Source organism: Ochotona princeps, chromosome 30, assembly GCF_030435755.1.
Source record: "Ochotona princeps isolate mOchPri1 chromosome 30, mOchPri1.hap1, whole genome shotgun sequence".
NCBI lineage: Eukaryota > Metazoa > Chordata > Mammalia > Lagomorpha > Ochotonidae > Ochotona > Ochotona princeps.
In genome coordinates this window covers 1288778-1358326 of record NC_080861.1, presented here as the reverse complement: position 1 = coordinate 1358326, position 69549 = coordinate 1288778, and the positions used below count along the sequence as shown (strand labels likewise).

General features: G+C 53.9%; 2 protein-coding genes across 2 annotated transcripts; one reads left to right on the top strand and one right to left on the bottom strand.

The window, feature by feature from the left end:
* The first annotated feature begins 23429 nt into the window (after positions 1 to 23429).
* Positions 23430 to 36144, top strand: MRPS22 (mitochondrial ribosomal protein S22). Its single transcript, XM_058657046.1, has 8 exons — positions 23430 to 23625; positions 24895 to 25058; positions 25958 to 26122; positions 30297 to 30440; positions 30991 to 31074; positions 32494 to 32639; positions 35332 to 35440; positions 36038 to 36144. Exons 1-8 carry the CDS (start codon positions 23454 to 23456, stop codon positions 36131 to 36133), a joined length of 1080 nt encoding a protein of 359 aa, XP_058513029.1. The 5' UTR covers positions 23430 to 23453; the 3' UTR covers positions 36134 to 36144.
* Positions 36145 to 36638: 494 nt separating this feature from the next.
* On the bottom strand, positions 36639 to 57721 carry COPB2 (COPI coat complex subunit beta 2). The gene is made up of 22 exons (XM_058657045.1): positions 57597 to 57721; positions 55736 to 55873; positions 53118 to 53204; positions 52461 to 52587; positions 51744 to 51892; positions 50724 to 50870; positions 49254 to 49353; positions 48421 to 48563; positions 48000 to 48199; positions 46176 to 46286; positions 44745 to 44833; positions 44540 to 44646; positions 43455 to 43598; positions 42077 to 42207; positions 41618 to 41825; positions 39774 to 39884; positions 38744 to 38958; positions 37773 to 37865; positions 37514 to 37694; positions 37297 to 37365; positions 36893 to 36952; positions 36639 to 36734 (listed from the first exon to the last, which is right to left on the bottom strand). The coding sequence occupies exons 1-22, from the start codon at positions 57597 to 57599 to the stop codon at positions 36639 to 36641; spliced, it is 2709 nt and encodes a 902-aa protein (XP_058513028.1). The 5' UTR covers positions 57600 to 57721.
* Positions 57722 to 69549: the final 11828 nt, after the last annotated feature.

The following is a 69549-nucleotide window of genomic DNA, read 5'->3' as shown; positions in this document are numbered from 1 at the left end:
AACACCCACCTCTGTGTGTGGTCGCTGGGTGATCACAGAGGACTCCCTGGAGGAGGCAGCATCTGTGTGGGGTCCTAAATAAAGGGTTGGCATCCTGGAAGAAGACAGCTTGACAAATGGGGGCGATAGAAGCATGGCTGTTAGGAGTGTGTGTTTGCAGGCTCTCACGGGGCCCCGGACCCCGGTCCTGGCTTAGCCTCCGTCATCACTATGGCCTTGGACACGACGCCAAGTCTTATTTTGTTGGTGTTTTGTTCTGAAGATTTATTTTATTTGCTTGAAAGGCAGAGTTAGGAATGTTTCCCATCTGATGGTTCATTTCTCAAATGGCCACAGCGGACCAGGCTGGGTCTCCCTCGTGGATATAGGGGCCCAGCCACCTGGGCCATCCTCTGCCACCTTTTCCTAGGCCATTAGTGAGGCTCTGGACAGGAAGCGGAGTGGTCGGGCCTCAAACTGCCCATCGGGATGCTGGTGTGGCAAGTGGTAGTTTAACTTGCGCCCGCAGCACCTGCATCCAAACCTTATTTGCTCTCAGCCATCTCAAAGGAGAAGAGGAGTTTCCAATGCTATGGAGAGGACCCGGGCAGGGGGTGGGGCTGGCCACTGCGAATCCCAGTGTGTCAGGCTCAGACTCAGGGAAGCTCCGTTCAGGAACAGCTGAGACCCAAGCAGCACTTCTGTTGCGAGCTCTAATCCAGCATGCAGTACAGCGACTCTCAGCTCGAGGCCCCGCTTTCCCAGGCCTCACTCACGGCCAGGTGTGTCTGTCCTCGCCCCACTCATCAGCCGCAGTGTGTCATGATGTGCCAGGCGGGAAGCCTCTGACTGCTGCCCGGAAGGAGCCAGCTCTGCGGAAAAGTGTAGCGCATTCTGTTGTTAATTACGAAATGTATGAACACAGGCAGTGATTGTCCAAAACTGGGAGCTCAAGAACTGCAGCCAGGGCCGTCCCCACCCCGTGGGATAACTCCCATACACTCTGGTGGCCCACGTTAGAGACCCTGGCCTGAACCCTGGCTCCTGAACCAGCTTCCTGCTAACACACCTGGGAGGCAGCAGCCCATCGCTCAAGGATGTGGTTCCCTGCTTCTCAGAAAACGGGGGTAGGGTTCCAGGTGCCTGCTTCAGCCTGGCCCAGCCCTCACTGTTACAGGTGTTTGGGCAGAAAACTAGCCGACGGAGAACATCTCTCTTTTTCAAATACATAAGTTAAGTTTTCAATATTATCAGGTAGCATAAACAGCACCTTTTCCCCTAAAAAGAAAAAGTGTGAACTAGCTGAAGAAAGTTGTTAGATCCTGAAGGGTTTTACAAAGAATCATCCCTTGGAGTATTCATTCTCAGCTCTGCTACCTCAAGACACGTCCACGGACCCCTGCCTCCAGCGGCCTCTCCGGCTTTTAGCATTCCTGCCCTGGGCCGAGACCATGATGGGTACCTGGAGACTCTGGGAACGATTCTGATGATGCTGAAGTTGGCAGGATTTCATGGCCCTTGCCTTGGAAGCCAAGGTTGTGACTGCATGCTCAAGTTGTTGGCACTGGTTGGATTCTTAATGAGAATTGTCTGAGGATAGAAGGGCACAGCAGGGCAAGAACCACCTACCCACCTACCCACCTACCCACCCCTCCATCCATGCACCCAGCCACTGACACACCCATCTGTCCGCATGACCGTTCACCTGCCCATCCTCTTGTCCACCCCAACCCCTGCCCACTCATCCACCTGCCCACCCATCCATCGGCCCATCCATCTATTCATGAGCCATCTCCAGGCACCTGCTGGGAACAGACCATGGCCAATTGTATTTTACAAGCACTCAGACCATTTGTGTGCTGATCTTGCAGTGTGACAGTCATCCCCTCTCCCCGTAGGCAGGGCCCTATTTGCTCCCCTGGAATCCCGATGGGCGCGTCTGACTGTTCTGGCCAGCAGAGGGCGGTAGAAGTGATGCGCTCAGAGTCTGGTTTCAGATCCCTCTCATTCTGACTGTGTGTCAGGGTGTTTGCCCTTAGGACCCAGCCACCACACTGGGAGGAGGCTTGCTGCAGAGGCCCGACCTGAGCACACACGGCCCCTGCTGTGCTGTGCTCCTGCCCTCTGGGCACCCGGCAGGGGAAGGAGGCTCTAGTTGTGGCAACGCACAACAAACACGCAGGTGGGAGGAGGTTGGGCCCACACGGGGTGTCTCTCAGTGTCTCTGGGAAGACATCTAAGTGAACCACCAGGGAGCCTGCCTCCTCTCCTGGGGCAGCAAGCAAGGGGCGTTTCTGGGAAGCAGTGACATCCACCTGGTCCAGAAGGCTTAGCGCTCACCAGGGAAGGAGGAGGGGGGGTCCTGCAGGGGCAAAACCTGGACCAGGCGCTGGGTTACAGAGTCGGCTCTGCTGGGGACAGGGGAGCAGTTCTCTAGCTCTCCTCTGCCAAGAACTCCCTCCAAGAACAGCCGTACCTCAGGATCTCCCCCTGGCACAGCCCCTGACCTCTGCCCTCAACGATGACCGTGGCTCCAGAACCCCCTCACTGGGATGGGGAGGGAGGCGGCAGCTGGGACAGCAGGGGGACATGTCCCAGAGTGCATCTTTCTCAGCAAGTTCCACACAGGCCCTGCTCAGCAGGGAGAGGCATTGTGGGTTCCAAACACCGCAATGATGCTGCCTGGCTAGAGCAGCAAGACCTGGCCCCTCACTGCCCCCCTGACTGCTGCCGGTGGCACAGCCCCGTGGAATGGGCAGCCCATCTCTGACCACAGCTCTACCTTGCATTCTGGGCCTCTGGTCACACCCTCTTGCTATTTTCACCTAATTCCTCGCCTCTTCCAGGAAGCTCTCCATGTATGCAGTGTACACAGGCACTTGTCTGCACACATGTGTGTGCATCTGTGTCTTTCAGGACCTCTGTGCTGAACTGTGCAGGTTGCACTGGGTGGGGAATTCAGTGACCAAGTGTCAGTGTGCATGTTATCCTGGGCCTGAGCCCCCATACCCGTGACTGCAGGCCTGGGTGTGGGGTGCATCTGGGCAGATGTTCCCTGCAGGCCGAAAGCAAGTAGGGATGGCCCCCACATTCTCTCGCAGCCTCTCGCCCAGCCCAGCCCAGCCCAGCAGGGGTCCCTGTGGCCTTTCCCTCCTGCAAGTTCACGGTCATGGCACAGGCGCAGCCCAGGGTGCTGCCCGCACGGTGACCCCCTGCCTGGGTGGCATGCACGTGGACGGGGCCAGCGTCTCCTGGCCTGCTGGCTGCTCAGTAAGGAATGGATTAGAAATCTGGGGCGGGCAGCATCTGCAACCAACTTGAGGAGAATAATTGTTGAGTGAGTTGAAAGCAAAAAACTGCAGCAAGGCACTTCAATCCGGCCAGCCATCCGTGTCATTAAATTAGGCTAATCTAAATCCTCAGAGTCTCATTTCGCGGCCTCCAGGGCGAATCCTGCGCGCGGCTCTCCGGGGTTCCTGTGGCAAAGTCTCCAACAGCCGTGCTCTGCAGGGGACAGTGGCAGTGACCTTGCAGCCCGGGGACAGAGTCTGTGCCAGGCACCAGTGCCCCTCGGGGCCGGGAGGGTGCAGGAGGTCTTGTAGGAGGAGACCTCTGCAGCCTGACTTAGCACTCCAGGTCTCACCTGCTCAAATCCCAGGGGCCCAACACAGAGGGAGGGGGCGTGCCGGATGGGAAGGGTGGGGAGGCCGGGATGAGACCGGGTGGCTCCATGGTGGACACCTACCCACAGCCACACGGAGGGGTCCATGTTCTGAAGTCTGACTTTCAAGGGGACGACACAGGATTATTCGTCCAGTAGCCCATTTGGGTTCAGTCATTCATTCTTCCATCCACTCATTCTCGTCTCCCACCCAAGCCCTGTGTCCATGCTTTTTGCAGATCCTTCATGCTCCTAACAGACTCATTCACAGGTCCTCCCTCCTGCCCCACTCCTTCCTTTTAGCCCATGTTTTAGGGGATTGCCTGGCAGAAACTCATCCTACCAACAGACTATGGGGAAGAGAACTTGGGGTGCAACCGTCCCCACCTTGCCACTGCATCTCTCCTAACCCGACCTTCTGTCAACGCACACCCAGCCCCGCCCCGTCCTCCCTGCTCCCCTGACTCAGGGCCTTGCGGGCTGAGGGTGGGCTGCCGGGAAGTGGGTGCCGCTCTGACCTGCTACGGGGAAATGGCAGAGTTATGTGGCCTGGCTCCCCTCCCCCTTTGATCAAAAGCCTCTGAACCCCTGATGACATCCCATGGCGTATTCCTCTATTAATCAGAAAAGTCTTGACAGATGTAAGCAATTTGTCTCTGGAGCGGCCTGGAGGGGGTGCGCGGCGAGCAGCGGGGCTCTGCGGAGGACAGGGTGGGGAAGACGCTGGGGGCAGCCTTGACAGGGGCCGAATACATGCATACTAAGCAGGCGGGAGCACGGAGAGCCGGGTGGATCAGAGAGGCAAGCGTTTTCATTTCAAAGCATATTTCTACCCTGATTGAATACCCACCCCTCCACCGCCCCCAACCACCTCCAACCCGTGGAGACTGGGATGAGGCTGGGATGCAGAGGTTAATCCCACCCAGACCCTGGCAGGGCTCAGATGCCGGGCGGGCACACCTTCAGCAGGCCCCAGGTCCCCAGCTTCAGCTCTTGCCTGCCCTGGGGGCAGCAGCGCTCAGCTTGGAGACAAAGTCGGCCACTTCAGGAGCAGGTGCAGCGGCTCAGGCCCGCCAGGCCCTGGAGCTGCAGGTGAAGAGGAGCCACGGCAGCTCCTCACAGGCCCGGCTTAGACCACCAAGTGGATGAATCACCCTGGAACAGGGGGGGAGGGCGACTTGGGGGAGGGCGAGGGAAGCAGTGTGCAAAGCAGGCATAGACATCAGGAAGAGTAACATGGCAGAGGAGAACGCTCAGGTGCCTCACGGAGCACCCAAGCCCACGGGAGGCGGGTCTCCCCGCTCTGTCTCTGCTCGCCCACCAAGTGGCCCCCAGCTTTGCTAGCTCTTCCTCCTCGCTCCCTCTTGAGGTCAGCAGCTACGTCTAGTTCCTGCCCTCTGTCTCCAGTGCCCAGTCAGGGCCTGGCAGAGTGCCAACACATGTTGCCCAGAGGAAGTTGGATGGCATTGCAGTCAGTGGGGCACGGCACATGGAAGCCTGAAGGCAGGTGTGTCAGCGTGGGGTGTGCAGAGAACCACACGTGTGTAATGGTGTCAGGACCGTGTCTAAGGGATGTCGTGTGTCTGTGGGGAAATAAAAACCTCAGTTGTAGTTCCTTATCCTTTTGTGAAGTTTATTTACTTCTTTGAAAAGCAGAGCAGCAGGGAGAGAGATCCTCCGCTGGCCGGTTCGCCCCTCAGATGCCTGCAAAAGCCAAGTCGGGCACCCAGAACTCTGCAGCCTTCCGTGTGAGTGGCAGGGGCCCAGGGACCTGAGACACACCGTGCATCCTTAGCAGAGAGCTGGTCGGGCGTGGAGAAGCCGGGACGTGGGCATCTGCTCCACGTGGGCGAACCAGCATCGCACGCAGTGTCCACGCTGGCCCCTGAACCACGCTTCCTGGTTCTCATTCAGATATCTGGCACCATACAAAAGCAGCCGCAAGCTCTGCCTCCGGCTAGAGTCTTCTACAATCTTACAAACGACAACAAAGAAGTGCTCTGTGAATCAGATTTTAAAACTTGCTCTCGCGTGGTCCAAATGCAAAGCCAAGGCCAACGTTTTGATCATTCGTGTCCTTCCCCTTCCAATAAACACCTAAGACACTTCGCCAAGGTTCCTCAGGTCGGCCAGTATGGATCTGTGACTCACCCAAGCGAGCCAGGGAACATGAAAAGATGTCACTGGGGAGAAATATGCAGGGAAGGGTGGGAGAGGTCAGTGCCCCCCCACCAGGACAGGCTCCCACAGCTTTTCCTAATAAATAAGTTTCCAGGCCCTTTGAACTCCTCCAGAGAGGAGTAGGGGACTAGTTTCACATGGAAGAGGCGCATCCCGGTCAGCCTCCACGTGGGCTGGGAGCCTCTGACGGGGACAGCCACAAAGGCCAGGCAGGAAGCAGAGCGGGGAGGCAGGCTGGCACGGCGCTCCCCATGGCCCACAGCCATCCTCAAGGACCTGCTGGATGCCTGACTCCGGGGCAGGGGTGGCCGACTGTGGGACTTCTGTGCTTGGCTCAGACTCATGGCCTCTCTTGGTCTTGGAGGGGAATTTCTCCTAAGTAGGGCTGATCCTTCTGCTAACTTCCAAAATCAGGCCAGTCTTCCCTCAGATCGAGGCACTTTGGGTGCGTGATCAGACTTTCTTAGCAGGGAGCTTGGTGGTGATGACTGAAGTGTCAGGGAGCCACCAGGGTAGTCAGTCCAAGGATCATGGGAGACCGCACAAAGCATGGCAGCCAGGGCACCAAGCTTCTCATGATGAAATCAGAGGAGACAGACAAGAGCTGAGCTGTAGCATGGAGGACAATGCAGGTGGCCATATGAGGGTGATGGTGGCGGGGAGGAGGCTGTGCGTTACAGAGCACTTCCTGTGCGTCACACTGCATCCTCACAGGCAATCCGCCCGTAACCCTCCTGTTAGCTGACTGACAAGATAACAGCTTTGTCTGCACATGCTGGCGGGTAGGAGAGCTGAGGTGCTGGCCATGGCCTGGGCTGGGAGAAGAGCCTCACGTGGGGCAAACGCTGCCAGCCATGCTCTGTCCCTCCTTTCCTTCTCTGACTCACGTGCACCCGTCTACTCTGTCAGGCTCCGCGATCACCCTGGCATTCGGGGACACAGCTAGGAATAGAGCGCATGACACCCTTGCCCTCATGGGCGGCAGAGAGTGAGGAAAGCCACTGACCAAGCAACCAAGAAATGAGCAAGTTGTCAGATTGTGGCGTGGGGAGTCACTGTGCGTACCAGGGGATGCAGCCTTGTGTACACGGTGGGTGCATGGGCCTTCGCTGCGGAGACGGAGCAGCCTCGGGACGCTCGGAGGCTGCTGCTGTGTGGCACTGCGGGCCGAGCTGCTAACCGGTGGTGCTGGTATCTCTTCCTATCAACTCCTGGTTGCTCCTCTAAAAACCCAGCTCCCTGCCAAAAGGCAGAATAAAATAAAGCAAACTAAAAGGCCTGGGAAGGCAGTGGAAGATGGCCCAGATGGACAGGGCCCCTGTCACCCATGTGGGAGTCTTGGAGGTCATTCCAGGCTCTTGCCTGCCTCCCGGCTCAGCCTCAAATGTTACAGTCATTCAGGGAGTGAGCCGGTGGGTAAATAAATCTCTCTATATCTTCTTTTCTCAGTGTGTCTTTCAAATAAAACAAATCTTTACAAGAAAGGCAAGCTGGAAGAGAGGATCTGTAGGAAGGACCCAGATTTGGTTGGTGGGCTCACGGGCCAAAGACTGCCAGGACAGGGCCTGAAGGAGGCGGGCAAGGAGCCTGGGTCTTCCACGGTGATGGGGGACTCCATGCAGCATGTCCAGCAAGTGCAGGCACCACCTGGCAGCCACTTCTCTGAGCGCTCCTTCTGTAAGGAACTGTGCCCTGCTGGCTCTCGGTTCCACAGGATGCCGCCTTTCCTCCATCGGGAAGATGCAGGTCCTTTGCCCCTGCCTGAAGCCATCAGGGCTGGGCTGCCATGGAGACCAGCTGCCAGAAATACAGTTCCGCTAAGCTCCCATCTTTCCCAGCAGAGACCTGAGACCAAGCGTCCAGGTGGCGAGTGTGGCATGAGGACGCCCACCTGCCCCAGGTGCCTGGGGCCCGTCTCACAGAGCCTGGAGAAGACCTGGAGCGGAACAGCCATTTCCCGCCAACATATTTCTGCAGTGGCGGGGCGGGGCTCCTCTGCACACCGCCTCCCACACAAGCTTGGGAACAGCCCTGGCCCCCATTAGTGGGGGCTGTCAGGTGAGCTCAGCATCGGGAAGGTCATTCCACCAAGGAGATCTGATAGGGAGCAGACGTGTGTGCTGGGGGTGACCCAGTGAGCAGCCACCCCTCCCCTGGCCTGCAGCCTGGCCTCCAGCACCCCCAACAAGGTGCTCTGCAGGGTTCAGCTCTGAATGCATGAAACATGAGGCCATCTCCCATAATCAGAGCTGACTTCTGGGAAAATTAAACCCAGAAGGACCCACCAGCTCCAGGGGGGTGCGCCTCCTTCCCTGCCTCCCCGGAGGCCCCAGCCTGGCTCTGACCACCTCCAGGGAGAGAGGCAGACCCTGCTGTCAGGCAGAGCCATGACCCTGGCCTGGCACCTGCGACATGAGACACTAGTAACCCCTGAAAAGGGGCTGGGGTTGGGGAGATGGCCGGATACCAAAGGAAGGATGAGAGGGTGCAGTCTGTGGATCTTCTGAGTCCCAAGGCTCAGTGTCACTCACTCCTCGTGAGTCCTCCAAGGCTCATGAAGCTTTTCCAGCTGAGTCAGTCTGTGTATTACCCAGCTGCTTCTAGAAGTGTCAGAAGTGAGTGCAGTCAGCTGAAGGCAGTGGCTGATGGAGACCAAGGTGGACCAGGTCAGAGTGACCAGTGGAATCAGAGCCACAGGGGAACTGGGCTGACCCTGTGGAGGGGAGACTGAGCTGGGCCACAGCTCAACCCCAGCATCACCTGCTTGGGAGAAGGACAGACCCGACATCCTCTCTCCAGAGTGGCCTTGAACTTGCACATGGGGCTGGCAGCAGGAGGTCACTGAGCTAGGGCTCTTCTCCATCGACCCTAACTGTCCAGAGAGTCACTCAAAGGCCAGCACGGGCTCTCTTTCCACTTGCAAAGACCCCCTTCTCGTTGGGATTTAAAGCATATGCCTGGTTCAGGCTGTCAGAATCCATCACAGGGATGGTTCCAGAACCACAGCCAAGCACCTCCCATCCTAATCAAAGCACAGAAGACCGGCTCCCCACAGCCCAGGGACTGGAGTGGAGTGGGATGAGGAGCGACTCCAGGCTGCCAGGGGCCTGGCCAGGAGCCATGGGCTGGTCAGGCGCCCGAATTGACCCAATGACCCATGTCTGTGATTAGGTAAGTGACTCTGCTGCTCCAAAGCCACAGAGGCTTAAGCCAGTCCGGACAGGGCAGGATGGAGAGAGCACAGATGAGGGGACCATCTGCCACAGGGCTGGCGCAGGCGCCCACACGGAACAGAGGCCTTTGCCCAGCAGGTGGGTGGCAGAAGGGAGGAGACGGAAGACAGCACTGGAAGCATGCCTGGTACCAAGCCAGGGCTCCAAGGGGCTGCATCCCTGACCGGCCTCTGGGGTGGGCCTGCTGGCGTCACCTGGCCTGGGGTCACACATCAAGGGCAGAAGGGTTGAGTACTTTGGAGGACTTCACACAGCTGGCTGTTGGTGCAGTTAGAGTTTGAACCATGTCTGTGGTGCCCCTCTGCCCTAAAGGTATCATGGCTGACTCAGCGACAAGATGGAGTGCAGCCCTGTCACAGAGGAGAGATGAGAGCCTGGGATTCAGGGCTCCTTGGGGAGGGGGACACCTAGAAGGTTATACCTGGCATCTACACTCCACAGCTTCCCACCCAGAGAAAGATAAAACGAGGTGTGGCCAATCATTCCAGCAGCCGACAGCCGCCCCCAGCACGGCCTTGCCGGGGGTCCTGTCAGGGACCCAGAAGCAGTTCATAGTGCCCCTCAGACCGCTCAGATCTTGGTGTGGTTCCTGGGACGAGCAGTGGCCTCATCTCAGCCTCCCCTGGGCACTGACTGGAAGCTCCAGCCCTGAGCAGGGCGAGGTTTTCTTTGAGGGGCTGGTTGGTCATCAGGGCTGCTGTTCTTCGTCCCCATCTGCTCTGGGACTCCGCCAGCCCGAAGGGAGCACCCCAGGGAGGCTGAAGGGTCCGTGTTCATCCCCCACAGCATGCTGCCCCAGCCCAGCACTGCCCTGAGCCAGTTCACTGTCTTACACACTCCCAGAGCCCCTGCTTGCAGACACTACTAAGAAGGGCAGGTGTCCTTCATGCCGGTCCCTCCTGCAAGGGTCCTTTTTGTTTGTTTTTAAGATTTATTTATTTTTATTGGAAAGGAAGATTTACAGCAAAGAGGAGAGACAGAAGGATCTTCCATCTACTGAGTCACTCCCCAAATGACCAAAACGGCTGACCTGAAGCCAGGCGCCAGGAGACTGTTCCGGGTCTCCCATGCGGGTGCAGGGTCCCAAGGCTTTGAGCCATCCTCCACTGCTTTCCCAGGCCACAAACAGGGAGCTGGGTGGGAAGTGGAGCAGCCAGGACAAAAACCAGTGCCCATATGGGATCCCAGAGCTTGCAAGGGGAGGATTAGCCAATCTTGGTAAGCCCAGACTCACCTACAATTGAGGCCCAGGGCCGCCAGGTCTTGGTAAGCCCGAATCCAGGCCCAGGGTTACTGTGGTGGCTCTTCACCTGCTAACTTGCCTTGTCGTCCTTCTCTTTGATGTCAGCACAAATCATGCACTTATAAAAATTGGCTTGTGTTCTTACTGGATTGCATGAATGTCTTAAACAGATTCCTGCTGCCGCTGCGGCCCCCATGGCTCCCTGTCGCTGCATTTGCTCCAGTGCTGGTGAACGGTGAGTACACAGGAAATCCCCCGGGTCACAAAGGTGTTTGCCCCCTCCCGATGGACACAGCTGCCTGAGCCTGACTCCTCACTCACTGGATAGGGACATGGGCCCTGTAGCCACGCGCGACACCTGCAGCAGCACCTGGCTCCTGGCTGCAGCCTGGCACAGCTCTGGCCATTGCAGTTATTTGGAGAGTAAAGCAGCAACTGGAGGTTGATCGCTCTGTCTGTGGGTCACTCTCCGTAACTCTGACTTTCAAATAAATTAAAAAACAAATTTAGAAGGTTCTTTAAGAAGTTCATGGAGGATGGAATTGAAAGATGTTTATTTTGGTGAAAAAATGTGAAATCCATGCAGTTTTTAACAAAATGCCAATTTCCTATGAACTCTGAAGACTCTCCTCTATGTTGGAATTGTTAAAACTTTTTGCCAAAATAAGTCTGCCTTTTAATTCCATTCCCCATAAGCTTTTTGAAGTACCTTTATACAGCACAATCTAACAATGCCACTCTGAGGTATTTACCCAAGAAAAATGAAAATAGATGTTTGTATAAGGTCTATAAAAAAGTGTTTGCAAAAAAAAAAAAACAACAACTAAACTAAAAAACATCCCAAACGTGCATGACCAGGTGCAGGGATAAATAGATTGTGACATGTTAATATGACGGAATGCTAACTTGGCAATGGGAGACACAGAAGCATAGATGAACCCCCAAATCATGTGAAAGAACCCAGATACAAGCGACTGCTTATTGAATCATCCATCTATAGAAATCTCTGGAAACGCAGATGAATCCGTGATGAGAAGATCTAGATCAGAACCTGCTTAGAGCCACAGCGAGGGTACCGTACCGACTGGGCGGGGCCTGGATGGCCCTAGGGTGGGGGATGTTGTCCAAGTCGATTGTGGTGATGGGACAGGGTGTGCACACATTTGTCGAGCCATCACGGTGTCTGATGCATTTTCTTGGGTGATTATAAAAATGTTGCTCAGGCATCCAGCAGAACCTTCACAGATTAACACGTAAGGCGGGGACCCATGACCAGGGAGGACCCCCACGACCAGGGAGGACCCCCACATGGAGCCTCCTTCAATCCTGCGGGCTTCGTGTGCTGGGTTTGTAACCCCTGCTGGCCCTGCTGCTACTCTGTGTCTGGGAGTCTGATAGTCCCCTGCCCACATCTTCCAGCTGTAGGGTTGGACCATATCAGGGAACAGCAGAACCGCTGCTGAACAGCAGAACAGCAGAGGCCGCTGTGTTTCCTGGGTTCTGTCAAGGGGCTCGTGTTTCAAAAGCTTAACTCATGCTGAGGCATCTTAATGGGTACAGAGAGCTCAATAGACCTTTGTCACTGCAGGCAACACAGGGCCCAGCGGAGAGCCGTGGTCAGCTCTGCCTACCTGCTCACCACACCCCAAGCCAGCTCGGCCCACCTGCCCATCACACCACACCGCATAGCCAGCTCTGTCCACCTGCTCACCACAGCCTACAGTCAGCTCTGCCCACCTACCCCCCACACCCCACAGCCAGCTCTCCCTTGGGGATAATGCCTCCCACGCTGAGGACCTCGGACCTGGAGGAACCCACCATTTTGGCCTGGAGACCAGCCTCCCGACGCAATCACCTGGCTTCGAGCTGTAGGTCTGAGGCCGCTGTGTGTGTCCTGGAGAAATACAGGGATGTTCTGCCTTCTACAGCCTCACAGACATGGAACCCTAAGGAGTGTCCCCTTTCATGTCTGGCTTCTCACACTCCACTGTGTGCCTGTGATGGCCATCCTTACCACATTCAAGTTCACTGCCAGGTGGCATTCTACCACGTGGCCATGCCCCTGCTGGGACTGCTTCCAGTGCGGTGCTGACATGAGCCATGCTGTCTGGATCATCTCTGTGCATGGGCTCCTGGAGGACCCCTGCCCAGGGCAGCATTCCTGCGTCACAGGGAATGGGTTTCTCCAGTGGCTTTTGGAGCAGTTGTACTAAATTAGCCTCTAGCTGGGAGGATATGCCATTCCCATAGCTGTGTAGCTTGCTGACAATTGAGAGGGTCAACTTCTATATGTTTTCTAACAGGATACATGTGTACATTTTATATTATGATCATAGATTTTCTATTACTGTGTACACATTTGGCATAGTTTGGCATTTGACTGTCTTTTGGCTGTATACCACTGGGAGCCTGCCCTGTGCCATCCTACGTGTCCAAGCCCCTCTCTGCCACCAGTCTCCCTGCTCCCTCCTTATTCTCCCCTCGGGCCCAAAGACCCCACTGGAACAAGAACCCACTCTTCCCCAGTACTGCAGAAGTTGGGTTGGATGACAACTCGAAGTGGTTGGGAGTTGGGGTACTTCAAGGAGGTCTCCACGTGGAACTGGAGAGAAGCCACAGCCCAGCGGGGCCCAGAAAAATGCAGCTGCTTCATTAAACCTCGTCTGTCCCTGTGGGACACTGGATCCCAACTGCAGGTTAGGCCGAGAGAACAGAACCCATAGAGCCATCCTCCGCCTAATTGCTCTCCACGTCCACTGCTGTGACAGCAGATACTCCTCGCAGGCCAAGAAAGGCCCTGGAGCACAGAGGGAAGGGGCCATCGCCAGAGCCCCCCAGAGCTGGTGCCCTGATCTCCTAACCACCCACCCCCTCGCAAGCCAAGAAAGGCCCTGGAGCACAGAGGGAAGGGGTCATCACCAGAGCCCCCCAGAGCTGGTGCCCTGATCTCCTAACTACCACCCCCTGTGCTGGTGCCCTGAGTCCCTGCTCCAGGACTATGAGGAAAGCTATACCAGCAGCCCCTCCAAGAACCCCAGTGTCTCCCAGAGGCCCTGGGGAGTGGCCAAAGGTGGGGCAGGATCTGAGAACCAGGGCGGAGGAGAACTGAGAAGCCCTGCAGAAATGAAGAGATGTGGGTTAAGCTGCCTCCCGTGACACCCGCACCTCACATGAACGCCAACTGAAGTTCAGTCTGTTATAGTTCTGATCCAGCTCCCTGCTTGTGCTCCTGGGAAAGCAGCAGCAGAAGGCTCAGGTGTTCAGGCCCCTGCAGCCACAAAGGAGACCCAGATGGGGTTCCATTGGGGAATGAATCAGCAGATGGAGGGGCTCAATCTCAATCTCTCTCTCTCTCTCTCTCTCTCTCTCTCTCTCTCTCTCTCTCTCTCATGTGTGTGTATGAGACAGAGAAAGAGAGAGAGAGAGACCCTGACTTTCAAGTAAGTAGATAAATCTTTTTAAAAACAAGCGAAGGGGTGCTGCCGGGGTGGGGTGGAGAAGGGTGTCAGGGGAGTTGCAGAGAGGATCATTTTGGATCCTGCAATTCCTGTTCCCCATCTTTCTGGGGGTGCCTCCCACGCTGGGTGTGCAGGACACGGCACGGAAGCCCCTCCGCCTGGGACAGTCCTGAAGACCAAGCACAGGGTGCCCAGCCACACCTGAGTCTCAGAACCGCGGGCGGGGAGACGCGCGTGCTGGGCCGTGCAGTGTCTGGAACTCCTGTTCACCCAGGCGCCGTGTATTTTTAACTGCTGAATCAGGCAACCTTCAAAAACAAGTTCTGTTTCACTTTCAATCCCCATGTTCATGGAGAGGTTGAGTGGCTCCCCCAAAGGCTGCCTGGAGCACCTGGTTCCAAGCCTTGGCCCTTGTCACTGCACACAGCTGCCACCTGCTAGAGCTAATTGCCTGCCCGGCAGAGCCTGTGTGAGGCCACCACAGAGCCTGCCTGCCCTTTCATCAGGCCAGCGGGAGCTGCCGGGGCCCTCCCTTCAAAGGCCACCCTGCCCAGCACTGCCCTGGCCACAGCTCTCCAGGTTTGCTTTTGACTTCTGCGGCTGACTGTGTCGCTGGGCATAGAGGTTCACTTAGGAGTAAGAAGGCACTGCCTCCTTTCCCCACTTGGAGGGGAGCGCCGGGGAAGAGCAGGGGGGAGCACCTTCCGGAACGACACACTGCCCTTTCTCCTACCCTGTCACATCTGTCTGCCAAGGCTCACAGCCACGCCACCACACGCCTTGTCCACTGCTATGCCCATATGCATATGGGCACACTGAGGCACAGAGCCCCAGGGCACTGTCCAGGTGGCATGAGTCTCAGGCCTTGCCAGGTTGCCATGAGGAGGGGTGGGGGAGAAAAGCCATGACACATGGGTCCCAGGGCATAAATCAGTCTTGCTGGGACAGGACCCAACACACGGGATCCCCTTGTCTCAGACCCTGCCTGCTTCTCCTGCCTTCACCATGGAGGAGGGCGCTCAGGTGGTACGGCTCTGCACCAGAGGAGAGCTCACACTGCAGCTCCCGCCCCTCTGCCCTGCCTGTGTCTGTGCACCCTGCTGGGGTCCCAGTGGTCCCAGGGCTTAGCTCCCTGCTTGACAGAGCTTGGAGGCATCTAGGTCTTGGCTTTCTGCGTCCCTCCCCCACCAGGGGACAAAGCTCTTTATCACTGTGTCAGCAGGTGCAGGAATGGCACTGGATTCTCTCTTCTGTGGGCCCAGCTAGTCCTCTAGACACCTAGCAAGGTGAGACAGCTGCAGCCTCCCACTGCTTGCCACCGCCAGAAGTCAGAGGAGCCGCTGCCGCGGCATAGTGAGTCAAGCCACTGCCCGCAGTGTTGGCAACCATATGGGCACTGGTTCAAGTCCCCAGCTATTCCAGCTCTGATCCAGCTCTCTGCTCATACACCTGGGAAAGCAGCAGAAGATGGCCCAAGTACTTGGGCCCCCGCCTCCCGCACGAGCGCTCTGAAGGAGTTCCAGACTCCTGGCCCTTGTCTTTTCCTGGCCCAGCGCTGATCATGGTGATCATTTAGGAGGTGGAAGATGTGCAGGGGTACAGGAGGCTTCTCCTCTCACCCACACTCATCCTCAGGGGGCTTCCTAGTGGCCCACCCGTGCTAGAGGCACACTGGAAAGCCAGCTCCCTATGGGATAGTGCTGGGCTCAAATTCGGCACAGGGCCACAGTTAGGCCCTGTCCTTTTCTCCCTGCCCCACTGGCCCGCCCCAGGGCCTGCACCTGGCAACCACTGTGCCCACAGGAGCCTCACCCTGACCCCGCCTCCTGACGCACACCGGGCCCACGCCCCTCCCTTCTGACATTCACTGCCCACGCCAGCCACTGGCAAGGCATCCCCATGTATTCTCTTTCTTGACTTCTGCCTCTCCCAGGTACCCTGAGCTTTGCCAACTGAGCACCTCCCCGAGGCCAGCACAGGGGCTCCTCTCTAGGGAGGTCTTGACCCAAGAGCCTGGGAGAGCCTCCCTGGAGCCTCTGACCCAAGGTTTGGGGGCACTGAGCTTGCCCTCCACAACCAAGGGATCCCTGCCACCTGCCACTTCCCTGCCCTGCCATGAGAGTCCCAGGCAAAGCCATGCCCACGGTTTGGGGTGGCCAAGTGCCACGAGACGAGCGAGGCCACTTCTCCAAGCTGTACTTGAAGAGAACTGGCTTTGGACAGGGGGCTGTGTGCCCAGATGTGGGCTTTGGACTATGTGACACTCTGTCTGCGCCCAGCTCCCGTCCAACCTGGCAGACCGGGTGGACAAGGCAGGCCGAGCTGCGTGCACAGAGGCCACGCACTGGACACCCACCGGCCGGGCACCCCAGGCTCAGCCGCGGGCAGGAGAGGAGCCGGTGGCAGCCCCGCGGCGGTCCCACAGCGCCACCTCGCGTCGCGCCGGGAGCCTGCGCGTGCTGTCGGGCGAGCTGGAGCGGCGTCCCTGGGCTCCGCTGCCCCGTGTCCACTACACCCCGCAAACCATCTTGGTCCTCCGCTCTCGCGTTGTAGATCTCGACTCCGAGATGCTCTTGCGCCCTGAAGCACCCCCAGAATAGGGATAACGGAGCCTGTTTTACAGGAGAGTCTCAGACCTGAGGTTCGCCCGTGGATCCCCACGGCCACTCCCAGCTTGGAAGCCAGCGCCAGTGTCCTTGTCTTCCTCCAGCGGCGGCTGCTCTGCGCAGGCGCACCAGCCCGCCTGTCGTGCAGATGTGGGTTCAAAGCCAGCGTGTCACTCAGCACCTCTTTGGTCCAAGTCACCGCACTGCACAGCCAGCTCTGGCCCCTCTTCCCCAGAAGTGCCTCCGCTCCTGCCACAAGGAGAGTCTCTTCCTCCAGGGAGGCCTTCTGCCTGATAATACAGCTTCCCTGATCTTCCTGCAGCCGGGTCAGGAGCCCCCAAACCATGTGCCATCAGACTGAGTGACCATGTCTGGCCCTATCCCCACCATGCCCGTAGCTCCCTTATCTTCAGCCAGGCTGGAGTCTCCTCCTGGCACGCCACAGACTCCACATTCACATCCTGCCTAAAGTGGGCGCTAAGCCCCCTCCCCTTACACGGGGCTGGGTGACGCACTTAATGAATGCAGCTCAGCCTGACGCTGTGTGCTCCTCAAGGCCGGGTTAGACAAGGTGGCATGGCTTTAGCTGGCCTCTCTCCTCTCTCTCTCCCTCCCGCTCTCTCTCCCTCTCATTTCCTCTCTCTCCCTCCCTCCCTCCCTCCCTCTCAAATTAATTAAAAATGTGTGTTCACACATAGACATGAACAGTCTTAGCTAAGCTGTGTTTCGGTAGGGGGATGGGTAAATCAGCCGTGGTCATCCCGGCAGTGGAGTGGGATCGTTGATCGGAAGAAAGGAGCCGCCAGGATGCAAAGAGGTGTCACGGTGAAGCAGTTAGCCGAGCACTAAGCCGTCTTAGCCAAGTCGGCCGGAAAAGGCTGTACGTGCGCGGACATTCCAGCAAAGACGGGACGGTGGCTTCCAGGAGCTCAAGGGAAGGATGCGATGAAGAAGTGAGGCTCTGGGGATGTTTCGGGTTCTGATATGGTGCCTACATCATTTGCATATTGAAGACCTCTGCAAAGAATGAACTCTAATGTGACCTGTTGCCATTCGCTGACAGGAAGGTATCAGTGATCACTCACTGACGTAACAAACACCCCACATTAACACCAGGGGTGAGGACAGAGGGGAAAGCGGAGACAAAACTCAGTACTTCCTGTACAATTTCTTTGTTGTACAGAGAATACTGTCCTGAAGTTTTAATTGATTAAAAAAAGACAATAGACTTTTATCAACACAAAAATACACAAAATTACTTAAAGAGAAGTAGTAACAGTGAATTAAAGGTTTTTTGAAATTTGCGTGAAAATTAAAATATATGGGATCAGTGCTGTGGTGTAGCAAGTAGGGCTGCGGTCCCGGCTGTGAGGTGAGCGTCCCACATGGGTGCCCGCTGGGGTCGTGGTCTGTGAGGTGAGCGTCCCACATGGGTGCCCGCTGGGGTCGTGGTCTGTGAGGTCAGCGTCCCACATGGGTGCCCGCTGGGGTCGTGGTCTGTGAGGTGAGCGTCCCACATGGGTGCCCGCTGGGGTCGTGGTCTGTGAGGTCAGCGTCCCACATGGGTGCCCGCTGGGGTCGTGGTCTGTGAGGTCAGCGTCCCACATGGGTGCCCGCTGGGGTCGTGGTCTGTGAGGTGAGCGTCCCACATGGGTGCCCGCTGGGGTCGTGGTCTGTGAGGTGAGCGTCCCACATGGGTGCCCCCTGGGGTCGTGGTCTGTGAGGTGAGCGTCCCACATGGGTGCCCGCTGGGGTCGTGGTCTGTGAGGTGAGCGTCCCACATGGGTGCCCGCTGGGGTCGTGGTCTGTGAGGTGAGCGTCCCACATGGGTGCCCGCTGGGGTCGTGGTCTGTGAGGTGAGCGTCCCACATGGGTGCCCCCTGGGGTCGTGGTCTGTGAGGTGAGCGTCCCACATGGGTGCCCGCTGGGGTCGTGGTCTGTGAGGTCAGCGTCCCACATGGGTGCCCGCTGGGGTCGTGGTCTGTGAGGTCAGCGTCCCACATGGGTGCCCGCTGGGGTCGTGGTCTGTGAGGTGAGCGTCCCACATGGGTGCCCGCTGGGGTCGTGGTCTGTGAGGTCAGCGTCCCACATGGGTGCCCGCTGGGGTCGTGGTCTGTGAGGTCAGCGTCCCACATGGGTGCCCGCTGTGGTCCCGGCTGTGAGGTCAGCGTCCCACATGGGTGCCCGCTGTGGTCCCGGCTGTGAGGTCAGCGTCCCACATGGGTGCCCACTGTGGTCCCGGCTGTGAGGTCAGCATTAGTGGAGAATGAGAAAACAAAATTCTCATAACTGCTACTGTTAGTTTTTAAAGATTTATTTTTTTTATTGCAAAGGCAGATTTATAGACAGAAAGAGAGAGAGAGAAAGATCTTCCATCAGCTGATTCACTTCCCAAGTAGCCACAATGGCTGGAGCTGCGCCGATTCAAAGCCAGGAGCTTGGAGCCGCTTCCGGGTCTCCCACGCGGGTGCAGGGTCCCAAGGCTTTGGGCCGTCCTCGACTGCTTTCCCAGGCCACAAGCAGGGAGTTGGATGGGAAGTGGAGCAGCTGGGACATGAACCGGCGCCTATCTGAGATCCTGGTGCATGCAAGGCAAGGATTTAGTCACTGGACCATCACGTTGGGCCCAAAAATTCTCATTAACAGTTGAGACGTAAAATGGTACTTTATGTCTACTTTAACAGAAAGTTTTGAAAGTTTATCCAAAAGTTAAATATTTATCTACTGTGGGATTCAAGACACAGATATTTACTGATCCGTTTTTTTTTTTTTCATCTTAGCCATCTGCCCAGGTGCATTGTGGCCTGGCACCGAGGGTTGATTTCCATGGGCCTAAGGGTGCTGAGTCCCTGCCAGGCCTTTAACCGTTGGAAACACCAGCTCTCAGTCTGAAGGACTTCCCGAGTCCCGACTGGACTGAAAAACGACCTCCTGACAGACCACCCGGTTCCGAGCCGATGGGAATTACTTTCAACCCAGGCCAGCACATCCCTCAGACAAACTGTCCCACATACCAAGCCTGACAGCGGCCAGCGCTGGAGTGGAGAGCCAAGTGCCGTCTATCACAGGCCATTTCCCCGACGGCGGTGACGAGGGGCACTCGCTCGGGCTTGAGTCAGTGGGGGCAGCAGGGGTGACAGGCAGGGGCCAGGCCCGGGGCCTTCGGCCTTTACTCCCTGCGCTAAGCAAGGAGGGGTCCGTCTGTCATCTCAGGCTGATCCAACCTTGGCCTCTGCGATCCCTTGCTGCTTTGAGGGACCGTCCAGTTGAGGGGACAGTTGAGGGTTACTGGATGCTGTCAGGAGAAAAGAAACAGTGTTGTGTGGAAGACAGATCAGTTGATAACTCGAGCTGGAGGAACTGACTCCTCCGCCCCCACCATGTCCTGCTGGAGCAGGCCGGCCTCCCCGTCCTTCGGGTGTCAGCCTGATGCAGAAAGCCATCTAAGTTCTGGAAACTCCGTGTTTTTCTTTACCCTGTGGAAGATGCGTGAACCTGGGCTTTCCTAATTATCAGCTGCCAGGGACCTCAGAGTTTAGGCTCATCTCTGCATGAATAAATTGAATGCTCGTGAGTGCTGGCCAGCAGGGGCCGGGGTGTTCTCACTGCTTTTCCATGTTCTTGCCCCTGCAGAAGTCGGAATTCAGAGCAGAAGCATAAACAGAGCGCACAGTGAGAGCAGGAGCGACTGCAGGGAGAGGGAGCCAGAGTAGGAAAAAGCCACGGAGGGGCACGTTAGTGTGGGCCTAAAGCCCAGGCTGAGGCCAAGCCCCGTCCCACGGCATCGTCTCTGTGATGTGATGGGGTGTGCCCTCTATGAATATACAGACTGGATGTGTGTGGGATTTTCCGGCAAGGAGTGCGGGGGCGGGTTGTTTACGGCACCTCCGTGTAGATTTTTCCTTCCACGTGGCCGTCATAGTGTGTCCTCCTTCCAGGTGAACAACACTGACAGGTAGGCAGGCGGAGTCACAGTGCGGGGGGTGACATTTCAACGCTCCTTCCCCATCTAGCTCCCTGCTGATTCCCGTGTCAGGCCTGTCACTTGCCAGGACTGACGGCCACCATGGCCTGCGAAGGCAGTGCTCTGAGTGGCCGAGAGGGGGTAGTGTAGGTCACAGGTGCCACCATCTCCATCACAGGTCAGGGCTTTCCTGCCTGTGCACGGCCTCGCGTGGGCATCTAGGCATGTCTTCAGGAGAGTGTGCTGCCAGCCACATGCCCTCGCTCTCCTAAAAGGCCACCCACTGTGCCAGCAGGTGGTGGTGGGCTGCGTGTCTGCCTCAGGCCTGTGGCCTCCAGCACAGCCCTGCAGCTTCTCAGCCAGACGCTACTTTCTGCTCCTCAGGGAAAGGAGGCAGGAGGGGCCTCAGATTCCCAACTCACCCACACTCGAGCCATTTCAGCTTCTTGCCTTCCGATGCAGAAGTCACTTCACATCAGCTGCCCACCCCTTGGCTTACCAATGCACACGTGGTGCTTCCTCGGCAGTCTCCTGCCATCCTGTCTCTTCTCGCCATAGAGTCTTCACTCTTTCCCCCGCTGCTGACCCATACCTAGAGACCCGCAGCAGGAACACGCGTCTCTGTGGGGACTTGTGGGCGATGGGCATGGGGGACTCTGCATCAAGACGGGAAGCTGGCAGAGGAGGACCCGGCGAAGGGCACAGTGTGGAAGACCACGTGGAGGTTGGGGGTGTTACTGCAGACTTCAGGGGTTCTCAGTGTCCCAGACTGTCCCATTCTCCCTTGGGCCTGGCCTTTCTTCTTCCCTCTCCCTGACTTATAGCTGCACTCCCCACTGAAAGCAGGCAGTTACGAGAGGGGGAAGAAGACGCTGGCAAATCCCCAGGACTGCGGCCGGCAGCACCTCGCCTCCTCGTGCAGGATGCGTGGACCCTGGGTTTCTGTCAGAGATAAGCCCTGACCCCAGGGATCAGCAGAGCCACTGACTCATTGTGCTCACTGACAGCACAATGATTTGAACTCCCGCCTCCCTGGACAGTTATTACCCGCTTCTCTCACAGACCAGTCGAAGGTGAAGCACCCCCGACGCGTCCTGGGCTGCCAATTGGACAGTTTCCATCCTTTAAAAGACCCAATCAGACAACAACATGCTCTTCTTGCCCACCGCGCCCTCCTTGTGTGATGAAAATCCTCACTTACAAGTTACTTCGACAAATCCCTGCTTGGAGTCCACTCCGACTGCTACACCCAGAGACTCCCTGCTTTCAATAAGGCTTCTGCTTTGCCTGCTCTCACTGTCCGTGTGGAATTTCTTCTTTGGCATGAGACCACCTTGAATCTAAAAGCTTAGGGAAAGAACACCAACCCTGGGGAACCACTGCCTGTGGGCTGAGACGTCACTCATGATACTTTCATAAACAGGAAGCCATTCTTGCCCTCTGGCTCCTCCCTGTCACCGCGGTGCCTTTTGTGGAACAGCGGGCGCTCGCTCCTGGCAGTACCTTCCTTCAGGTCTGCAGGATAAACCTGCCAGCATGCTGACTGTGCACGTGGGGTGCTGGCTCCCCGAGCACAGGGATATGTTCAAGGCCATGGAATGAGCCCAGGAGGAAGGCTACTCCTCATCAGTGCAGCAGCTGAGGGCAACACAGGAGCCTGTCTCCCTTTCCCTCGCGTCTGGGGTCCCAGCGGGGCTTCTGGGAGTCAGCTCCGTGTCCCTGCTTTTCTTGAACACTGGCTTTCCCTGCTAACCCACGAGTGAGCCTATTGCTGGGAAAGAGAAAAAAAGTCTGCTTCCACCTGTACTCTCACTAAATTGTTATTCACTCAAGCTTTTCTTTTCACTAAAATGATACAGTATAAAGTCCATGGATCAATGGAATTAAAGGTAAGTTTATTTTGGTGCAATTTTTTTTAAATCCATACATATGTATGCAGTTGGAATTATTGGGAAAAAATATACTTGGCGTTTGGTCAGCTAAGGAAGGTGGGCAAGTGCCTGCCTCACTCCCCTTTCCCCAAGGATTATGACTTTCTCATCCTTGGAACCTGTGGGTGCTACCTGATACAGAAACTGCAGCTGAATGGGAAGTGGAGCAACCAGGACATGGACAGATGCCCACATGGGATCCCAGCGTGTGCAAGCAGGTTGCTGAATGGGAAGTGGTGCCCATATGGGTTCCCGAGGACTTTAGCCACTGGGCTACCGCACTGGGCCCATTTCTGTGCTTTTAAACCATAAAATTGGTTATGATTTGCTACAGCAGCCCTTGGGGTTCACTCCTGTTAACTGTATTGTTTCACCCAGTCAGCTGTGTCTAGGGAAGTGTTAATTTAAAAACACCACCACGACCCTCCTGTCCTTTCCCTGCCCCTCCTCCCCTCCCTTCTACCCCACTCCCCGTACCCTCTTTCTCTTGCAAGGAAATCCTTGGCTCTCAAGAGAAAAACCGTGGCCCAGAAACACCTGCAGGCATCACGGGCTATCCGCGGGTGGGAGAGGCAGTGCTGGGAAGCACAGGGCACTGTCGGAGCTGGAGCAGCACCAAGCCCAGGCCCTGGCCTTCCTCTCCCAGAGAATGAGCTCCTGGTCCGGGGCGTGGCAGCGGCGGAGCTAGCAGGTGAGCCTGCCCAGCTACTGCCCAGGAGCGTTAAGGACCTGCTGCCACGCCTTGGGGTATCTGCTCCCCAGGCTCGGAGCTGCACATCAGGGCCATTGGCAAGGCAACAGAACTATTTAATCATTCACTCAACGTTTGCTGCGCGCACGGAGGTTCAAGGCTGTTACAATATAACGATAAAATATGTAGAATCCCTGGGGTGAAAAATCACGCGGATCCACGAGTGAAATGATCGCAAACTGGAAAGGCTCATGAAGGAATTGTTGACGAGAGTTTGAACGCGAAGTTGAAGAGGTATTTGGATTTAAACCCAGCGATAGAAAAGAGCCTGGGAGAACAAGGAAGTTGGTTACATAATGGCGGGCGACTCCGCGGCCAACTAAACTACATTTCCCAGAACGCAGCACACTGCGCCTGCCCGGAAGGCTCTGGAGCCGCTTCCGGCGCTCTTTAGCGCTTTTCCGGCGCTCTGGGGCCGCTTCCGGCGCTCTGGGCCGCAGGTGAACATGGCGAGCGTCAGGGCTCCGGCGTCGCTCTGGACCCTTGCGCTGTGTCGGCGCGGCCCGAAGCGGGCCTCCCTCAGGGCCCGAGCGCAGCCCCGGCAGGGTGGCCTGCTGCAGCCGCCGTCCCGGCCCCTGGAACCGGGACTGCCACGCCGCCTGCTCAGCCTCGGGCCGGGTAAGTCGGAGCGCGGGGCCGCGGAGCCTGCTGCTGCTCCCCGTGAGCGCGCGCCGAGCCTCGGCTTCCTCGGGGGGCGGCAGGCCCGGTCGCCCCCTCCGCTTGCTCGTTCCCTCCTGCAGCCCACGGTGCTGCCCTGCCTCCCCCGGGGAGGGCCGTCGCGGGCCCGTGGGCCGCGCCGAGAGGACGCGCGGGAGAAGGGACGAGGCCGGCTGCGCGGCGGTGACCCCGCTCCTACCACGATGGCAGAGGTTTGGCAGGTGTGGGCCGTCAGGGGAGGACACATAGGCCTCCCATCCACCGGCTCATTCCCAGCTCCCCGTCGTGGCTGGGGCTGCGCCGGGCTGAGTCTCCGTCGCCCGCCTGAGCCCTCACCTGCGCCTCCCCGGCGCGCGGCAGCAGGAGGCTGGGCTCTGATGGGCACACGCGAGCTGGCCACTGAGTCACTGGGCACGCAAGCTTTCCTGTCCCCCCGCTGCACGGCAGGAGATGTGGGGATGTGGCCACCAGGGGAGGAGACACCCAGTCCAGGGGCCTGAGGGCGCCAGCGTTCCTGGGCCAGCAGAGAGGGGTGCGTGGGGACTCATGCTGCTCTCTGTCGTCTCCTCTAAAGGAGACAGAGATAGAAATCAGGCAAGCTGAGTGAAGCAGAGCCGAGATTTGAGGCTCCTGTGCTGCCCCACGTGGCCCCTTCCCTGTCATCTCTGGTGAGCCGGGCCTCTGCTGGCTGCAACCCCTCAGCCTGGAGTTTCTTCCGCTTTGTTTCTGCGGCCGGTTGAGGCAGGTGAAAGCTGCCTATGACCTGCTGTTTCTTCTCTGCTTCCCCTGAGCCAGCCCCTCAGGCTTCTGCAGCGTTGCACTGAGGAGTACTGTTGGAGATGGTCTAGCCTCCAGACCTGGCTGTGTGTCTGGCCAGTCCTCTGAGCAGCTGCAGCGGCTGTGAAGCTGGGTATTGGTACCTGTTTTGTGGTTGCTGAAAGCATTCTTAGAATGTGTGCTGTGTCTGGCTCGTTGGAGACACTCTAGCTGGCAGCAGCTGCTGCCGTCATGGTGTGAATTGCTTCTTCCCCTAGTACAGTTGCGGGCAGAACCTGGGCCTGTGTCCTTACAGTAAGTTTTAAATGAAGTGGAAGGAATGAAAGGACTTGCCAAGTGCAGCGCCAGGGCAGACATGCCTCGAATGGCGTTTTGTGTTGACTCTTCTGCTTGGAGGTCTTACTTGCTTGCCAGTTGTGCTAGCTTCTTAAATACTGAAATCCATTTTCACAGAACATGGTAGCTCAGTGATCAAGAAACCCACATTTATGGATGAGGAAGTCCAGCGCATACTCGTTAAGATGACTGGCTTGGACTTGGAGAAAACTTTTAAGCCAGCTATACAAGAACTGAAACCACCAACGTATAAGTTAATGACCCAGGCACAACTGGAGGAGGTCTGTATGTGGGAAGGTCGCTACAGTACCTTTGCTAAGGAGACTTAGAGCCACTCTTCCACACATACCCCTGAAAGAGAGGCAGCCAGAGGAGCTGGGAGTGTGGCTCAGTGAGTGGGCTGGGGCATGGGCCAGGTGGGGGCAGCCAGAGGAGCCAGGAGCATGGCTGAATATGTGGGCTGGGGCATGGGGCCAGGCGTGGGCAGCCACAGGAGGTAGAAGCATGGCTCAGTGAGTGGGCTGGGATATAGGGTCAGGTGTGGGCAGCCTGAGGAGCTGGGAGCATGGCTCAGTGAGTGGGCTGGGGCATGGGCCAGGCGTGGGCAGCCAGAGGAGCCAGGATCGTGGCTGAATGTGTGGGCTGGGGCATGGGGTCAGGTGTGGGCAGCCAGAGGAGCCGGGAGTGTGGCTCAGTGAGTGGGCTGGGATATAGGGCCAGGTGTGGACTCCGGGTCTCCATCTTGTGCCCAGCCTGGGCATTTTTCCTTTTGCTTCCCTGCACAAGTCTCCTTTCTAGAGGTACTCGCGCTGGGAGTGTCTTGGGCTGAAGCTTTGCAGGGTTATGAGATCCTGTAGCACGGCCTCAAACTGCAGGATCCGTGGCCTCCTGCAGCCGCAGACACTGAGGCCTGTGTGAGTTGAACACCAGTATTAGAATGCCCCCCTTGGCTGTCTCAGTGCCGCTGGTCACAGCGAGGCGTGAAGCAGGGTGGTTGCCAAGGAGGGACGGGGGCCTTGCCGCTGGCCACAGCGAGGCGTGAAGCAGGGTGGTCGCCAAGGAGGGACGGGGGCCTTGCTGCTGGCTTGCCGCAGCATCCTGGCAAGTTACTCAATGCTTTGTGTTCTACAGAATGCAGTGACAGTGGTGCCCAGCTGACAAATATCTTTTATTTCATTAGGCTATGAGACAAGCAGTTGAGGCGGCGAAAGTGCGATTAAAAATGCCTCCGGTTCTAGAAGAGCGAGTGCCGATCAATGATGTCCTAGCTGAGGACCAGATCTTGGAAGGAACAGAAACAGCCAAATACGTGTTTACTGATATATCCTACAGCCTGCCCCACCGGGTGAGTTGATAGCTGACAGAATGGCCTCTGATGGTGATGGACTGCAGGGATCTAGTGGCGTGCCCGTGTCTGAAGCTGCTTGAGACCTTTCTAGAAGATGCAGTGTCAGACGATGAGGAATAGGCAAGTCTTAATGTCATCGTTGTCAGTTCGCTGTGGATTGTGACTCGAGACAACTTACCCCCACAATAACACGGTAGGGGTGACACAGGCAGAAACCCACCCCACAGTAACAGCAGGGGGACACAGGCAGAAACCCACCCCCACGGTAACACAGCAGGGGGCACACAGGCAGAAACCCACCCCACAGTAGCACAGCAGGGGGACACAGACAGAAACCCACCCCCACGGTAACACAGCAGGGGGGACACAGTGGAATGCTGGGTTTGGGAGAAGGGCCAGCCAGCTCCTACTAATTGATCTTTCATGACCATGAGAAGACAGGGTTTGAGCTTGGTACACATGTCTGTACACCGAAGTTGAGAGTCGGTGTCATCTGATTGACAGTGAAACAGGCGTGTGTCATCTGTCAGCAGAGTGCAGAGCTCCGTGTGTGTCACTCTGGCCACCCCGGCGTTCCGTCTTGCTGCACTTACAGGAGAGTGAACGTGTCGGCAATGTGACACCCGGTCACATGTGGGGCTCGCAGGTGGGGTCGAAAGCTGTGGCTCTGTGGCCCAGGCTGTGGCAGCTGGCCCAGTGAGGTGGACTAGTTAGTGTCTGTGGCGGTAAGAGCGCCCAGAGGTGCCCAGCTCCCAGGGCGGGGCCTGTCCTTTCTGCACCGTGAACAGATCCCGTGGATTTCGTGGCGCAGATCAGGAGTGTGGTGATGACTTCCCGTGCCGCCCGCCTGCCTTTCCCACCCTCCTTGCTTGCTTCTTTTGTCCCTAATTTTGTGGATTATTTTGATTTCACTTCAGTTACAGGCTTAACACTGGCTATTAGCTCATAGCAAGTAGGAAAGAGAAGAAAGTGGCCTACTGCCTGGTACTCCCTCTGAATGTAGGCAAAGGCTGTGAACGGAAAGCCCAGGCTTTCGGTCTTATTCATGTGGGTTACTTTCTTTTCTTTTTTTTTTTTTAAGATTTATTCATTTTTATTGGAAAGTCAGATAAACAGAGGAGAGACAGAGCAAGATATTCCATCCACTGATTCACTCCCCAAATGGCTACAATGGCCGGTGCTGCGCCGATCCAAAGCCAGGAGCCAGAAACTTCCTGCAGGTCTCCCATGCAGGCGCAGGGTCCCAAGGCTTTCGGCCGTCCTCGGCTGCTTTCCCAGGCCACTTGGAGGTGGGGGGAATAGCCAGTTGAGCCCATTTCTTAACTGGATTATTTGTTTTGTTGTTGTGTTTCTTTTATTTTTTATTTATTTATTTTTTATTTTTTATTTTATTATTTACTTATTTTTCTTTTTTATTATTATTGTATTTTTGACAATCTTTACATAGTTAAGTAGGGTAAAAAGGTTCAAGGGCTATAGGAAAGTGGGTAAGACTATCATTTCCATATTGATTGTTTCCTTCATTATCTGAGGTAAAGGGGGATTTTAAGGGAGAAGCCCCACCCAGTCTCCCACCCACCCCAGGTCCCGGATGTGGGGCATGCTCTGAGGGTCTTGCTCAAGTGGTTTTGATAGTTCACCAGTTATGAATTGCTGCCAATCTCGCCACTCCAAGCACGATGAGGTCGTTGAAGAATCCACTGATTGACATAGTCCATCATAGAGTCTCCATTTGCCCAGTATAGCTGCCAACATATAGCTGAAGTGGTTGATTGATTTATTCTGTCTTCTGTCTTTTCTTGGTAGGGTTCTGAGTCTGGCATTTTGATTGGGGGATCTCAAAAGAAACTTTGTCTGAGGTGTTCCCAGTCCAGATTCTTGTATGTACTAGCAAGCACAGGGCCCGCTACAGTCCATTGCCCTGATCAGCTGGTGGTTGCAATTGCTGGGTTGGTTCTGTCTTCAGCCCCGACTTCCACTGGAACCCATGGGTGTTGCAGTCCAGCCTGGTGCTGCCCAGCACATGCTCGGCCCTTGCATAAAGAGCAGTGGCAGCTTCAACTAGGCTGCAGCTCCCACTGTTGTGTTTCTTGAGCTCTTTATAGATCTTGGACATTAATCTCCTGTGAGTTACACAGTGTACAAACACTTTGCTCACACTTTTCTTTGCAGTATAGAAGCCTTTTATCTTGATGTACTTTCATTTGTTTCCTTTGGCTTTGAGCACCTGCTCTGGGGTCTCAACGGAGGCTTTTGTCTGAATATGTGTCTTGTAGCATGTCACTGGTATTTCCCTCTAGTAACTTGGTGGTGTCAGGTCGAGTTCTAGAACCTTGAGCCACCTAGGTTTCGTTTTATATAGGATGTGAGGCAGGGATGTTTGTGTTTCTCCACTCAGACATCCAGTCGTCCCAGCAGCATTGTTGAGGTCGCTCGCTCTTCCTGGCTGGACGTTGGGTTCTCTGCAGTTGTCTGAGGGTACTTGGGTTTACTCCGTTTGTTCTGTTCCCGGATGAGTTGTGCGGCTGTTTGGATCACCACTGCCCTGGAGTACACCTTGCAGTTTGTTGCTGTGATGCCCCGGCTTCGATGTGCTGTTTAAGCTTACCTGGGGATCTCTTGTGTTTCTGAATGAATTGGAGCATCATTTTTTTTCTAGCTCTGAGAAGGGTGCTGAGGGTATTTTGGTTGGGGTTGCATTGACTCTGTATGCTGCTTCTGGTGATGTGGGCATTTTGATGATCTTGATTCTACCAATCTGTGAACATGGCAGGTTTTTCTGTTTTGGAATTTTGTATTTCTTTAACATTTTGTATTTTTCATTGTAGAGATCCCTCATATTCTTGGCTAAATTTATTCCAAAGACTTAATTTTTTTTTCAGCTGTTGTAAATGGGACTGATCTTACAATTCTTGTGAGCCATGGAATTGCAAATCAAAGCTACTTTTGTGTGTTGATTCTGTATGCTGCAGCTTCACCAGCTCGCCCTGAGTCGCGTAGTCCCGCAGGCGTCTGGCTCCCTCGTGATCCTCCCTCTGCCATCAGGGCTGTCCTGGCTACTGGCTGCCCTGGCTGGCTGGCTGGCTGCTGGCTGCCCTGGCTGGCTGGCTGCTGGCTGCCCTGCCCTGACTGGCTGTTGGCTGGCTGGCTGGCTGCTGGCTGCCCTGGCTGGCTGCTGGCTGCCCTGGCTGGCTGGCTGGCCGCTGGCTGCGCTGCCCTGACTGGCTGGCTGGCTGCTGGCTGCCCTGCCCTGACTGGCTGTTGGCTGGCTGCTGGCTGCCGGCTGCCCTGCCCTGACTGGCTGTTGGCTGGCTGACTGCAAACTGTGTTGCTAAGCTCTGTCCTCTGGTCCTTCGGCATTTCCAGTTTCCGTTGTCTTCTCTCAGAATTTCTGTCAGACTTCTGGCAACCGAATTCGTCTGTCCTTTCCATTTCCCAGAGCAGCTTGGGTCATGTGGCTCTCCCCTATTCAGCCTTCTTGGATTGCTCCCTGGGTTTGTTCTTTCATCTCAAAAGACTTTAAACGTATTTCATAAAATAGTAAAATTTTTAGGACTTGGCTATGAGGAAGGGAAACAATCCGGAGAGTTCATAAATCCCACAGGAGCATTTAATTGAAACATTTTATGTCTGGACGTCCTTAGTATCACCTATTGTTGCTCAATTTCACTTTAGATTTCTGATTGCACAGTGATTAGTGAAGTAGCAGACCTCACAAAGTCTTTGAGGTTCCTAGTAGGATTTTATATTGTTGATTACAGGTTTTTTTCAAGATTTACTTATTTTTATTAGAAAGCAGATTTACAGGAAGGAGAGACAGATCTCCCATCTGCTGGTTCACTCTCCAAATGGCCTCAGTGTCTGGAGCTGAGCCGATCCGGAGCCAGGAGCCAGGAGCTTGTTCCGGGTCTCCCGCGCAGGTGCAGCGTCCTGAGGCTTTGGGCCGTCCTCGACTGCTTTCCCAGGCCGCAGGCAGGGAGCTGGGTGGGAAGCGGGGCAGCCGGCACAAGAGCTGGTGCCCGGACGGGATACCAGCGCTTGCAGGAGAAGGACTAACCAATATAGCCATCGTACTAGGCCTGATTACAGATTATTGCTTACTGGTCATGATGGGACATAGGAGCTCAGAATAAGTCATCATGGGCTCATGTTTGACTCTTTTCTATTTCAGCAACGTTTTATTGTTGTCAGAGAACCCAGTGGCAGACTACGCAAAGCCTCTTGGGAAGAACGGGACCGGATGATACAAATTTATTTCCCAAAAGAAGGTCGTAGAGTTCTGCCTCCAGTGATCTTCAAGGAAGAAAACCTTAAGGTAGTGTGATCCCTTCTGTAGAGACCATTGGCTCTGGCACTGCTGCACAGACATAGGGAGACATTGCTAATGATAATGTCTTTTGGGTTCTTTTTTTTTTTTTTCTATTTTTATTGGCAAGTCAGACATACAGGAAGATCCTCCATCTGTTGACTCACTCCCTGAGTGGCCGCAGCAGCCGGAGCTGAGCTGATCCAAAGCCAGGAGACTGCTCCAGGTCTCCCACATGGGCATAGGGTCCCGAGGCCCCTGTGCTCCATTCGCAGGCCATAAGCAGGGAACCGGAAGGGAAGTGGAGTAGCCGGGATAAGAGCTGGCACCCACATGGGATCCTGGCGTATGCGAGGCGAGGGCTTTAGCCAGTAGGGTACCGCACCGGGCCCTGGCTTCTTTCTTGTAACTGGCTTAACTGGGATTTGAATCCAGGAGTGACAAGCTTGTGCTTGGACACAAGATGGGGCCTCTGTGTGGCAGGTGGCATTGGGTAGTGGCAGGTGGGTTCTCAGCTCAGAGTGTGTCCCGTCTCATTGCGTCTCTCTGTGTGGTTCAGAACATGTACAGCCAGGACCGGCACGCTGATGTCCTCAACCTGTGTGTGGCGCAGTTTGAGCCCGACTCCAGGGAGTACATCAAGGTGAGTGCGTGTTCCGCTGCCACACAGGCTCCTGCAGGAGTTGACATTGCTGGCTTAGTGCAGTGAGCTCGGAGGGTGTAAGCTCTGACAGGGAGGCCAGGGAAGGGGATCTGCCAAGTGCACGGCTGCTGTGTCCTTAGGGTCACCCGGAAAGTTCCGGGAACTGAAGCTTGGAGAGAGAAGGAACCAAAGCCGCCTGCCCACGGAGTGGTGGGGACTAGAATGCGAACTTGACAATGAAACCACTTCTGTTAGGACTGAGATTTGCCAAGGGGAAGTACATCTGAGCTCCTAGGATCTTGTGGGTGTGAAGTATTCCCAAGGCAGCCCAGCTCGATGATGCCATGACTGCCATCCAGAGCACTGTGGGGAGGAGGCTGAGGGGTCGGGCAGGTCAGCACCGGCCAGCTGTCATGTGAACGGAGGGTTACAAAGTGCTCCTAGAAAGATCCTCGGCAGGTCTTTTTTTTTTTTTAAGATTTATTTTATTTGTATTGCAAAGGCATATATACAGAGAGGAGGTAAGACAGGGAGGAAGATCTTTCATCCGATGATTCACTCCCCAAGTGAGCCACAACGGCCGGTGCTGCTCCGATCTGAAGCTGGGAGCCAGGAGCCTCTTTCCGATCTCCCATGCGGGTGCAGGGTCCCAAGGCTTTGGGCCATCCTCCACTGCTTTCCCAGGCAACAAGCAGGGAGCTGGATGGGAAGTGAAGCTGCCGGGATTAGAACCGGTGCCCATATGGGATCCCAGGGCTTTCAAGGCGAGGACTTTAGCCGCTAGGCCACGCCGCCAGGCCCCCCTCGGCAGATCTTAAGCAGGGCTCTAGAGGGCAAAGCATGGAGTGGCAGGTGGAGGTGGGCGAGTGGGCGAGCTGTGTGAGCAGGCAAGAGATGACAGAACACTCGAGAAATGAGTGACCCTGCTTGTGTGTGCACTAGTGTGCGCGGTGGTGGAGGATGAAGCTGGAAAAGTTGATGGGAACACATCCTCTCAGATGCCCCCGAGGCCTCTGAGGGGGCTGATGGAGGGCGCTGACGGGCTGGGGCAGAGGGCAGGCAGAGAAAAAGGCCTGGTTTCTCTTCTCCTCTCGTGACCCAGAAATGGGGGCGTATTTCTGACGGGTATTTTAAGAAGTCGTCCCTGGCTCCTGGCAGTCAGCCTAGGGCTGTTTTGACTTGCTGCAGGCTGCCACCCTTCTGCAGTCAAGGCTGTCATTTGCTATCAGTAGGACAGCTCGCCTTAATGGAGCCGTCTGTCCACGGTGGGCTGTGCAGGGACGACCTACACCAGACCTGCTAGTTGGGGAGAGTGGGTGCGGCTGGGACCAGGGCTGGGTTTTTGCACGTTCTTGGGCAACACACATACGAGGGCGTCCCCGCCACTGCTCACGTGCTCATTCCGCATCTCGTGGCTAGGTTCACCGGCAGACCTACGCAGACGTAGAGAGGCACGGGAAGTACGACCTCCTACGCTCCACAAGGCACTTCGGGGGGATGGCGTGGTATCTTGTAAATGAGAAAGCGATCGATGGTCTGCTGGTTGACCAGATCCAGAGAGATTTGTAAGTATGCTGTGACAGCGAACGGACGTTCTTGCTCGGATGGTGAGGTCTGTGTTCAGGCTCTCCTCTTTTCCGCAGTGATTCCTTGGAGCTTTCAGTTGCCTGTTCATGTCTCATTCCTCTGGCATGACCAGTTTCCCAGTGTGTTTTTTTTTTTTTCTCCCAGATTTTATTTATCAAAAGGCAGCATCACAGGGAAGCAAGGTCAAGGAGACACATACGTTTCTCGAATGGCCACAGTAGGCAGGGTGGCCAGGCTGAAGGCAGGAGCTTTGTGCAGTCTCCTGCGTGGGCCCAGCTGCTTCCCCAGGTGCAGTGGGGAGAGCTGGATTAGAAGCGGAACAGCTCGCGCTACACAGTGTCACAGGGAGTGCTGGATTGTAGGTGATGGCTTCACCCTGGGTACCACTCCGCCAGCTCCTCTTCTCTGGGGTTTGTCCTTTTTGTCCCTGAGTATTGGCCTGTCCTGGGTTTGCCAGGGCTGCCGCTGAACCTTAGATATCAGAATGCTTAAATAGTGAACAAAGGAGAGAGACCGGGCGGGCTGCCTCCTGGTAGAGACAGTTCTCAGTAAAAGCCACCATTGAACTTAAGCAAATACTTTGGGTTTTTATTTCTTTTTTTCTTCCTGTTCGTTGCTTTTTCAATATTTTTGAGGCTCATGGAGTTTGGTGAAGAGCTGGGACAGCATGTGCTGTGTGTAGCAGGCAGCACTGTGCCCCAGGTCTCCAGCTCAGCTCGGGCCCCTGCAGCTCACTGTGCTTCAGTTCCAAGGCTCATGCCCCCTGCTTTCAGCAAGGCCTGGCACTTCTTGAGAGATAATGTGCTATAAACTTACTAAAGCGTAGTTTTATATGCACTGGGAAACCACAGTCCCTGTTGACTTTACCGTGATAACTCACTCTGTTGTGGAGGTCTGCAGTAGATCTGAGTTGCCTGTAGTGGTTGTTGTGTGATTAGAGAACATTGTTTTGGTTTAGAAAAGGTAAAATGATACCCACAGCAAGGCTGCAGTACGAAAGCTCCCACACAAAGCCCTGTGGGCGCCCCAAGTCTCCCTTTGCACCTGTGGCCTGAGGGTCCCATGCCTGTCACTGGATCTGCACCCACAGGGGGATTAGCAGACGGCCCTGTCGCAGACAGACCCCCTGGTGGCCGTCTCTGGGCTAGCCCGCCTCCCCCTGGCGGAACAGAGCTGCCTTTAGGGGCACGGGCAGGGCTGCCAACCATGACTTTTCTCCTGGGAAAGTTTCTGGATGATTCTGTGCTGTAACAAGGACCACTGCTGAGGTGTCCTCGTGTGGACCTTGCAGTGTGACCCATGTTTCTGTGCCAGCTCTGCCCGGAGCAGTCCTTGCCTGTTGGGAGAGGTCTGAGTACTTGGGCTAATGTTCTGTGAGGATTCCGGGCACAGAGCTGCCTGCAGAGTTCTGGCTGGACAGTGGAGGGCGCCCCAGCGCACCAGGGAGCCCAGGTCAGAACCGGGGCTCTGCAGTGATTTCAGACTCAAATCCACGGTGCTATGGTATTCAGTTCCTTTGAAAATCTTTTTGTAAATGTGAATTTATTGCTCATTTCCAATTTTTCTGTGAGGCCCAGGCACTGTATTTTAACATGGTCTTAATGAAGTCCTAGTGTGATTCTAACAAAAACCCAGTTAAGCTTTTTGCGGGGCCACTTACCTTAGCTCTAAAAGGAATTATTCTCATTCTTTATTTGGGGGAGATACTTTGTTGCTATACTTACTGGATTTTGTTAGGGAAAAACAACGGATTTGTAATATTGAAAAAAGATTTGTGTCTTTGAAAAGCAGATCATTTGCATGTGCTGGCCCAGATGGCCAGATGGCCGCAGCAGCCAGGTCCGGGCCAGGCAGAAGCCGAGCGGCCTTGGACATGGCAGCAGGGGTGCAGGCGCACGGCCGTCTACACTGCCTTCCCTGGCATGCCGTGTGAAGCCGCAGCAGGAGCAGAGCAGCTGGCAGCTTAGGCTCTGCCGAGGAGCAGCCCCAGCCGTGAGCTTCTGGCTCCCTGCGCCCCTCAGAACAGAGCTTTGCCAGAAGCGCCTTTAGGGTCAGGGTCTGTTCTGCCCGGCTCGGTCACGGAGAAGCAGGGAAGGCTGGGGTGTCTGCCTTCACCCGCCAGCACCTGCACTGCAGAGCCTCGGAGCACTTTGTCCAGCAAACGAGAGGGAGAGGTTGACTGGGAACAGGTGTGCTTAGGGAAGGCCGCACAAGTTCTAACGTCAGTGACCCAGGCTTTTCTGAAAGTGTCTGCGTGAGCCGTAATTGAATCCTTATTATGGCTATATCGTAAGTAGCTGTGATATGAATGATGGACAGATTGCTGATGAAAACTTTCCGATGTACACAATTACAAATCTGCTTTATTGGGATGTTGGCCTGTTCATGTTTTGCTGTAGTAGCCAGGTGGTCTGGATCCTGGCCATTTACCCACTAAGCCGTCTGCTGCTTGTGTGGGACAGAGCTGTGTGGCACTGCCAGTGCCTGGGACAGGCTGACCGGGAGCCCCTGAAATGGTGCCGGACTTGGAGCTGCTGGGAGGCCTGCCTGAGGCCATCTGCCTGAGTGCCCTCCCCATCTCAGGGTGAAGAACCTGAACTGTAATTCAGTCAGATCCACACCCACTTTCAGAGGAGTGCAGAGCTAATGCCGGGGCTCCCTCTCTCTCAGAGTCGACGATGCTGTGAGCTTGGTGCGGCTGTATCACATGGTGCATGCTGATGGCCGCTCGGCCCGGGAGGCGCACGCGCAGGCGGCTGAGGGAGTCGGTTTAATCAAGGTAAGGGCCCTGCTCTGTGGTGGTGAGCTGGGTTATAGTTAGTGGTGACTAAGCAGGTTTGAGCGCAGTGTAACTAGAGGCGGTAGGGTAGCAGGTGAGCTGGGGTCTGGATCGATTCAGCCCACTTGTTCTCTGGAACCCTGGTGAGGTCACCAGGTGAACAGCCCGTCCCTCAGAAGAGCCGTCCTTCAGCGTGGCCAGTCCCCTTGGGAAAGGAGCAGGCCTCAGCACGGTTTCCCAGAAAGGCAGGGCACAAGTGGTGTGTACGCTCATCTCCTCCAGTGATTGGGACAGGACACAGAGGACCTGGCTCCTGTCCCGCCTGGCGGTTCGGTGAGACGTGCCCCAGGTCCTGGTCCTGTGACAAGCCAGCTGCGGGACTGAGAGACAGTGAGAGACGTGCCCAGGTCCTGGTCCTGTGGCGAGCCACACAGACCTAGCAGGAGCAACAGCGTCATGATTTTTTTCTAGCCGTGCTGTTAGAAAACCTTTTAAACCTGGCATTCTTGGCTGTTACAGAAATGCTGCTTGACATTGGAAACTATAAATACTATGTGCCCTAATGCTTTCTAACTTTTTATTTATTTATTTGCACAGGTCTTCGCAAAAACAGAAGCCCAGAAAGGGGCATATATAGAATTAACACTGCAGGCTTACCAAGAAGCAGTCATCAGCCAGTCTGCAGCTTCATGAAAGTAATTTAAGTACACTCCATTTACTAATTCACATTTGTTTTTGTTAATATTGGACTAAATGCTTAAAATGTCAAATAAGGCCTATTTGTAGTCTTCTATAAAATGTCAAGTGAACTGTGTTATGCTACTCATTTGCTAGGCTGGTTACCAGGGTCTAACTTAAGCAGCCCACGGGTGACACGTGTAGGCACGTTGGCCTGCAGGGAGCCTGGCTGCCCGAGTCGGAGAGGTTACTTCTAGGTCATGATGATACTGGACGATACATAGTTTGTCCTCAGCCCTGTCAAATGAGAGGCCTGTTTTCATAATTCATAAAGAGACTGAAGCATCTTCATTAATCCAAAAGGTTTTATGAGCTGTGGTCCAATGACAGTATGAAAATTTACTTAACAAGGAAAGCGGCGATCTAAATGCTGCACACAGCAATGCAGGGCCCGTCCTAGGCGGCCGCCAGTGCCGAGGCACTGCCGTAACCGCGCAGCGAGGCCCCGGGGCCATCCGGTTCACTCATCCAGCATCTCTTCGTCCAGGTTGATGTCCGTTGTGTCAATATCCTCCAAGTCCAGGTTATCCAGATCCACCTCTAGTTCGAGTACACTCTGAAACAGGACAGAGAAGAAGTGAGTGCTCTGTTGTAAGGGTCTGTGATTTACAACCAAAGTGTCCTTTAGTCCAAAAGACCGCTGTGCAGCGTGCCACACTGCAGACCCTCAGAGGGAGCGGCAGGGGAAGGGAAGTCGGGGGTCAGCCACCCTACCTTTTCCTCCTTGTTGGCTGTGATAACTGGAGGAGGAGAAGCTGGTTTCCCATCGGGTTCCTGAAAGCCCAAGCAGAGACACGTGAGATGGGCAGGCTGAGGCTCCGCCAGTGCCGGCCCAGGCCTCCCGAGCTGCGGGCCACTGACCTGGGGAGCTGCGGGCCACTGACCTGGGGAGCTGCGGGCCCACTGACCTGGGGAGCTGCGGGCTACTGACCTGGGGAGCTGCGGGCTACTGCCCTGGGGAGCTGCGGGCTACTGCCCTGGGGAGCTGCGGGCTACTGCCCTGGGGAGCTGCGGGCCCACTGCCCTGGGGAGCTGCGGGCCCACTGCCCTGGGGAGCTGCGGGCCCACTGCCCTGGGGAGCTGCGGGCCACTGACCTGGGGAGCTGCGGGCCACTGACCTGGGGAGCTGCAGGCCTTGAGGGTCGGAAGCCTTTGGCCTCCTCCGTGACATTTCTCTCTTCATTTGGCTGTCAGAAAATACAAATAATAATTTATCTGTGAACTTGGCCTAGGTCCCACAGATTGGCTTTTTCTGGTATGCCGCTGACGATGGGAACTGTGGAGCTACTTCCCTCCTGGTCACGGCAAGGGCAGCTGGGCACGCGGCCCACTTACTGTGACAAGCGGGTACTGCTTGGCTGGCCACAGGTCAGCGTGTGTCTCCTTCACCCATTCTTCAACAACAAAGGCTTCCTTCAGGCCAGGGAAAAGATTCTCATACTCTGTTGGGTCAGCGAGGGATTCTGCTGCTTTCTGATTCACTTTGGAGAGATTCTCTCTCCAGAGCTTGACCACCCTAGAGCAGATCCAGGGAACCACTCAGCCTAAGCACGCTCTCCTTCATTATGTGAAACATCTGGAAGTAAAAGCCTACCTCGACACTTGGCTGGGCAGGTAGGTGCGGGCCAAGAAGGCCGCTTCTGGCAGCCGTCCGGTTCTGATGAGGAGTTCCAGGCAAGCGTCCAGCCTACGGGTGGAGGAGCGGCGGTCACCCAGGCGGCCAGGTCGGACCCGCGCAGCAGCAGCTCTGCCGTCACCGTCCGCCGAGTTTCTCCGTCGAGAACCCCTGCAGAGGGCTCTAGGCCTCGGGCTCCACGGGAACAGACCTGGCTGCAGAGGCAGCGCCTTCCACGCCGCCTGGGCCCCGGCAGACAAGAACCCATTGTTCCTTGAACTCCTAACGTCCTCTGTACCAAAGCCACAGGCATTCGTACCTCTACAGCAACACATGCTGAGGCAGAAAAACAACTGAAAATGCAGTGTTAGAGCTCAAACCTGGCTTTGCCAGGAAGTATGTTTGGGTTATGGACCTATGTCTACATGTATGTGAGTATGTAAGTACATTCACATTGAGCTATATAGTCAGAGCTTTTATCCTGGAATTGATAAAAATGTCCTAAGTAAGGTTACTGAACATTTCTGTTTTTATTTCATAACACAGGAACTTGTCCAAATCAATTATTTTGCATAAAATTTATTATAGTTGGGCTCAAATCAAAAACTGGTACCCTTATCCTCAATTACTCATTGTTAATCAGAATTACTCAGTTTGGGTAAAAAATCCACCTGCCGTTCAGGCACCGACTGGAGCAGCATCATAGCTTCCTCCGGTCACAAAACAAAATGGCCTGGCCGTCGGCCGGCAGGGCCGCTGAGCGAGCTTCTCCAGGACATGTGTGCCCAGGGGACCTAGAGACGAGCACCAGCACCTCGCAGCACCTGCTGCCCCTGCTGTCCACCACACAGCCTCCCATCAGTCCCCTCCAAGCGCCACGCCGAGCCCACGCAGACAGCTGGTACTAGCCAGAGCTTACCAGCAGCCTCAGGCCTTGCGTTAACACTTACTTGCCCTGCAGAAAGTAGCTCATGAACGCCACGTTGTTTTTGCCATCTCTTTCTGCGCCCTCGGCCAGCTTGTTCACCATGCTGGCATTCCCCGAGGCCGTGGCCAGAAGCAGCAGACCCCCGTAGTCCTGGGCGTGGTGCAGGCATTCCTGGGCCAGGCCAAACTGACACTTACTAATGGCAAGCTCGGCCAGCTGCTTCCACTTCTGTTCTGACTGTAAGACAGAAGTCCTGAGTTAGAATCTCTGGGAACAAGCATTTCAATTTCCAACGTCAACGCTGTAGTATTAGTGCTGTGTTGACAGGGGGCACAGTTACATAGATGAATTGTGCTAGTTACATTGTTTCTTTCCAAGTAGGAACGGTACAGATTGTGACAAAATAAAATTACTCGTGTCTACACAATTTAAATTCAATTCAGTTTGAGTGATGCGTGAATTATAACCCTATTATATTTTATCTTATACTGTAACATAACCATCTAATTGAGTCTTAAGGGAATTCTATTGCGGTTATTTTAAGGAGTGACAATATTACTTCTTTGAGAAAAACCAGAAAATTGTTACCTGTACTTTTATTTAACATTTTCTGTTATTTGCAGCTTCTCCCAAGTCACTTCATGTGAGTGACCTTTGGGTGACGGCGTGGAGCCTGCCCACCCACGTTCCTGTCCCGTAAGGGCAGATCTAACCCGCAGTGAGGCCTCACCACTCCCAGGCCCCTTCTCACCGACACGCTCTCACTACACTGGGTTGTTGGCAAATTCGTATTTTCAGAGTTTGGTTACTATCTTCTGTCTTTTTCTACTATTGCAAAATTCATCTATATAATAGTGATTTTTCTTAGAGTTCTAAGATTATCTCCAATATAACCAGCTTAACTTATGTGGAGGTTAACATAATACATTTTCAAAGATGAGATCACCTCACCAAAAATTCGCATTTGATAAAAGTTCAGTAACAAAACATACGCACACAGAACTATCTACTCATTTTCCCAATCAGATATGAAAAAGAAAATTAGTACAGACCTCTGCTTCTACTGCCAACTGGTATGCAATTTTTAACTCTCCAAGTTGGAGAGCAAGTTCAAAACAATGTTCAGGGTCTGTAGATACTGTGAGAGCTTGCTGCTTGAAACCCTGCAACAAACAGAAGCAATTATGCATGAAAACGCGCAGCATGCGCACATGGCGGCTACGCATGCCCGACATTAAGATAACGGAATCCCTGCGAATGAAGACGGAAAAGCCATGCAGTAATTAAGTTAGGTGAGAGCCTATTCTGGCCAGTGCAGTGGCACAGTGGCTAAATCCTCACTTTGCACGTGCCGGGATCCCATATGGGCACTGGTTCTGATCCTGGCAGCCCCGCTTCCCATCCAGCTCCCTGCTTGTTGCCTGGGAAAGCAGTTGAGGACGTCCCAAGGCTTTGGGACCCTGCACCCACATGGGAGACCCGGAAGAGGCTCCTGGCTCCTGGCTTAGCTCCGGTCATCGCAGCCACTTGGGGAGTGAACTAGAGGATGGAAGATGTTTCTGTCTCTTCCTCTCTGTTAATCTGCCTTTGCAATGAAAATGAATAAATCTAAATCATTACCTTAAAAGGAAAAAAGAGCCTATACTCACTTGGGTAAGGCCAACTGGTTTTTTCTTTTAAAAGATTTTTTTCTTATTTTTATTTGAGAGGGAAGGAGGTAGTAAGAGACAGTCTCCCAGAGTGCCCGCGGCTGCCGAGCTGCAGCGCTGACCCCGCAGTCTTGGTCCCTCAGTGGACCCAGGGGCGTGGGCGTCTGAACCGTCACCTCTGGCGCCCAGGCTGCGCGTCAGCAGGGAGCCAGGCTCAGCGTGGAGAGCTGACCCCAGGCCCCGAGGGGCAGGCGTCTCAGGGCATGTCTCCACCACAGGAGACGGGGAGCCCCATAAAATGATTCCTCAGCATCTCCGAAAGGAGGGACGCAAGCTTCCACTCAAGGAGTCGGCTAATGCCTGCTGGGCCAGCAGCATCATACAGTAAGATGCACCAACATACCCAGGAAAAAAGGAACAGGTCACAAACCAAGATTCAGGAACGAAAATGTTTTAGGCCAACACCTAAAAGATCAAAAGGCAAGGGAATAACGCCTCCAAAAAGGAGCCAAAAGGATCTGCAACCGTGAGTTCTCCAGCTGGTTAATTGGCCAAATATGTCACAGAGCAACAAAAGAGTAATTCCAACAAAGTCACCAAAAGTTTACCTCCCACTAACAACTTTTCTCAAGAAACTGCTGGACATGCTGCCCCCAATGAGGACACCAGGAAAGAAGTGAGATTACAGGACACGGGGTCCACTGCAGGCAGAGCAAGCCCCAGCCCGATGGTGGGGGGCACGCAGTGCAGTCACAACCCTCGGTACAGTGCAGACCAAGCAGAATGCCAGGCTCAGCTAGACCTGACCACATCGAAGTCGGGTACCAAGGCAGCCCCCCTGGAGCCCTGGCTCGGCACGGGACGGGTCTGTGGTAGGTGGGAGTGTGGTGAGGGGATGGGACGAGGCCCAGCAGCAGTCACCGGGAAGGCGAAGGCTAGAAGTGAGGAAGTAACTCAGTGCTGTACCGAGAGCCGAGACACACTGCCCAACGGCTGGGGACTCGGGGTGCAGGACGGGAGGGGACAGCACTTCGCCTGTGCGCCTCTGTAGCTGACTAAAACAAATGAAAACAGCAAGGCACGTTACAGAGTATGTGGAGGACTGATGAAGTGTCACATTTCAAGGGGTGTGCACGACACACACTCGGGGAAAGTGAGCCGCATGCTTGAATTCCAACACAGGCCATCAGCGTAATGAAGAAATAACATTCTTTCAAATTACTGATCAAACAAAAGAAATTTCTTACTTGCTTTTCCAAAAAGTGTGCCACTCTTGTCCTTTGTTCCTTGGGGATGGTGGGCAGGACCTTGTCGGCCATGCTGAAGTCCCGCCGCATGACGGCCGTCTGGTACTCGAGCACGGACACCAGCAGAGAGTAGCTGACGATGTTGAGTTCTTTGTCCCCCAGGTAAAGCCTGTTATCCTTAGGGATATAGCCCAGGAGGTACATGGTCCTGTAAGAGCCACAAACGAAATGAGCAGTTCAAACCTGCAATTACACAGGCAAGCGCGCACACACACACACACACACACACACACACACAGCCCACTGCTCAAAACCCTTCCATTTGATTGAAGCAGTTTGGAAGAATAAAAAACAACCTTCTGAAACAGAACTGAAAACTCCGTGTCCACGGCTACAAGCAGACTCCATTTAGAAAGCACACTTCTACAGCTGCTTAACGGAAGAGCGGAATAACCTTACCTGTCCAGATGGGCAATGGTGACTATTTCTCCTCCGACGTAGTAGTTCAGTCTGTTCACAGAGCTTGTGTAGATGAAGCAGTCGCCCACCCACAGCCCCGTTTTCACGATCTCCTGAATCTCGCCAAGCACCTACAGCAAGACAGTAAGAACCACCGTCAGCTCACCCGGCGTGAGGAGTCCGTCACACGAGCTCTGCGCGACACGGCACGACACGGGTGCAAGGTCAGGCGCTGTTTCAACGGAAAAACTCTTTCCTGGAATTCTTATCCTCTGCATTTACCAGCAAGTTCCTGGGGCTGGTGTCGTGGCATACCAGGTTAGGCTGCTGCCTGCAACTCCAGCATCCCCTCTGAGCAGCCCAAGTTCCTCCTGCTCTACTTCCCATCCAGCTCCCTGCTGAGGCACCTGCAGAGCAGCGTAGACAGCCCATGTGCTGGAGCCTGGTCGGGGCTCTGGCTCCTGGCTTCAGCCCAGCCCACCCTGGCTCTCTGCAGCCTCTTGGGTGGTAAGCCACATTCATCTAGTGCCTCTCCTTTAAGCAGTGTCATCCAGTACAAGCAGTGTGTAACAAACTCATTAAAACCATTTTTGAGGCAGGAGTACAGAGATCTCGCTTTGTTTCCTTCACGAGTGCTTGCAGTGGCCAGCCCAGCTCAGGCGGACCTGGGAACAGGGAACTCCATGCGATCTCCTAAAGGGAAGGGGCAGCTCCTGTAGAAACGCCGCTGCCTCCAGAGCCCGTGTCAGACGGCAGCTGGTCAGCTGTACAGCTGGACCCACACGCAGGAGCCCCAGCAGACGTTTGCAGAGAGCTATGGCAAATGTGTGCTCCGATCTGAACCTAAATAAGCTGATGACAGAAATGCCACCAGGGAGTACCTGAACAGTAAATCTATTACAGTGTACCACTGCCTAGCTGAGTATCTGGAATGTAGCATTTCACTGACGGTCAAGGCCGTGACTAACGCAGGATTAATGCAGAGCCTCTGACGCAGCCAACAGGCACGCTCAGCACAGTGACCAGGAACGGCTCTCCACCGCGGAGGATTCAGGGTCCCCATCGGGGAGTGCATGGGAGTGATTCTTGCTGAACAGTTACAGCACCAAGACAATGATAAATTTCCTTACAGAAGAAAAGCAAAACTACAAATTTCCTAAAAGCACAAAATTCTTTTAAAAATGTTTGCTTTCAGACTCATTTTCAAAGCACGATTTTCATTTTCCCATGTTACCAAAACCTCCTAAACGGTAAACGTCTCCAATGATGCTTCACAGGGGAGCGCTGCAGGTATGCGCTGCCCAGGGTGGGCATGAGCTGCCCTGGGTGGGCATGCGGGCATGCGGGCATGGGGTGTGCGGGGCGGGCGCTGCCTTACCTCGAAGGCGTCTTCGATGCCGTCCTCCGTGACGCCTTCGTGCGTGTCCTGCGCAGCCAGCACCTTCTCTGACAGGTACTTGAGGATGAAAAATGACTCCTCGGTGGCAATGCACACCAGCTCCCCCGAGTCTGACCAGAAGATCTGCAACGAGGCACACGGAGGATGTGACTGCATGTGCTTAATAATTCGCAGTGTTTTTATACCCAGATCTGGGCGGGTGCACAAGGTGGCAATGTGAAGACCCAGGGGAGACAGGAAGGAGTGCTCAACAAGCAGCAGGTGCAAGCTCAAGGGGCAGCTCCTGTTCCTGCTGCCCCTTCCTTACCTAACAGCCCCTCAGCAGCCCCCTCATCACCCAGTGGAAGTGTAATAGCACAGATGTACTGTGTACCCATGGGTCCCAAGTGTGCACGTGTGTGTGTGTGCGTATAGGGATGTGTGGTGTACATCTAGGGTCCCAAGTGTGTGTGTGTGTGTGCGCGCGTATAGGGATGTGTGGTGTGCATAAGGATACAGAAACACATCTGTGGGAATGGCACATTACACACAGTGTAAGATTAAGTGTCACTAGGAACTAGTTTTAAGTATATAGCTAGTATATGTAGAACCATCTAGAACTAGTTTAACTTAAGAACAGCTTAGTGCATAAGTCTATAACTGTACATATGTGCACGTGAACGGGCCATTATAAAGCAGGTAAGGCTGTGTTCCTGTGTGACCAGGAACTCCGTTCGCCTCTGTTGAGCCTCCATGCTGCACAAGGCAGAAGCCGACCGGGCGGGCGGGGGTGGCACAGAGCGCGTGCTGAGGTGCCAGCTGTCGGGCAGCAGGTGTGGAATGGCGGAGTACTGTGTTGGCAGAGGTTCAGTGGGCATCAGTGGCTCATGCGTGGATGCACCTCAGAACACGCGTCCCACTGTGTCAAGACATGCCGAATGAGGAGCAGCATGTGGGATGTGACGACATCCGCTGTCTGCCGCCTCCTCCAAACCCCACGTCCCGGCTTCCGGAGCAGGGACACGGGCCACGCCCCGATCGCAAGAACCCACCCCTTGTCCAAAAGCAGCAGAGGCAAAGCTCACGTGTTTGGGCTGGATTTCAATCCTGCGTATGAGCTCCGTGTTGTCCCAGTCATAGAAGGCCAAGCCGTTGACGGATCTGACGCCCAGCAGGAAGCCTCCGTAGATGTCTGCCACGACACCAGGGCCTCAGCGCAGGTGTCTGAGCCGCCCCCGACCGCCCCCGACCGCCCCCGACCGCCCCCAGCGCGTCATGTTCATCGCTTACTCTCAGCTCCAAAGTCAGGCTTAAATGACTTTTTTTCCTTAAAGTTCTTAAATATCTTTACCACACTGTTGCTCTCTCTTATTGCATATCTGGGAGGAAAAAGAGAAGCCAAATATAGCATATTATACTAAAATATAATTCCAGTAATGTTAGAGATATTTTTGAATAATTCATTATACAAACATAAAATGAGTAGAGACTGGATCTTGTATTTTTTTAAGAGCCGAGTGAAATGTACCCTGAAAATGGTACACCGTGTCTTACACAAATTATACCCCAATAAAGGTCACGCAGAAAGGAAAAGAACCTGACGAACGTCCACAGCCACGCTCAGGCCTCCGTCCGGGAAGGCGGCCTGGCTGTCGCGATAACTGACAGCTCTGAGCGTGCGCTGCTCGGGACAGGGTGACGCCAGCGAGCTACCAGCAGAGGGAAGGTGGGCTTGGGGAGGCGAGGCCGGCCTAGGGACGACTCTGCTTCAAGGTGCTTGTGGTAGACATAGCCGTGTATGCAGGGTACTCGGGATGTATGAACCCTACCTCCAGGAAACGGTGTTAGGAGTGTCTGACACGTGTTAGAGGCTCGCCTCCCCCGCCGTCTGTGGAAGGAGGCAGCACAAACTATGGGAACAACAAGACTCAGGGCACAGCCAAGATGCCAGTCAGCTCTGTGTCTGAAGGCACTGACGTAAACCCATGTAACAAACAGGAGTGCGGCCCAGCTGAGTCCGTGACTATCTAGTAAAACCAGAGTTAAATGATTTATTCCTGAGTTTAACGAGAATGTTTTATGAACATACTGAATTCACACAAAAATTTGTTAAATGTCATAGAAAACCAGTTTTCCAAAGACTGAATGGGGTGTGGCGGTAGAGCTGCCTGCACAATTGGCATGTGCTGTGGGCATCAGTTCGCGCTGTGGCTGTTCCATTAGCGCCCTGCTGCCCGGAAGACCCGGATGGAGCTCGTGGCTTTGGCCTCCCCTAGTCCTAACTGCTGTGGTCATCTGGGAAATGAAGGATTTCCATCTCTCCCTCCACTTCTCTGTAACTTTCAAATAATAAATACAAGTTAAAAAAAAAAATTCAGTGCAGCTCTTAGCTCATCAAACCACAGCATCTCTCCCTAGCAGCGGCAGCACCTTGGGACACCCCAGGACCAGGAGGGCCCGCCAAGGGTGTGCTCTTACAAGGCCCAGGCACCGGGTCCTCGTGGCTCCCATCAGGGACATGGGTGCTGTTCCCCAGCTGGTGGGATTATCAGATCAGCCTCGGGGAATAACGAGCGGGCCAAGACAGCGGACACCACGCGGCCGTCTCGGACTTCCGGCACGCTGTTCTCCAGCTGGAGCAGCACAGTGCACCGCGGCCTCCCACCCCTCTGGTCCGTCAGCCCGTGGCAGCCTGTGGCAAGCCGGGCAGGCAGAACTCACTCGGAAGAGTCGTGGGCCCAGGCAAACTCCTGGGCAGACCCGAAGCTCTTGTTCCTCAAGGCCATGGCTGTGTAGATGATGTACTCCCCGTCGCCGCACACCACGACAAAGCTGCATCACAGAAACCAGGGCGAGGACAGAGACAGAGACGATAACCCGTCTGTGCCAAGACAACCGGGAGTGGCAAATACTCTTCAGCAATTAGAATCTTACCTCTGAAAGTTGTACACTGCTTTGAATACAAAGTTAGATAAAAATATTCCATCAGTAATTTCTAAGGCAAACAATGCTGGAAACTGCACGGTACCGGGCACCTCCACCCGAGGAGGGCGGGGACGGAGGCAGGAGGGCTGGCCAAGCAGGGGAGGTCCCAGGCAGGGCCAGCTAGGCACCAGGCCCCGGGACTGGCCCACAGGCACTGGCCAGGCACCGCCTCACCCTACGACTCTCTCCAAAGGAAGAAAAACATACCAATCCAGTTTTTAATGACTTGTTAAATTTTTCAAAGCATTTTAATTTAAATAATAAACTGTGGGCTCGGTGCATTAGTGTAGTGGTTAAAGTCTTCACATTGCACACGCCAGGATCCCATATGGGCGCCGGTTCTAATCCTGGCGGCCCCACTTCCTATCCAGCTCCCTGCTTGTGGCCTGGGAAAGCAGTCGAGGACGGCCCAATGCATTGGGACACTGCACCCGCGTGGGAGACCCGGAGGAGGTTCCTGGTTCCCGGCTTCGGATCGGCGTAGCACCAGCCATTGCGCTCACTTGGGGAGTGAATCATCGGACGGAAGATCTTCCTCTCTGTCTTTCCTCCTCTCTGTATATCTGACTTTACAATAAAAATATTTAAATAATAATGAATAGCATAAATTTTTGCGAATACATAAAACAACTTTTAAAATCAGAATTTAGGACACTGTATTGACAAGATGCAAAGCTTACAGCAAAGAATCTTTCAGATGTTAAGGAAAAAGCACAGCGGGCCGGCAAGCACAGACCGAGCCTGAGGGTCAGCCAGGATCCTTGCCTCCACGACGCAAACTACCGCACGGGGAGCAAGGCCCACAGTGCTGTATTCTACCAGCGACTCGTCTGTACCTACTAAGACGACGCGTGGTTCTTGCCTTTCATTCTGTTGATGTGATACATTATTGATGTGCCTATGTGGGGCCATCCCTGCGCCCCGGGATAACCCTGCTTGGCCAGAAACAGAAGGAGCAACGGGACTACTTAACTCTTAAGATCTGTCTGGTACTGAACAAGGTCAGGAAGGTGAATCTCTGCATGCTGACATGATCAAGTGGCAGGCCTGCGGCAGCTTGCTCAGAGCTGAAGCCAACGCCAAGGCACAGCGAAGGCTGGGCAGAGATGCCCTGCGCAGGGCAGGGCACGACAGGCCGTGTACACACACACACAGACTGGGTACACACACGGTGGGCTCTCACACACAGGCTGTGTACACACCCTGCAGGCTCTCCCACACAGCAGCCTGAGGACAGGCCACAGCAACGCCTTACCGCCCGTTAGGGTTGTGCTGGACGGTCTGAGGGTATATCTCACAGCTGCCCACAGCCTTACCGCCCGTTAGGGTTGTGCTGGACGGTCTGAGGGTATATCTCACAGCTGCCCACAGCCTTACCGCCCGTTAGGGTTGTGCTGGACGGTCTGAGGGTATATCTCACAGCTGCCCACAGCCTTACCGCCCGTTAGGGTTGTGCTGGACGGTCTGAGGGTATATCTCACAGCTGCCCACAGCCTTACCGCCCATTAGGGTTGTGCTGGACGGTCTGAGGGTATATCTCACAGCTGCCCACAGCCTTACCGCCCGTTAGGGTTGTGCTGGATGGTCTGAGGGTATATCTCACAGCTGCCCATATCCTTCACTGCCAGTGGCAGTCTCTCTCCATCTTTAATCTCAGCATCTCCCATGGCTTTCAGGTTTGCCTGCTGGACTTCTGAATGCTTGGCCCAAATTATCTTTCCATTGGCGTCCATGGACATGGCAGGTTCCTCTCGACCAAGCTGAAGAATGACAAATGGCTCTTAGCAATGGAAAGGAAATCCAATGAACCCACTACACAAGCAGGCTCTTTCCCTGCGACTTCAAACGTCCACTGCTCAGCCCTCGTGTTTAATTAAGTGTCAGTTTAATGCAGTTGGTAGTGACCTGAAGATAACACCATTAAGGTGCACAGAAAACCTGTTTTGTCTAGTTCACCCATTTAGAAAAACAGCACAAATACCTTAACAATGATGCTGCCTTCATCATAGCCCAGTGCGACGTTGTTGGATCCCCTCAGACTGGCCACACACCACACCCGCTCCATTCCGTAGTTGAGTGTGCTCTCAAGCCGGTAGGTACTTGAATGCCAGATACGCACTGTTCCTACAAAGCACAACACGAGTATCCAACAGGAATGCAAACTCCAAAAATGTGCCCACCAGATAACCATGTGAAGATTCTAACAAAAAACATAGTATTCACTTGATAAACACCACATGAGGTGGGTGAGTGCCTGGGTCCCACCTCACACGCCCAAGCCCCGACGGCGTGACGGCCTCCTGGCCAGCCCATCGCAGCTCCAGCCGCTCCAGGCAGGCGGGGTGAATCAGCAGATGGGAGGCCTTTCACAACCTCCCTTTCCGACAAAGTGAAAAGTAAAAAAAAACTTCTACAAAACTAAGACATCTTCAAAACATTACTAGGGTACCCCAAGTGGGTGGCTTGTTCGGTGCCAAGGTGTTTGGCATCCAGCTGGTTTGCTTCCACTCCGTCACTGTAATCCTATGCAGCGTCTGTGTGTTGTTTTACATACACACACACTGGGCTTTCTGTTTCTAGGACATCTGGGTGTCCTCTTACATAAGGAAAATAATCCAAACCCATTAGAATGATGACGGTGTTGAGAATAATGATAATGTCTCGTTATTGTTCTATAGCTAAAGTCTACAGGTTGGTATTTTTATTCTAATAAAAACATCAAAATCCTTCAAAATGTCCAACTATAATGTAGAGAGCCCAGCTGCGTTAAACACCACTGAGAAATGACCAGAGCCGATCACACTAGGGTCTCACCATCTTCTGACCCGGTAATGATGATGGGCAACTCGGGATGGAAACTGGCACAGGACACGTTCTGGGCGTGCCCCTCCAGGGTCTGCACACACGTTTTATTCTGTAATCAAAACACAGAGAAGTTTTACTAGTGAAGAACAAGTTATACATCTCTGTTCTTTGGCTGCACGGATACCTTGTAAGCAATCCTGGCTGGACCAGTGCTGTGCTGTAAGCAGCAAGGCCACTGCCCGTAGCACTGGGATGCCACACAGGCGCCAGTTCAAGCCCTGGCTGCTCCACTTCCCACCCAACTCCCTGTCTACAGCCTGGGAAACCAGCAGAGGACGGCCCAAGGACCGGCCCTGCCCCAGGCGGGAGACCCAGAAGCAGCTCCTGGCGTCAGAGCAGCCTAGCCCTGGATGTTGCAGCCATTTGGGAATGAACTAGCAGAAGGAAGACCTCTCTCTATCTCAACATCTAACTCTGCCTTTCAATAAGATAAATTAACCTTTAAAAAATAATTGTGATAAAAAGTTAATATTTAATACAGAAATTATTTACTCCCCAAGCGGCCGCAATGGCTAGAGCTGAGCTGATCTGGAGCCAGGAGCCAGGAACTTCTTTGGGTCTCCCACGCGGGTGCAGGGTCCCAAAGCTTTGGGCCATCCTTGACTGCTTCCCCAGGCCACAGGCAGGGAGCTGGATGGGAGTGGGGCTGCCGGGATTAGAACCACTGCTCATATGGCATCCCCACATGTACAAGGCGAGGACTTCAGTTGCCAGGTTACTGTGCCAGACCCCCTCCTCTGAATATTTTATAACCAAGTCTTAGTACAATAAAATGTCCTTCATATTCATAATTAGCATCGGTAGATTAAACAATGCTGCTTTTTAGCTTTTAATATTTTTATTATGGATTTAAATACAAATATGAAAAAGTTTCAAAGTCAAATGCTTTCTATAAGCTTTACTTTGTTAGGTGATGGGAACTGAGAAACACAGAAATAGAAATTTTAATATTGGAGACAAAAAGCATAGTAACCAAAGTTCCTAACTAGGTTTATAAACATCTTGTGTAGCAAAATGGCTGTTCTCTGGTTTTCAGGACACTGTTCATTGATCTACAAATCTGATCTAAAAGGCAATCTTCCATGAGAATGCACAATATTTAAGTGTTAAAGTGTCTGATTTCTATTATTAAATAAAAACAGGCCCGTAATTTGCTTCTAGAACCAGGTAAAGATACTAAGAAACCTTAAGTCATTAAGGTCTGAACAGAATTCACCACGTACGTTCTCTCTCTCCTTCAGAAACACATCACCTTATGGCAAGCAGGGTTAGGCACCCCATATCACCTTACGGCAAGCAGGGTTAGGCACCCCACATCAGCTGTACGGCAAGCAGGGTTAGGCACCCCGTATCACCTTACGGCAAGCAGGGTTAGGCACCCCACATCAGCTGTACGGCAAGCAGGGTTAGGCACCGTACCTGGTAATCCCAGAGCTTCACGAGGCGGTCGTCTGCACCGGAAATGAGGTACGGTTTGTCGCCGCCACTGTAGTAATCGATGCAGTTGACGCCTTTCTCGTGTCCCTCGAGCGTGAAGTTTGGCGATGAGGACCCCAGCTGCCACACCTGCAGAGTAGCAGTATCTGCCGGTCAGGGCAGGCCGGGTTGCTCAGGGGGCAGCTCCAGCGACGCCAGTCAGGGCAGGTCGGGCTGCTCGGGGGGCAGCTCCAGTGACGCCGGTCAGGGCAGGTCGGGCTGCTCAGGGGGCAGTTCCAGTGACGCCGGTCAGGGCAGGTCGGGCTGCTCGGGGGGCAGCTCCAGTGACGCCGGTCAGGGCAGGCCGGGCTGCTCGGGGGGCAGCTCCAGCAACACCAGGGAGAGAAAAGCCAAGGACTCATTCCCTTCACCTTCCTGAGCTTGCTCTTTCTCCCAGGGGCAGAATCACACCAGTATTCCCTGAAAACGCCACCCGCAGAGGACGGCGAGTGACCGCGGCCGGAGGGGCCGACCACAGCATGAGCCTACACTAGCCCTGGAACGCCTGCCTCCCACTCGGGCATCCGGATGTGGCCCTTCGGTTTGGAACTCAGCACATGGAACCCTATGCTGTATGAACTGGTAGCTTCTAGGAAGAAATGAAGTGAAAATGCAGAGACAAAACTTAAATACAAACAGCAGAGATCAACAACCAACACACTGACGCGAGAGGAAGGTAGCAGCTGGGAAAGAGGCCAGGGCTGTCCTGACTGTGCGTTTTCCAGGGCTAAAACAAAACAAAACCCAAAAACAGTGCACACGCTGCTTCCACAGAGACATTCTTAGGATCACTGAGATGCTAACGGAACGTGTCCTGCCAGACCAAAGCCAGTTCTAGTTTGATTTACAAAGGAGGTTTGGAGTGAACCTTGTACGACAGGAGTAGCTCTGTGGCAGGAGCAGCTCTGTGGCAGGAGCAGCTCTGTGGCGAGCCTGTGTAACAGCACCCGCAGCAAGGCTCACCTTGACCGTTCTGTCCAGGGAGGCGCTGGCAAACTGATTGTTGTCCTTGGGGTTGATGACAATCTGCATGACGTAGTGTGTGTGTCCTTCAAACACCTGCGAGCAGGCCCACTTCTTGTCCCAGTCCCAGAGCTTGATGAGCATGTCATCTAGGCACAAGGGCAGCACCCGTCAGGTCCCGTCTCCTTCCCATGAGAACCGAGACACAGGGTCTATGCTTTGTAAAGGTGCAAAACTGAAGTATTTCCTGTGACTTATAGGTAAAAATAATCAAAACTGAACAGAATTTTCAAAGTTCTTATGTAACCTAAGAACAAACAACACTGTTTAGAATAGTAAAGAAACTGAATAGTTGTAGCAAATACAAAGCTGAGATACATTTGAAGACAGTGAGTTTAGAAAACACAGGGCTGAGGACAACGAGGGCAGAGACGACCGAGAGCAAGCATTTGCTTTAACATCGCTCCTCAGGTTTTAACGCAAAAAAGTTCAACGAGCTGTTACCACTTCAAGTGCTACTTGTTTTAACTGTTAACCAAAACATCATACCCAATACCTAGAAACTAACTAGTCGGAATACGAAGATGAAACAGACTAGGGTTTGTAGCAAGCTGCCTAAAACTCACTCATGAGCAGGTAACTGAGCTTTCCTTAATGCACACATAGTAAACACCAAACTCGCCCAAGAGCTGCCGTGAGCACAGCGCGGTGACCTACCACTGCTCGTCAGGATGAAGGGCTGCGTCGGGTGCACCGCGATGCAGCGGATGTAGTCCGAATGCGCCTCGAACATGTGCGCTCTCTCCAGGGTGTTGTAATTGAACACTCGGATCTGCATGTCATCCTACAGATGGGGAGTTTAAAACGGTCACCCCGGGCCCGGCGGCGTGGCCTAGCGGCTAAAGTCCTCGCCTTGAAAGCTCCGGGATTGCATATGGGCGCTGGTTCTAATCCCGGTGGCTCCACTTCCCATCCAGCTCCCTGCTTGTGGCCTGGGAAAGCAGTCGAGGACGGCCCAATGCATTGGGACCCTGCACCCGCGTGGGAGACCCGGAGGAGGCTCCAGGTTCCCGGCTTCGGATCGGCGCGTACCGGCCCGTTGCGGCTCACTTGGGGAGTGAATCATCGGACGGAAGATCTTCCTCTCTGTCTCTCCTCCTCTCTGTATATCTGACTTTGTAATAAAAATAAATATTTATAAAAAATAAAATAAAACAAAACGGTCACCCCTCAGGTTAGTTACACCGCATGGAAAACTGTATTACAGGTTCCAGGGGTGAAGCGTCCACACTTGCCAACACTGCACAAGACACGCCGGGAGTCACAGTGTGCAGCCAACACCACGATCACTGACCAACTCGAGCTCAGACTCACCGCCCCTGTCACGACCCAGTTCTTCCTTGCGATGAACTTGGCAGCTCGGACAGGAAGATCACATACTTCAAACGTCTTCACCAGCGTCTAAGATGTAACAATGCACACACTGAGCCATAGGAAACAACTGAAAAATCCACTCTTAAAACAGAATGGTACAGCACTTTTGATCTAAAAATATTCTCAGACAAAAATATGAAAGTTTAACATTCCAATTAAAAAATGGCCAAACCTTCTTGTAATAGTTTTAAAAGTGACAGAAAGTCAGTATCTTCATTTTAGACAGAGAGCCCCAGCTTGGCTAACAGGCCTATAGCGTAGCTTCAAATCCTACAATGACGCGTTCTCTTTTGAACCCACTGTGTCCACCACCTACAAGAATATATAATGTCTCCTTATTTGAAATTCAAGTATATTTGAACAGACTTCAAAAAGCCTTTTTGGCTCACAACATACATGGGTCGCAAATAATTTGTTAGTGGTAAAATTGGCGTGGGGGGAGGGGCGGGAAGCAGGTGGACCCAAAGATGTATCAATCACCATTTCAAAGACAGATCTGCCACGTGCCCGATGCTGTGCCCGAAGCGCCTGGGCACCAGGGCACCGCTGGGAAGCAAGGCTAGACCACTGACTGTCCTCACAGCGCCTCACTCCTACAGGACAGGAGTGACACTGTGACCAGTGAGACAAGCTATGAAGGGGAAGGCACAGAAAGGTCTCCGAGAGGCAGGATGGATGGGCAGCTTAGGGAAAGCAGAGGTGTACCCTGGTGAAGTCCTGAGAACGGGAGGGAAGTCACCTGGGCTGCAGAACACACAAGCATGAGAGGCGGAAGGCGGAAATGAGCCCAAAGCAGGGAACGGGGCTCCGAGCTATACGGAAAGCTGAAACAGAAAGCTTTGCGCATCTCCATGGAGAACTGGATGTTTCCCACGCCCAAGAAAGTGCCAATGAGCATGCGTAGTGTCTGGATCAACCCGAACGAGTTTAGAATGAGTGTTAAAATTGCAGAACACAGCAGACTGGCTGTTTTGGCTGTGTCTCAGATGTTTTGATGTTTTTATGTCGGTTTATTTGCTTCCAAATAATTTCTTTTCTCTAGTGGAGTTCATCAAGTGCCCACGGAGTATGCGATGGCCACATAGTTCCTAAGAGACTTCTGTGTTTCCTTTTAGTTAAGCATGTGCTGCCTACTCAGTGGCACATTACTTAATCAAGGTGCTACAATTTGTTGTTGACCTTGTTGCTGTTGTTATTCATGCTGTGATTGATGTGGCTGTTATGAAATGATGTCAATCCGAAAAATAGTTAAAAAAAGTTCTAGATATGAGAAAAAAAATGTCTTTGGTATTTTGAGATTGCAATAAGCTTGTAAATTGCTTTCAGTACGATGGGTATTTTGATGATATTAATACTTTCAATATATAGGAATTTGACTTTAACAGATAATTTTGTACTATGAATGTTTACTGTTAGTACCAGGTGTGAAATATGGCTTTTTGTTATTGTTATACTTTTGTTTTCAAAAGATTAATTTTTCTGGCCGAAAGCCTTAATTATTTTAGAGGTAATCTGTGACTACTTTGCCATGTGTGTGTTTTTCCTTTCTTCCTGCGTGTTCTATGAGGAAGACATTCTGACTTTGTAGATGAAACATGCTTATGCTTTATTGTACAAGAAGTCTTATGTTTTTAAAGCAAATAAAGGTGTTTAAAAAAAAAATTGCAGAACACAGAAATTTGGAACTAGTGATAGATGGAGCTGCTCCTAGTCCAACAACGACTGAACAATCACTAAATGTGGGTTAATGTTACCGGCACGGGGCACCGCAGAGAACCAAACGCGAAGGAGTGGCAGCAGCAGCCCAGGGCCGGCGGGCTGTCCCGGCGGGCTGTCCCGGCGGGCTGTCCCCGCCGTCTGTCAGCGAGGAGGCCGACAGCGTTCGCGGCTCACTCCCGACCCTTTTCTCCTGCTCTCTGACTCCTCACGTGGGAATTTAATCAGGAGCTCAGCTTTGCACATAACCAGCATGCAAGCATCCACCTGCGCAACACAGCACCGCATCTTCGCACTGCGAAAGAAAACGCTAGAGTGCAGGAAGACCAGGAAATAGGAGACACTGGTCTGAAGAGCGTCACACGCTCAGAGACTGAGAAAAGCAACAAGGCAGTTTCTAAGAAACAATCCTTCCACATGTGCAGTTAAACGCTGACCAAAAGTATTTCCTGACACAATCTATAATCATCTAAAATCTATGGCTGATCAAAAATTATCTCCACATTATTACATGAAATATTTGAAGAAAAAAATAAATTTACAATTCTTAAGAGTCCAACCAATCCTATCATGACACAACGTTAACTATTAAACACTTGACCCAGAGCCACTCTCCTGGACCAGCCTGCTTCCCCAACTTCAAAAACCTGACACTATCTTGAAATACGACATAAAATGCCCAGAGCAGTTTCTTCCAAAAGCTACTTGCTCTTTATTTAAAATACTTGGTGCTGATTCATCTGCAGAGGCAGCGTGCTTGGAGCTACCAGACCCTGGAGGAACTTCTCTCTTTCCTTAGGAACAGCCCAAGGCAGCGCCTCACGGTCCTCAAGCGTCCACACCTGTGTTTCGTGATTCCAGACACACACGCTACCGTTGTACAGGCTCGCCAGCATCCATGGCTCCGTGGGGTGCAGGTCCACGCTCTTGACTCGGTCGGACCTGGCAGTGAGCTTCCTCTTGATGTCAAGTCGCAGAGGCTGCGGAGAAACAAGACTGTAAAGAGTAGGCTGCTAGGCTGGACGGAACAGGTGCAAACCGTCAGCCACGACGCGCGGCGACAGAGCGGGTCAGGGGACAGTCAGCTGGGCCTACGCCGACTGCTGACAGCTTCAAAAATTCACCAAAAATGGCAACATTCGGTTCATATCTACATTTACACCAGAAATTTCAAACATTTTTGTATCAGAATTTCTTCCCATCCCTAAATTTTTTGAGGTCACCAAAACAGCTTTCATTTCTGTGAGCATCTGTCAATTATTTACCACGTGAAAAAAAAATCAAGACCTTAAAATATTTACATATTAATTCATTTCCAATGAACAACAATAAACCCATTCCATGCTAACACACGTTTACAAAGGCCAAAAAGTGAAGCAGCCACATCTTACATTTTTGCAAAAACACTTGAGATTCTGACTTAAGAAGGTTGGTTTCTCCTCTCTGCTCCTGCCTCAGGGTGCTGTGAGTGCTGCTGCCAGAGCGCCGGCTCTGCCGCCAACAGCAGGCAGGTGCCCGCTTCGGGCACATGGCACACGACCACACCCCAAGGCTAAAAGAGGCTTCTACCTGAACCTCAGTCACAAGCGTTGCTGCCCCATCACCCCGCTGCACTGTCCTCTCCAGGGCACAGCCGTGTGCACCTCTTCCCGCCGTCACGGTCCGTGTTCACTAGAGCAAGGTCACGGCTGACCCTCGCCCTCCAGGCCCCCAGCACACGTGCCTGGCTCTGTGTCCCAGGCCTACAGAGCCACACTGGATTCAAATCTTAGTAAACTGACTTAACCTCCCTCTGGCGTGTCTTTCTCTCTGTGTTAATTCCATTCAGAGCTGAGCAGGTGCGCCTGGCCTACAGTCCTCACGCCACAAACTTCTCCCACAGCTGTTGTGAATTAGGAAGCAAAAGTGTAGCAGAAAAGTGGCAGGGTGAACGGGCAAACGGACCTGCTGTGTTTTGCACAAAGCACAATATTTTATCATAAACGGCGTTCTTAAATGCAAAGACCGCGAAACAAAAGACAGACGCAAGGGCCCTTTCCCTTCAGCACCGTCCACGGACTGTCTGCCAGGAGGTCTAAGTCACACCCGAGGCCCGAACCGGGGACCCAGCACAGCTCTGGACGAGGACGGCTGCAGGGAGCCGCCTGCAAGCCCAGCCCTCCGCGCCTGGTTTAACGCCGCCTTTACTCTTCCTGCAGCACCTGCCCGCCGCTGCAGACGGCAGGACCGGGGAGGGCCGGGGAGGACGGGGAGGACTGGGCAGGACGGGGAGGACGAGGAGGACCGGGCAGGACCGGGGAGGACCGGAGAGGACGGGGAGGGCCGGGGAGGACCGGGGAGGACCGGGCAGGACGGGGAGGACCGGGCAGGACCGGGCAGGACGGGGAGGACCGGGCAGGACCGGGCAGGACGGGGAGGACAGAAGAGGACCGGAGAGGACGAGGAGGACCGGGGAGGACCGGGCAGGACCGGGCAGGACGGGGAGGACCGGGGAGGACCGGGCAGGACCGGGCAGGACGGGGAGGACAGAAGAGGACCGGAGAGGACGAGGAGGACCGGGGAGGACAGGGCAGGACCGGGCAGGACGGGGAGGACCGGGGAGGACCGGGACAGCAGCCGTCGCTCCCTGCAGCCGCCGCCCGCCCGCCGCCCTGGGCACCCGCGCAGGAGCCGCCCCGCCGCCCACGCGGGGCCTGCACCCACCATGGCTCCGTCGGGCCGAGGCCGGGCTCCGCTCCCGCGGACGACAACCAGGACCGGAGAAACCCAGCGCCCCGCCGACCGGCCGACAGACTGACGTGGAACTTCCGGGAGCCGAGTCTCGCGAGAGGCAGGGGCAGTCCCGGCGCGTGCGCACGGCCTGTCAGGGCGCACGCCCCGCCCCGGTTTCCTGGGCAACGTGGGCCTTCCGGTCAGCGTGGAACCTGCCTGGATGCTCCCGGGTTGGGAAGGTGGCCTCGGTCGTTTCCTGGGGCGGCTGGGCGGGGAGAAAACAAGAGAAAAGTGGACGGCACGCGGAAGTCCCCGCTGTGGTGGACTTGGCGTCGCTGATCCCTGCAGCGCTGTGGACAGAGGGGAGAGAGAAGACGAAAGGAAGCTTTAGGGCTAGAGGGCCCCGGTGTTGTTGAGGGAGACAGGAGAGCCCCTGGCATCCCGGACAGGGCACTGACAGGCTGAGGCGATGTGGGCCGGAAGGACTGCGGGCCGAACCTGCGGGATCCGAGGGGCTGGGCTTGGGGCTCCCCAGGATCCGAGGGGCTGGGCTTGGGGTCTGCCCAGGACCCCAGGGGCTGGGCTTGGGGCTCCCCAGGACCCGAGGGGCTGGGCTTGGGGTCTGCCCAGGACCCCAGGGGCTGGGCTTGGGGCTCCCCAGGATCCGAGGGGCTGACCTTGGGGTCTCCCCAGGATCCGAGGGGCTGGGCTTGGGGTCTCCCCAGGACCCCAGGGGCTGGGCTTGGGGCTCCCCAGGATCCGAGGGGCTGGGCTTGGGGCTCCCCAGGATCCGAGGGGTTGGGCTTGGGGCTCCCCTGGATCCGAGGGGCTGGGCTCCTCTGAGGGAGGTCCAGGAGGCCTGCATTGAGGATCTCCTGTGTAGAATTTGCCCCGTGGGACTGTCTTACTGAGCATCCATGTGTCATTCTACAGCTCCTTTCCGGCCCAGAGTGTGCACCGACACCCCTCCACAAACCTGCGCTTACCGCCTCCACTTTCTCCATGAGGAAACTAGGGCTCAGAGGCGTTCAGTGGCCTGGCCAAGGCCGCACCATCTAAGTGTTAGCGTCAGGATTTGGACATCAAGCAGTAACCGCCCCCCAAGTCCGGAACTCTCTGCTGTGGCAGAACGTGACGGCAGCTGAACTCCAGACCGAGGGCCTGTGCCGCCCGGGTGGCAGAGTCAAGTATGCCAGCGCCTGTGCCTACCACCCTTGACACCTCCGAAAACTCTGCCTAAAGGATGCTCACGGCCAGCAGGTTCTGGAGAGCTCTGCTGCTCAGAGTTGTCTTGAAGAGTGAACTCTAGACCTACACTTCATTACTGACAGAGTGACACTGCACAGCGCAACCTGCCAAGCTGCTCCTATCCTATAATTTCTTTTTTCCAATCGTATAAATTTGACTTTTGATAATTTTTACATATTTGATTAGGGTGAAGGGCTAGAGGAGAGTGGCAGAGACCACTGTTTTGACATTCTCTCTTTTTTAAATTTCTTTTACTCTTGAGTTTATGATTCCATATTCTTGTCCCATTAAGTGGCAGCAGGCTGTAGCAATGGACACTTGGATCTATGTCCTGTACGCCGAGATGAAGTCTTCCATCGAGACATTCTGGTTGAGACTTCATTCTGCCTGGAACAGTGTTCAGTGAGCTTGAGGCTGCCGGGGTGGGAGGGGTCTGCTGGCACCGGAGCAGAGGTCCGAGGGTGCGTGGACGTGGGCAACCCTGAATGCCGTGGCAACCACCCTTTTCCTTCTTTGCAGGGAAAATACTTCACAGAGTTTTATATAAAGCAAGTTGATAAGTTTAGGGAAATTACGGTTTCTTAAGAATTATGTTCTTGGGCCCGGCAGCGTGGCCTAGCGGCTAAAGTCCTCGCCTTGAAAGCCCCGGGATCGCATATGGGCGCTGGTTCTAATCCCGGCAGCTCCACTTCCCATCCAGCTCCCTGCTTGTGGCCTGGGAAAGCAGTCAGGACGGCCCAATGCATTGGGACCCTGCACCCGCGTGGGAGACCCGGAAGAGGTTCCAGGTTCCCGGATCGGATCGGCGCGCACCGGCCCGTTGCGGCTCACTTGGGGAGTGAATCATCGGACGGAAGATCTTCCTCTCTGTCTCTCCTCCTCTGTGTATATCTGACTTTGTAATAAAATAAATAAATCTTTGAAAAAAAAAAGAATTATGTTCTTACAAATGAGAGTGGTGTATGTAAATCAGCGAGTAATAGTGACAAATGGCTTGGTTATCTGGCATACAGCAGTTACCTTTAAATTAAAAAAAATTTAATGTAAAAGTGAAATATCTGGAGTGACAAGGCGCTGCACAGTGTAATTTCCAGCAAATTGCCTTGTTCCAGTTTCTTCTCAAGAATTCGTCAGCCTAAGCTGACCTGAGAGCATTCCTGAATTTGAATTCAAATGTAGTCGAGGTTGAGCAATGAAGGGCCCAGGCTCAGAAGCCACCGTCTGCCCCTCTCATCTGAAGATGAGCCGCACTTTGAGCGCCGCTTCACCACGTAGTGCATTGTACGCACTAAAGCTAGATGAAGTTCTTGGCCCTCAGAAGGGAAAAATCGTTTTTGCTAAATATGGCCACACTTCATATGTGTGGACACAATGAACACAGATATAAATTTCTCCTGAAAATGTTTCTGTAGAAGGTGAACATTACACTTCATTTTATTTATGAACAGACGTGTGTGTGAGGGAAGTGAAGGGGAGTTCCGGGTAGTTTGGAGTATTTCTATTTTTCTCATTTTATGTTATAAATGTGTCCTGTGTAACGAAGAAGCAGATATGAGATGCAGCAAAGGGGCTTGCCGTTTGGAGGAAGCCTGTTTGGAATCCGGCTTAAGAAGGTACTCTGACGAAATTCCTGCGACAAGCCAGAATTGCGCTGAAGAGAACACGAAGCTCCTACCTGAATGTTCCAGAGGAGTTCTGAGCCAGGTTTTGAGAGAGGTGGATGTCAAGTTAAAGGTGTTCAGGTGCAGCTAGACAAGGAGGCAGCCTGGTTTCAGGTTGCAGGGAAAAGTGAGGTGGATGGCCAGGGACTAACGAGGAGCTGGGGGAGGACCGCGAGCCCAGGGCTCTTGGCTGCAGCCCTGGGGGAGGTGCAGGGCAGCACTGCCCTCCTGCAGTGCCCATAGCACGGACTGAGCAGCAGCTCTCAGGGCAGGATCGTGGAGATGCCTGTACCAGCCAGTACCCCTCCAACATGTCCTTTTTACACTTAGGTTTTCCAGCCTCTGTGTCTGTTGTTTTCAACTGAGATCCCGTCCTAGCACTTGCCTGGGAATCGGCCGCCACCACACTGTCATGGTGATTTCAAGTCCTGAAGGGGACTTCCGAATTTTGCTTTGAAGTTAATGCCAGAGCAGGGTTGGGATGGCAGGTGGCCATTCCAAATTAGATTTGGCTTTCTTTGTTGTTTATGGGAGTAAAGCTCTTCCTCTCTAAATACATGAGCAGCATGAATAGACGATCCCTCATGGGTCCTGACACCAGGCCCTGTGCGGCTCGGTTGGCCTCCGAAACAGCCAGGTGGAAGGCTCATAAAAATCAAAGCCTTGGTGGAAACACTTAAGGTCATGGCAATTCAGAGCCTGTCCGGGGCAGCCTCAGAGCAGGGGCACGTGACGGCAGTCCGCAATGCGCTACCATGACCCTCTCCTAGGAGAGACTGCTTCTGCACGCTTCCCTCGGGTGCGAGGCGACTCCCTCAGCAACTGCTCTTTCTTCCTCCACACACTGGTTCCTCACCCCACCACAAGGTTATTAAAGTCTGTCATGTTCTTTCAGGAGAGGTTAAATACAGTTATCACCAACCTTTGGAGTTTCATATCTGCTTGCTGTTTCTACTGTTGGGCAATTAGCTATCCCGTGAAGTGGAAGGCTTTTCCTCCCCCTGCAATCCCCAGGTCTCGGCTGTTCTAAGAAGACAAGTGCTGACCAAGGCACTGAACCTGCGTCAACCTCTCCTGCCACGTGTGTCTCCTTCCTGCACTGGGGTCAGATAACGCTAGTGTTGCTAGTGTCGTAGTCACATTAACACCTTGTAGCTGCATTTCCCACAGGCTGGGAGAGCACAGTCCCTTTCCACACAGCAGGCAAGGCCGGTAAAAGGATGGTCAGTGTGTCTTGGTTTGTAGATCCAGGAACTGTCCTAACTCTCTGGGCCTCGAGCGCGACTACCTACGGTGAGGCTTTTTCACCTGTTTAGCTTCATGCTCCTTTTGGCTACCTGGAAAAATTCTCCCACTGCGTCTATCAAACATCACATTTTTCACAGCCATCATGTAGATGTCAAATTTTATGTTCTTTAATGTTATTATAGTGCTGCTCTCATGGCCTAGTAAGTTAAGCCTCTACCTGTGGTGCCAGCATCATATATAGGTGCCACATTGAGTCCTGGCTGCTCCAGTTCTGATCTAGCTCCCTGCTAAAGTGCCTGGGAAAACCACAGAATGGCTCAAGCCCTTGGGACCCTGAGCCCACGTGAGAGCCTTGGAAACGCTCCTGGCTCTCGGCGTCCGGCCGGCCCGGCTCTGGCTGTTTCAGCATTTGGGGAGTGAACCTGCAGATGGAGGAGCTCTTGGTCCCACCTGGGTTTTTTTTTGTTGTTGTTTGTTTTGTTTTGTTTTCTGTAAATCTGCCTTTCCAATAAAAATAAACAAATCTTCTAAAAAGACACTTTAAAATTATTACTCATTTCTAAAGTTTCCACACACTGAAGCATCGTGAATATTCCTTTGATGAATGAAGTGGGCTCTCTAGAGATTTTGCCAGCAGGTAAACGTAGGACACTCTAGTTGACAGTTGTGGATGAGGGTAAGTTTCCGAGGGTGGTGGACTCGACAGCCATTCTCAACCTGTTTCTCTGATCATCCACTTTAAATATCTCTAGCTTGTCATTTCTGCTTGCACTGAGGAATGGCTGTGGGACTTGGTTCAGATAGCAATGATATGCAAATAGAAGGCTCTTCCTGAACGTTCTCGGAAGAGTCTGGCACAGCGGCTCAGTGGTTAAATCCTCACCATGCAATGCCGGGATCCCTTGTAGGTGCCGATTTGTGTCCCGGCTGCTCCACTTCCCATCCAACTCCCTGCTTACATGGCCCACGAAGGCAGTAGAGGATGGTCCATGGCTTTGGGACCCTGCACCCACATGGGACACCTGGAAGCAGCTCCTGGCTCCTGGTTTCAGCCTGGCCCAGTTCTGGCTGCTGCAGCCACTTGGGGAGTGAACCAGTGGATGAAAGATCTTTGTCTCTCCTTCTCTTTGTAAGTATGATAAAATATTTTTTTAAGTTCTTGAAAAAATGGAATGGAAACCCAGGCATATTTTCTTCATAAAATATTTTTTTCCAAAATTTTAAACCTCTCGGTATGCTTGGATTTCACAATTTTTTTTTTTGCACCAAAATAAACTCAGTTCTAAATTCGGTTATTCTTCAAATCTTTTCAAGTGAGGAATTCTGAGCAAAACTTTGCTTATCCGGTAAAAGGGACAGACATAGCTGGCTCTGTCTTTTCTTGGGGAATTGGGGACGTCTGTGACCTCTACAATCCCAAGCTTTTCTATGTGAAATGATGAGGCAACCCAACGCAGGGGCTGCCACAGAGTTATGAAAGAAAACACACTGGAGAGGAGGCCAATGAGACCGTTGACCCAATCGTGGCAGCTCATGTCCTGTTGCCATAACGCACCCTGGGGTCCCGCACTGTAAACTGGGGAGCAAATCAGTGCGTGGGGGTCTGTCTCTCCTTCTCCCTGGGAATCTGCCTTTCCAATAACAATAAAAAGGCTTTCAAAGGGGGAGGGGACTTTTTCTTTTTTTTCTTTTTCTTTTTTTTTTTTTAAAGATTTATTCATTTTATTACAGCCAGATATACACAGAGGAGGAGAGACAGAGAGGAAGATCTTCCGTCCGATGATTCACTCCCCAAGTGAGCCGCAACGGGCCGGTGCGCGCCGATCCGATGCCGGGAACCTGGAACCTCTTCCGGGTCTCCCACGCGGGTGCAGGGTCCCAAAGCATTGGGCCGTCCTCAACTGCTTTCCCAGGCCACAAGCAGGGAGCTGGATGGGAAGTGGAGCTGCCGGGATTAGAACCGGCGCCCATATGGGATCCCGGGGCTTTCAAGGCGAGGACGTTAGCCGCTAGACCACGCCGCCGGGCCCGGGAGGGGACTTTTTCTTAAGTCTGATATACAGAGTAGAGATCTTAGGACCCAAAGAGCGAAGCAGTGGCGTTTTGGCTGGCTTTCTTTTTTTGCGTGGTCTGTCTCAGACTTGCAGCTGAAAACAACAGCATTTGCACACATACACACACACAAATGCTCCTTAATGAATGTGCTAAGACAGAAGCAGCCCGCAAGACCAGACATTTCTGGATAATTCTATTCCAGCCCAACAGCACAGAAAAAAGAAAAAACTACCACACCGCACTCAGGTCCAGCAAGGTCCGAACCCGGACTCCAACTCAACTGTGACAAAACGCTTCAGCATTCCTGCTAGGGGCAGCAAACAAGGCCGAGGCAGAGCTGTTCTCTAAATATAAGGAAGAAAAAAGGGAAGCTCGAAGAAGCAGGAAAGAAAAATGAACACGGTAAACAATGAAATCTAGACCTTCCTTTAAATGTTCCGTGTTTGAAGGGAAGGCAATGTTCCACGCCTACCGGGTGTCACGCGACATGAGGAGGCTCCAAGAGGAAGGGCAGATCAGGTGTGCACTGCAGTCAACCTGCTCGCACAACCTCGGGAGATCGTGGGAAGTCAGGGCTAAGATAACACCCAGGGCAAGCCTGGCAAGGCAGCTGACTGAAGCCTTCCATGTGCAGTGTGGGATGCAGACACTGATCTCTGAGAGGCTAACAAGGTGAAATGGCACACAGACACACACACTGAACACCATGCCGTGTGTTACATGTGGCACACACGGCCAGAGCTGCAAGACCGGAGTCGGAAACTGCTGCTAATACTGCTACCATCATGTCTGCCAGGTCTCGGACCTCACAGAAGTCTATCTACTCCATTGAGTTCTACGGCCTCAAATTAAATCTCCAGCAATACAGTCGTCTCAGCGCTTTACAAAAGATGTAGAAGATCCACGAAGACTCAAGCTGGTATGTATCCAGGCAAACTCCCACCCGCTCCAGTCCCAGCCGATCCCACATCCGTACGCCAGCAAGCAGCACTTAACACAGTTGTCATATGCTATGCTGATATGTATTTGATCTACAAAACCTCTGTGATGTCTCCGTGTACCTGTGCACACACGCACACACACTGGTAGGATACTCACACAACACAACAACAAACAACGCAACGCAACGCAACACCCCCTCAGCTGCTGGTGGGCTTCTCTCCCTGCATAAATAGCATCAACCACTAGATGGTGCCCTCACTCTTTTCTTGAGCAGGAGGGTAGGGCTGAAAGCCTTAAGTCTTTCTGAACCCACGGCACACATCATTTCCTTGGCTGACTCAGAGGCTTTGTGATGTGCTGGGAGACCTGAGCATTCTCCCGCCCCGTGGAGATTAATTACCTTGAAATATTCATTGGATTAAATGTATTTAAATATGCACTGTTTAAAGCCCAGAGCCGCAAAAATACCATCCTCAAGACATACATTATGGACATTAAATAATTAACTTTAGCGTGTCAGAGGGAGGGAGAAAAGATGGGAGAGAAAGAGGGAGGCAGGAATCAAGATTTATTGCGTGTTGGGCCCGAAATGAGACAGATAGCGGCGCCAAATCTAAAACTTTTCACAAATTCGCTAAATCCTGGTCATGGGGAAAATGTTTAACCTCTTCAAGCCTCCTCATCTGTAAAATGGGACTAATACGACTTCAGACACAGGGGCTTTGAACGGCTCCTCTAAGAGAACTCCAAAAAGCTCATGGAAAATGGAATCAAAAGATGTTTCATTTTTTCACACAGGCATTTTGAAATTCACAGAGTATTTTTTTCAGAAAGACACAATTCCCACAAACCTCCTGCAGAACGCTCACGCAAGCATTTCAGAACTATTGAAACCACCTAAGCAGAGCCCCCAGAGCATGTTCCACATCAGGGAGCCTGGGATGACACCGGGGGCCATTCCCCAGCCCCAGGTACTGAGGCTGGGCGTGGCTTCTCCCCTTACCTGCCTCTGCCCCCAGAAACGGGAAAAGGGCAGAAAAATGTGGAGACAGTGGTCTCACCCACTTTCCCCTAACCCCGACCCTTCCCACTTTAATCAACTATGTAAACATCATCAATAATAATAATAATAAAAGCTGTCAAGCTGGGCTGGTAGCCTGGCTCTGTCTAACTCTGAAAGCCTGAGAGGCAGGTCGTTGGTGGAACTCCCTGGCAGGCACTGGAGACCTCCAAGGTCTGGGGGTCGCTGGTCTAGATCCTGGAGTCCATAGGACAGACGGCCTGGAGTTTTGATGCCGGAGCACAGGAGAGCAGAGTAGCTCAGCTCCAGAAGTTGCTCTTGGTTCTATCTGGACCCCTAGCTAACTGGATCCAGTTGAGGGTGGATCTTCCCACTCAGGCCGCCAGCTCACTCACCTCTCCGAGGAGCCGCCTCCCAGGCCCTCCAGGATTGCTTGACCAACTCTCCAGGTATGCCATAATTCTGCCAAGTTGACACCTGGAATTAGCCATCACGGCTGTAGGGATTTGAGGTTCAGTTGTGACCACGTGTGTGGTCCTCGTCACTGACCTTCACACGGCCAGGGAAGCTGCTGGCCTCAGTGCCACACTCAACTCCGCCCGGTGCCGGCTCCACGCTCCACGCTCCACGCTCCAACGCGCCTGTTTGCTTGACTCGGTCAAAGGAACCTTAGGACTCTGATTCGAAGCTCCTGCGAGAGATGCAGCCGACCAGCTAGGCCCACACCACAGCAAGATGCTCCGCGCGTCCTCCGCACCAGCAGGAGGCCCCAGAGAGCCAGGCTCCCTGCGCGCTCCCTGCGCGCTCCCTGCGCGCTCCCGCGCCTCTGCTGAGTGGCTCCTGAGGTCTTTGGGGCCACGAAATCGTACCTGTTTTTTTGAGGCCGCTTTACAGATAGGAGGACACATCGGAGCAGACAGGTCCGGGCCAGGCCGAAGCCAGGATCCCAGGACTCAGTCCGGGTCTGTCACAGGGCGCAGGGCCCAGGCACCGCGGCCATGTTCCATGGCTTTCCCAGCTGCGCTGACAGGACCTGAGCTGGATGCCGCTACCGCAGGAGGTGGCTTGGCCCATCTGCCAAACCCCCAGCCCCTCAATTGCTTTTTCATCTGTTTTTAAGGATTCATTTTTATTTTTGATTGTAAAGTCAGATATACTGAGAGGAGGAGAGACAGAGAGGACGATCTTCAATGTGCTGAGTCACTCCCCAAGCGGAGCTGAGCTGATCCAAAGCCAGGAGCCAGGAGCGTGGGGCTCCTGGTGCCAGCTGCCATCCCAGAAGGGCAGACGCCCTCCACTGCCCTCTTGTGGCGCAGGGCTCCTGGTGCCAGTGCTTCCCTCACAGGTTTCAGGGCCACGAACAGCAGTCAGCCTGCCACTCCAGGCTGAAGCACAAGTTAGGCAATAATGCATTGCTTCCAGTTTACACTGAACAGCAATTAGGAGTTTTGAAAATAATGAGGGCTTAACTTGCCCTGGATCCTCTCTCAGTAGGGCCAGGCTTCCCTGGGGTATGGAGGAAATTGTTCAATACAGAAACGCAGCAAATGGGATTACTCAACAGCCTGGAGTTCTGGAAACAATGTGTAAAGTAGCAAGTATTTTATGGCAACTAATTTGTACCAAGGGAGTGAAGTCAAAGAGCTAGCAACAGGTTCAGGCAGTGAGTGTGTGGCCGTGGAATTTGGGATGAAATCAGAGCAAATAAGTATTTGTGTTGATCCCAGGCTACCCCTCTGAGGGCAGCACTTGCAGCGTTCCTGGAGGGTAATGTTAGTAGAAGAGGGGCACACTAGGGCACATGAACGTGTTCTGGGCCACAACAGTTTGGGGTTTCCAAGCTGCTTTTTCATTTTATTTGAAAAGCAGAGAGACAAAGAGAGACAGAGGAGGTTCTAGCTGCTCACTTCCCAAATGTCCACAACAAGTGGCCAGCGTTGAGGCCACGCTCTCCATGGCACTGGGCTCCGGTTACCATGGAGTTAGTAAGTTGGCCTATCTTGCTAGTGACTGTGTGTGTACGTGAGCTTGCATTTATACACATTAAACATACTAAGGACAGAAATTAAAAAGAAATCCTGAACAATTGCCCAATTAGCTGTCCCCGCAATTACGGGAATGTGACATTCAGTTAAAAACGTAATGATCATTGAAAATGAAATTGCCTATTTGGAAAGCGTCCTCCTGGTTCAGTCGCTATGCCAACTGGTTCTGAGAACAGGGAGCCTGCGGGTTTTGAGAGGCAAGGCACAATGGTCTTCTGTGTGGCAAGCCTGAGTGAACTTTTGAAATCAACAGAGTTACCAGCAGGGAGGGCCGGGGTGTGATGGGGAGCCAGGCCTCCGCCACATCGCTCTCCTGGTGATTTCTCAGGCTGGAGGGTCTCGGCCACAATGTGGGAGACACTAGTGCGGGGGAGACAGGTGGCAGAGCTGCAGGCCTCTTCAGAGCGGGAAGCTGTAGGGTGGGAGGGGCGGGAAGGGCGCAGCCTGGCAGCTTCAGAGGCAGCGGTGGTATGCATTGCCACCTGGCCGTAGTCGTGCGGGTTTCTCTTCAGACGTCAGAAACCAGAGCAGTGAGGGATCCCAAACATTTTTTTTCTTTCTCTCTGTTTCTAAGAGACTGTTCCCACAGGGTGACCTGCTCACCCACCCGGGATCACCTCCGTGACACACAAGGGCTTCTGTACTCTTTGCCTTGCTCCCTGCTGGCCTCATGCCCACTCCCTGCCCACCCAGACAGAGAACACAGCCCCAGTGCCATGGAGCCTGCTGTTCCCATGCCCAGGATTCTGAGGCATGGAGCTGGGCTCTCGGGCTTCTCCACAGCAGTGAGAAGGGGCAGCTGAACCTGGAGCCCAAGAGGGCTCTGCCCCCAGTGGATGCTGGGCTCCTGTACACCTGTGAAACACACACTCATGTGGGCAAATGGCAGCAGAGTGCCAGCTGGGCCATTAGCCACCTGCAGCTGTGAGACTCCATTAATCCCCTTGCCTCAGTTTCCCCATCTGCCAATAGTAACACACTCTTTTCCCCCGGGTTCTTGGAAGTTTATGCAAAATATGAAAGTGCCTTAAAGGTGGAAACCACTGTGGGCCTTTCAGCTGTCCCAGCCCACTTCTGTGCTTTGTAACTGCTCCCCCGGTTGGAACTACCACGCTGCAGCGTGGCAGGGTGGTGCGCCTTGAGCTATTGTTTTCTGCAGCCTCATCCTCCTCCGAGGCCATCTGGAGCAGAGTGGGACACTCTGGCTTGGAGTCCCAGCTTCCTGCAGCACAGAGAGATTTCAGTGGGTCCCTTTCTGGCTCCCCGTGAGGGAGAGGAATGTTAGGGCACACTAAAGATGCCTGTCTGAGCTTTACTGAACTCTGTGTACTGGTAGCCAGATAACCGGGTGTTCGGTGTATTGACTTACACATGAGTAATTGAACGATGCTTCATGGAGGCGTCATTGGCATACCATAAGCCAGAGACTCCGGCCAAGGGAGGGTGTGGGACCGGGAGCTTCTGAGCTTCCCGTTTTGGGGGAAGTGGGGCTGCTCCCCGCCTGTTGCCCAGGCAGCCCTCAGACCCGTGCCCCGAGTCGAGAAAGCAACTTTTCTCCTCCTCACCCTCCCTCTTGCTGTTCTTGAGCCCAACGGGAATTGGAAAGCTTCGCCAGGCTGGGCTGCCGTCACACCGTTCTGGCCTCCAGGGTTTCCGTCAACTGGCAGCGCACCATGTCTCCCATAGGCAGTAACGCAGCCAAGACGGGGCCTCCAGGCCCGAGA

Bases quoted from the DNA above. Each gene is read 5' to 3' on its own strand.
- MRPS22 (XM_058657046.1), top strand. From the start codon at position 23,454: ATGGCGAGCGTCAGGGCTCCGGCGTCGCTCTGGACCCTTGCGCTGTGT. The intron at 26,123-30,296 runs GTGAGTTGATAG...TTTCTATTTCAG, and splicing joins CCTACAGCCTGCCCCACCGG to CAACGTTTTATTGTTGTCAG. The intron at 30,441-30,990 runs GTAGTGTGATCC...TGTGTGGTTCAG, and splicing joins TCAAGGAAGAAAACCTTAAG to AACATGTACAGCCAGGACCG.
- COPB2 (XM_058657045.1), bottom strand. The intron at 53,205-55,735 runs GTGTGGACGCTT...GTTACATCTTAG, and splicing joins TCTGGAATCACGAAACACAG to ACGCTGGTGAAGACGTTTGA. The intron at 37,695-37,772 runs GTAGGCTTTTAC...GATCTGCTCTAG, and splicing joins CTGCCCAGCCAAGTGTCGAG to GGTGGTCAAGCTCTGGAGAG.